The 70,559-nt window shown below is 49.5% G+C and overlaps 2 protein-coding genes across 3 annotated transcripts; both read right to left on the bottom strand.

Moving 5' to 3' along the window:
* Window positions 1-15,719: 15,719 nt before the first annotated feature.
* On the bottom strand, window positions 15,720-42,839 carry ANKEF1 (ankyrin repeat and EF-hand domain containing 1). Of its 2 annotated transcripts, XM_077315834.1 has the most exons (11): window positions 42,694-42,813; window positions 42,036-42,183; window positions 38,181-38,568; window positions 36,058-36,257; window positions 34,468-34,617; window positions 30,154-30,277; window positions 25,509-26,334; window positions 23,012-23,238; window positions 21,077-21,291; window positions 18,069-18,212; window positions 15,720-15,987 (listed from the first exon to the last, which is right to left on the bottom strand). In XM_077315834.1, the coding sequence occupies exons 3-11, from the start codon at window positions 38,524-38,526 to the stop codon at window positions 15,826-15,828; spliced, it is 2,394 nt and encodes a 797-aa protein (XP_077171949.1). In that variant the 5' UTR covers window positions 38,527-38,568; window positions 42,036-42,183; window positions 42,694-42,813; the 3' UTR covers window positions 15,720-15,825. The 2 variants fall into 2 exon arrangements, with proteins under 2 accessions (XP_077171949.1, XP_077171939.1); XM_077315824.1 differs by lacking the exon at window positions 42,036-42,183 and having other exon boundaries at window positions 42,694-42,839.
* A 3,778-nt stretch (window positions 42,840-46,617) lies between these two features.
* On the bottom strand, window positions 46,618-67,506 carry LOC143826789 (uncharacterized). The gene is made up of 3 exons (XM_077315812.1): window positions 66,765-67,506; window positions 55,560-55,676; window positions 46,618-50,735 (listed from the first exon to the last, which is right to left on the bottom strand). Exons 1-3 carry the CDS (start codon window positions 67,138-67,140, stop codon window positions 50,635-50,637), a joined length of 594 nt encoding a protein of 197 aa, XP_077171927.1. The 5' UTR covers window positions 67,141-67,506; the 3' UTR covers window positions 46,618-50,634.
* Between the last annotated feature and the right edge of the window lie 3,053 nt (window positions 67,507-70,559).

The following is a 70,559-nucleotide window of genomic DNA, read 5'->3' as shown; positions in this document are numbered from 1 at the left end:
TCTATGGATTCGTGTTGGACTTTTGTCTAAGGAGTGATTTCTTCCATGCAGCAGAACCCTAGGTTCATGACACATATCTAGACACATGCCATTCCACGTCTCTCAGCAGAGAATCACTGATGTCCAACACTTTCCTTTACCTTCGAATGCCATTTCCTCTTGTCCCGTGCATTCAATCTGTCTTTGTGTTGGTTCTTCCTCTCGCCTCAATGCTGCTTCCACCTCCTTTGCAAGGGCCTGGAATCTGTTCTTGAGCTCCAATGGCTCCAAGTGCCGTCTCGCTCGATGCCTTTGTGCTCGTGTTACAGCACTGAAGGGAGGCTCCATTGGGAAGTCAATACCCCCTTCTCCTTTGGACTCTGCTGCCCTCTGCAGCACTGTGGGGGCCAATTGGGGCATTTCTAGTTTTGTGCAGGAGGGTGGGATGGTTATTCTGACACAATCATACCTTCCTGCAAACCCCCCTCTGCCTCCTCCTCACAGCGGAACCTTTCTGCCACAGCTGCGTCTCCCGGGGGGACACATTTTGGCACTGGAGCAGGTCTGATGCTGAAATGTGTCCCCTGTGGGGACACAGAAATCTGCAAAGCATACAGCTACGCACTGGCAGCAGTCTGGTGCGGCTGCCGTCCTGCAGAATCGACCCCACGTATATCCCTTGATTCTAGAATCTTTATCTTCAGATTAAACAGTTAGGCTAATCCCCAGGCAAAGAGCCACAGGTGAGCCTTTAACTCACAGGGTCCCTGCCCGGCCCAGCCCAGGCAGGACTTTTCATCCCTCTTTTGCTCACCACCCCCAGCACACACCTGCTCAGTCAGGCACCAAACACAACAAAGCATACTCAAGCATGCGACAAAATCACCCACTCACCCACAAACACTGTCCTCCCTCCCTCCCTCCCTCCCTCCCTCCCTCTCACACTCATGCAGCTGCCTCAGACAGAGGAGACAGAAGAAGGGGGGAAGCCCCTTGCCCTCCTCCAACTCCCCACTGCTCCCTGCCTTCTCCCCAGCTGCTCCAAGACCTGACATCCTTAGCGGGTATTTGTGGGAAGTCATGCCACTGGTGCAACACCCTTTTTAAAACAAGTTTTCCCTATCCTTCCACAGAAAACAAGCCCAAATGTTCAGGAATTTCCCAGGCTGATTACCTTTTGAAATGAAACAACCAGACCTTCAGACACGAAAGGGGCAGACACATTGCTACGCGAAGAAGCCGTGACTGCCGTGGGCAGGCAAACCTGTTTACAAAGAAAGATGCCAGCTTGTGCTGCATTCCGTTTGTCTCTGACTAAACTGGGCCATGTGCGGTCTTTGTGCTGAGCAGAAAATGCAGAGTGGGTTTGGCCAGTCTGGCCCTGAGTGCAAAATTCAATGGATAAGAAGCCAGTCTTTTCAGCCAGCCGGGTCTGAGGTGAGTCTGCCTTTCAAAACCGCCCTGAGCCTCCGGGGAGGGCGGTATAGAAGTATGATAAATAAATGATAAATAAAATGAGCAGCCACTGCGAAGAGAAATTGCCTATGCAGCTGGCAAGGAGGGAATTAAGACGGGGCAATGATGGGCAAGAGGAGAGAACATTCCAGGACTGCAGCTGGCTCACCGGGCAAGTGAGGGGTGGTCGGAAGCCGTAGGCCAGCATAAGGAGTGCCGGATGCTTCAGGGCCCCTCAAATGCTGCGACCTCTCTCTCCCCAATACTGGAGGCCAGTGCATGACAGGCATGATGTGGCTGGCCCTGCAGTGAGTGCCCTGCCCTTTGGGGTTACCGCCTGGCTTCTTTAGCACAAGGCATCCCAAAGGCACAGGCTGCAAGGATGATTCTGTGACTGAGACACCTGCCAAGGAAAGAGGAAGGCTGTGCAGCAATGAATGCTCTTCCCCCTCCCCCCCCCTCCTCCAAGCATGGAAAACATTCCCACCTGGTGCACAGAGGGTTGTTTGCCTCTGGAGATCTATCATGCCCTTATTTTATTTGTTTCATTTACAGATAAGCAGAGTCTAGGCTAGAGGCCAAGGTATGCTTCTAATGCATCAGTTTACAGAGAGAGAGAGAGAGAGAGAGAGAGAGAGAGAGAGAGAGAGAGAGAGAGAGAGAGAGACCTTGCTCCTCCTGAATTTTCAGGTCTTCTACTTCAGCTGCAAGAATATATTACTTTTAAAAAGAATGAGAGTGTACGTATTTCTCCCTGCCTGTGTTTTATTCTCACCACAACTCCCAGACAAAGGGTGACAGACTGGCCCCAGGTGAGACTGGTGTCCACTAAGAGAATTTGAACTTGGATTTCGCCAGCCCTACCCTGACCCTCTGACCACTACACTACACTGGGGCATGGCGAGAACCAGAATGGACTGCAGGACTAGGGTCTGAGAGACACAGGTTCAAATCCTCACTTGGCCACGGAAGCTTGCTCATGTCTTGGGCCAGTCACATACTCTCTGCCACACCTACCTCACAGGGTTGTTGTGAGAAGAAGACTGAGGAGAAGCTACTTTGGGTCTCCACAGGAAAGAAAGGCAGAGTATAAATCAAGTCAGTAAATAACCTAGTGGTGATTTTGGCTAATGGGATGGATTTTAGTCACTGGACTTTCCCGCCTCCCCCTGGTGTTTCCACCCAAAGTGCTTCTCCCGGGGGGCTGCTAACCCAACCACACCCCAGCCTCCAGGACACTTGAGGCCATGAGTGGGAGGAGTAAGTGGGCAAAAGGGCCCCTCTCTTCCATTTGGCCCCCTCTCTGCTGGATCAGAACTCTTCCAAGTTCTGCCCTGGTGGGGACATGCCGATTCTCCCACCCACCATTACCATGAACACGAAACATTCTTGAACACCCCCTCTGGCCATCAGAGCAATAGGCCCATCTGCAGAAATCGGGCCTGGCCCAGCTGGTGGGGAAGAAAGCCAGAGAGGAGGGGCCTCATGAAAGGGCGAGGGCAAGGCAGTCAATCCGGGGGAGGCCAAAGGAGGCATCCAGTGGGGAGGCATCATTCCAGAGCGGGAGCACTTGCGTGAATCTGCAGCAGGAGTCCTGCAGGGCGCCGTAAAAAGGAGCCCGATTTAATTCTGGCACAACTGTGCTAATAGTCCGGAGGCATTCCTGTTCCTGTGCAGGCCTCCCACAGCCTCTAGCTCAGCGCTCAAATCCAGGGAAGGGACACCTCTTCCGGCCCTGCCCAAGGGAGAGTCTGAGGCCTTGTCAGAGAGCCAGTTTGGTGTCGTGGTTAGGAGTGCGGACTTCTAATCTGGCATGCCGGGTTCGATTCTGCACTCCCCCACATGCAGCCAGCTGGGTGACCTTGGGCTCGCCACAGCACTGATAAAACTGTTCTGACCAGCAGGAATCTCAGGGCTCTCTCAGCCTCACCCACCTCACAGGGTGTCTGTTGTGGGGAGAGGAATGGGAAGGCGACTGTAAGCCGCTTTGAGCCTCCTTCGGGTAGGGAAAAGCGGCATATAAGAACCAGCTCTTCTTCTTCTTGTCAGGAGCTCTCCTACCTTTTGCCATTTCCTTTGCGTGGCCAGCTGGAAAACAGTCTCCTTGGGTGGCACCCTGGGTCCTTCACTGCTCTCTTTGCCAGCCCCTGGGTGCGAGAGGCAGCCCGGATTCAGCATGAGCCTTGTGGCCTCTCTCTTTCCGAAATGGAAGCACCGCCACACCACTGGAGCCCGTGGAAGAGAGAGCCTTTGCCAAGCAGGGAGGGAAATCCCCTGCAGCGAAGGAGGGGGTGGGCTGGGAAATCAGCACGGGTTTCAGTCGAGAGGCCGTTTCTTAAAGATCAGCGGCGGCAGCAGCCTGCGTTTGACTCGCCTCAGTTCTCAGCCACAGCCCCTCAGGGCTCAGGGGCTCTGCCTGGCATCTGGCAATGGATTCCTAAGCTTGACTGGCACGCCAGCGGTGAGCGCTGAGATGCAATCCCGGCTGGCGCTTGGGAGCAGGATTGTCCTCTCCCGGTGTAAACAAAAGTCATGTGGAGCCCGTAGGGGTGTCCACACATCTCCCGCACTGGCCCTTGGCAAGGGAAGCACCACAGAGAGCCCGAGGGCTGAAGCCTTCTTACTCTGGACCCAGTTTAACTCATGCATAAGCCCTCCCTCCCTCTGTTCTAACCCATTAAGCAGCTGGGATGCTGCAGAGACACTTGCTGGAGAACAAGACCTGCAGGTGACTCCTGTGAATGAGCCCAGCCTCAAGTTGCAGGGAACCTCCAGGATCCCCCACACTGTGGCTCGCTGGGAGAGCCTCTGCTTGACATGCAGGAGCCCCTAGTTCAATCCCCGGCATCTCCAGCTGCAAGGACCAGCAGCAGGTCCTGGGAAAGGCCTCCGTGTCACGTCATCTCCTACTACATGCCATGGATTCGGGTAAAAAGCAAAGCCAATTCCTAGCAACCCACAGGCTCCATTCTTGTTTTCCTCCCCTCCCCACCCACACACCCATTTTCCTTCTATGGCTTTCAGCACATATGTGTACCCCATAGTCTGTTCCCGGGAGGCAGAGGGCGTCCTTCAAAATGCCATCTATTTGGCCACAAGGTATAAAATGACTTTGCCCATAGGCCAGGTGGACCCAGAGTGCTGCCCCCCACTCAATCAGACCGGTGGTCTGTCTAAGTCTGTTTTCTCTGCTCAGCGGCTCTCCCGGGTATCAGACTGAGCAGCCAAGGCTACTCTCTTGGAGCAGGCAAGGCAATTTGAAGAAAAGAGTTCAGAGCTGTTTATTATGTCCAAAAGGTACGTCATGAAGTATCATGATAGAAGCTAAGCACAACTGGCTTGTCTGGGCTTAGGATACATATCGATACCCCCCCTGCCCTCACCAATCCGCCACTTTCCCACCATTTTGCTATTCCCACAGCAGAAGGACTTCAAGCACAGTCAGAACTAAGCAAAATCTACATTCTCCCCTATATCAAATAAGGCCATTGGTCAGCCACTGGCTGATGCTTCTCTTGGGTCTTTCTGTCTTCCTAAGCCAGAGTCTCTCATCTTTATGAGCTTCTGAGCACCTCTGGCCTTGGGAGCTGCCACAAAATGGCTGCCTCACAAGGTGGAGCAGGCACAAAATGGCTGCCCCAGCTTCCCTTCAGTCACACGGTGATGATCTCTGTGTTGTGGTAGCAGCTGCTGCCGGAATAATATCATTAAAAATCTGCAGCACCAATTAAATCTTCACTGGCTAAACAGAAGCTTTATTTGTTTGTTTGTTTGTTTGTTTATTTGATTTCTATGCCGCCCTGCCAAATAGCTCAGGGCGGTTTACATACAACATCATAGGGGGATGCATGGAATGAGTCAACATACAACATAGTCGATATACAACAATAACAACCCAACAGTGGTTCTAAACAACACAACATCAGTGATCCCAACAATAACAACATACAAGCTAAACTCCCTAGAGAGGTCAGACTGCTTCAGGCCATGGAGGGGATGTCAGAAGTGGTCGGTCTCAGGCAAATGCCTGGTGGAGGAGCTCCCTTTTGCAGGCCCTGCGGAACTGTGGGAATTCGGGCAGGGCCTTGATCTCTTCAGGGAGCTCATTCTACCAGGTGGGGGCCAGGACGGAAAAAGCTCTGGCCATCATTGAGGACCGACGTGCTTGTTTGGGGCCAGGGATCACCAGCCAGTTGGCAGTGGCAAAGCGTAATGCTCTTTTGGGGATATTGGCAGAGAAACGGTCTCTCAGGCACACTGGGCCCAGACCACGTATGGCCTTGAAGGTAAGAACCAAAACCTAAAGCCTGATCCGGAATTCAATTGGGAGCCAGTTGAGTTGTTGAAGTGTAGGCTGGATGTGGGATCCCCATGATGTATTGGTGAGAATCCTGGCTGCGGCGTTCTGCACCAATTGCAGTTTCCGGGTCAAGGCTAAGGGCAGGCCTGCGTAGAGCGAGTTGCAGAAGTCCAGTCTGGAGGTGACCGTCGCATGGATCACTGGGGCTCAGTGTTCTGGTGCCAAGTAGGTCGCTAGTAGCTTGGCTTGGCTTAGGTAGTAGAAGGCCTGCCGCACTACTCTTGTGACCTGCACCTCCATGGAGAGGGAGGCATCGAGGATCACCCCCAGGTTTCTGGCAGAGTGGGCTACTGTTAGATGCACTCCGTCCAGGTTGGGTAGGCCTGCTTCCTCACTTGGTCCCTTCTTACCCAGTCATAGGTTATCTGCAGTAACATGACTTAAGGAAACTAGACAGAGCTGGGGGGGGGGGGGGATAGCTTCTGCTTTTATAATTTCTAGGTCTTTGAATATCTGCAGCACCCCCCTCCCCCCAGGCCTCCAGATTTTGCCTTGGACTTGTAACACATACAAAATCCACCACAGTATATTGGTTAGAATTTTGGACTAAAAGACCCAGATTCAAATCCTCCCTCTAGCATGGAAACTTGTTGGGTGGCCTTGGACCCACTCACTTTGTCTCTGTCGCCACCAAGCCTATCTCACAGGGTTGTTGTTGGGGGGAACATCATGTGCATGGTCACAAGCTCTTTGGAGAATGGGCAGGTTAAAAATGGGCTGGGTGGAGAAATTTGGAAGCCATATTGAAGGCAGCTGGCACAAAAATATGCCATGCTGCCATGTCCAAGGCTAGATGCCAACAAGAGGTGTCAAAGGGATGGCTGGCTTGCTGGCCTCCAGTTCATCTGCACTGAGCCAGATTCCAACTTCGACAGAGGCCAGATTCAGCCAAGAGCTTATATCACCTTCCTCCCACCAGTCCTCTGGACCCAGTTTGATCAGGAAACAGGCTATGCAGGATAAAATAGATAAAATTGAAAGGGTACAAAGGAGAGTGACAAAGATGATCTGGGGCCAAGGGACCAAGCCCTATGAAGATAGGCTGAGGGACTTGGGAATGTTCAGCCTGGAGAAAAGGAGGTTGAGAGGGGACATGATAGCCCTCTTTAAGTATTTGAAAGGTTGTCATTTGGAGGAGGGCAGGATGCTGTTTCTGTTGGCTGCAGAGGAGAGGACGCGCAGTAATGGGTTTAAACTTCAAGTACAACGATATAGGCTAGATATCAGGAAAAAGTTTTTCACAGTAAGAGTAGTTCAGCAGTGGAATAGGCTGCCTAAGGAGGTGGGAAGCTCCCCCTCACTGGCAGTCTTCAAGCAAAGGTTGGATACACACTTTTCTTGGATGCTTTAGGATGCTTAGGGCAGATCCTGCGTTGAGCAGGGGGTTGATGGCCTGTATAGCCCCTTCCAACTCTATCATTCTATGATTCTAAAGACATAACAAGTCACTGTGAAAAGGAAAATAAAGGTGGGGGGGGGGGGAGGGAATCAAGGACGTGTCACAGAGCCCTCGCTTCCCACCTAACTATCCTCTTGCAGCATTAACAAGAGAACTGGGGAATAGGACAGAGCATGATCAAAGGGTGAACAGCTTGCAGGATGCACCCAAAAGGGCAGGTTTAGGTAAAAACAAACCGCTCCCATAGAATGGATAAAAGGATATAAGACAGGTAGGAGAATACATGGCTGCCTCCTGACGCTGGGCTTGGCAACCTATTCTCATTTCATTTCGACTTTTCTCCTCGGTGGGGTTCCAAAGGAGCTCACATCATCCCCTCTTTGGTCACCTCTTTGGGCAGGAGAGAGAGAGAGAGAGAGAGAGAGAGAGAGCTCTATGGTTACCCATCCAATTTCTTCAGCGGAGCCAGAATTCAAGCCCACGTTATGCCCTGAAGCCTTTGGCTTGTAAACGGTCAGCACCTTTTAACAAAAACTCTGGGCGAGAAGCAAATGGAATTATAGATTGCCTGATTTAAAATTGAATCTGCTCTTTACTGAGACCGTCAACAACAACCACCCTTGCACGCAGCCAGGGAAGCCTTCAAGAGGCTGAAATAAATTAAATGTGCTTTTCATTGATCCTGGTCCACGATCAAATGCTTTGATAAGATTGCTGTTCAGTCTTCTGCAGCCACTTAAAGAAAAGGACTATCCTTTTTTAATGAACAGGAGTTCTTTAATTTATAGTCCCTGTTTGGTGTTCACAACATAAGCTGGGACACTGAAACCCATTAAGCGCCATCAAAATTTAGTTTCCTTTGGAACCCGACACTTCATTGCTAAACAGAGTTCTGACTTTCGATACCAAGGGAATTCAGTGGGTTTAATGGGGTGAGAAAGGCGGGATTAGAGGAGTCACAAATTGGGATCAAGATTGCAGAGAGAAATATCAACAACCTCAGATATGCAGATGATACCACTCTAATGGCAGAAAGTGAAGAGGAACTAAAGAGCCTGTTGATGCGGGTGAAGGAGGAGAGTGCAAAAATTGGCTTGAAACTCAACATCAAGAAAACAAAGATCATGGCATCCGGCCCTCTCAATTCCTGGCAAATAGATGGGGAAGAAATGGAGATAGTGACAGATTTTATTTTCCTGGGCTCCAAGATCACTGCAGATGGGAACTGCAGCAAAGAAATTAAAAGACGCTTGCTCCTGGGGAGGAAAGCTATGGCAAATCTAGACAGCATCCTAAAAAGCAGAGACATCACCCTGCCAACAAAAGTGCGTTTAGTCAAGGCTATGGTATTCCCAGTTACAATGTATGGCTGCGAAAGTAGGACCATAAGGAAGGTCGAGCGTCAAAGAACTGAGGCTTTTGAACTCTGGTGCTGGAGAAGACCCTTGCGAGTCCCTTGGACTGCAAGACGAACAAACCGGTCAGTCCTAGAGGAGATCAGCCCTGACTGCTCCTTAGAAGGCCAGATCCTGAAGATGAAACTCAAATACTTTGGCCACCTCATGAGAAGGAAGGACTCCCTGGAGAAAAGCCTAATGCTGGGAGCGATCGAGGGCAAAAGAAGAAGGGGACGACAGAGAATGAGGTGGCTGGATGGAGTCACTGAAGCAGTAGGTGCAAACTTAAATGGACTCCGGGGAATGGTAGAGGACACGAAGGCCTGGAAGATCATTGTCCATGGGGTCACGATGGGTCGGACACGACTTCACACCTAACAACAACAAGAATGGGGTATGATTTTGTGTAAGGTGCACTGCTGGTTCCAGCTGGGATAGTAAACCTGTGTCTGTGACCTGTGTAAGGCTGAACCTTCACTCTCATGCACTCTGAAATAATACATCCCAGAAACAAGTTTACTACCTCAGTAATCTAGCATCTCAGGGAGAAGGCTGGAGCCCTTCTGCATGGCTTGCTAGTTTTCTCCCTGCAGGGAAGTTTAGATGGCTCAATGTTGTTAGATTGCAAGGAATAGGAAAAGTCCAGAGACCTCTTGCTTTCCTCTCAATTTGCACAGCAGGATTTCCTCTTGCAATGTGCCTCCATGCCCCCTCTCCCCTCACTCACACACACGGAATCGATTTCTTCCAAACCGAGTCTCCAGAGGGCAGCAGAGGTCCAGGCAGGCCACATTTGTGTTTCTTACAGGCTGTGGCATGAAAAGGGCTCTCCACCCTGCTGGTACTAAGTGCTAAACCTGTCTGTCCTGTTCTACTCTGTGCAAAACACGGGAAGCTGAGCACTCCCTCAAGCCCCACTTCAGAGCATGCCGTGTGCACCCTCGTCTTCTCCACAGCCCGAGAGGCTATTGCAGCCTGCGCAATTTCTTCCGCACACTGCATCTCTGAAGTGGTGTTTTGTGTTGCCTTTGAAGGAGAAACAGAGACTAGAGCCCCTTGCTGACTCACCCTCCAGACTGGGACAGGCCTGAGTGCATCTCCCATTCCCATGTTTTAAAATAGGGCTTCCCAAAATGGGTAGTACCCCCCTCTCAGGGGGCAGTGAGGAACCGGGGGCAGTGGGGGGGGCAGCAGTCTGACTCTTCCTGCTGTGGCTGCATTTTGTTCCAGGGTGGCTTGCCTTTGCCTGCCTCTGGGTAGTAGTGATCCTGGGCTTCCTTGGTGGTCTCCCATCCCAGTGCTGACCAGGCCCAACCCTGCTTAGCTTCCTGAAGAAAACCACAGCTTCAGAAAGGAGGCTGGCTGGGATCCTCTCCCTGCTGTGCCCCTTCCCCTCCTCAGACTCTGTCCTTCCCAGGCTCCACCCCGGACCTCCAGGAATTTCTTAACCCAGGGTGGGTTGGCAACCCTTCCCCAAAAGTCTTCATCTTTGGGAGGCTGGAAAAGTCTTCTGCTTGCTCCTGGCCATGGGATTTTCCACTGCTTGCCTGCCTCTCTCTGTCTCTGTCTCTCTGGGTTCGTGGGGGCGGGGATGTGGTCTGGGAGCCAAGGTGGAGGTAGCCCCAAAAAGGTTGTGAACCACTGTTCTATGGCAGGGGTGGCCAAACTGTGCCTGGCTACATGTCCATGGACTACAATTCCCATGAGCCCCTGCCAGCAGAGTGAACAGAGTGACCCCCTTCTAAATCCATTGAGCTGAGTAGATTTAGGAGGAGGGATGCCCTTGTTTGCACTGCTAATCTGTGAAACGGAATTTTGTTCGTTTTCCCTAGATACAGCTGTCAGTTGGCTAGCTTTGCGAGAGACTAGATGGGAAACCGAAAAGCAGCTCTTAAAACAGCACCACATGGATTGGGGTTTTCTTCAGCAAAAATACGGCTTCTGAGATATAGGACAATGGGAGAGATGTGCTCCCCACACGCTTTTTAGAATGTATTCTAATGTCCACTTTGTGTGCATGATCAGGACGAATGAGATGTTGAAGATGGCTGCTCTTGAATGCGCCGGAAGGGATGATCTCCTTCCCCAGAAAGACATCAGCCGGCTATTAGGACATGAAGACAACCTCCCTCCCTCCCTCCCTTTCAGTGAGGACCTGACTAGGGTCTGCCAATCCCCAGGTGGAGGCTGGAAATCTCCCACTATTGCAACTAATCTCCAGGTCAGAGATCAGTCCATCTGGAGAAAATGACCCCTGAGGACGGTACCGCAGGTCCAGTAGAGGGTGAACCACAAGCTCCTTCACTGCCTCCAGGAACTCCCCGTGGATAGAGAGAGGTTGACGACCTCCCCCAGAGGGCCTCCGGTCTGCTGGTTGCCCCTCTTGAGCAAGCATGATGGACAGGGATCCCAGGGGCAAGTGGTCACCCTTGCTGGCCCTGGCACCTCGTCCACTTTGGCTACTGAGAGACGCCTGATGGCATCAAACATACCCCCCCCCCCATGACGGCTAATGGGCCTCTAGTTCATCCCCTTTTCTTTCTGCATTAAGTGCGGCAGGAAGTAAGAAGACCTTGTCCGTGAAAAAAACCTGGCTCACAGCCAAGAGCCAGCTGACTACTATTTTGGCGCCCCTCCTTGAGTGCAGTCAGAGATCCAGGGGCTTTTTGCACGCCTTCAAAATCGCACAATGGTTACTAATTGAAAACGCTATTGATTTGCCATAACGCACGACGTCGCCGACAATCTGCCACACACCTGGAACCAATCTGCAAAAAGCACTTCCTTGTAGCGCTTTCAGGGAAATCCCCAAAAGTGGATTCACCCTCCGGAAAGCGATACACTCCTGCAACCAATCTGCAACAGTAGCGAAAAAGACCTGTGCGTTAACATTGTTGCGGTTTCTACAAAGTCCCTCCCCCTGGCTGTCTTCTCTGATCTTCCTGCGAAGCGATCTCCATTTTTTTTTCTCCGAGTGAGCGGGGATAAACGCACCAGCGAGCCTCTTCTGTTTAGAGGCTTCCCTGGCTTCAGTCCTTCCCCTTTAGTCACTAAGCACAAACCACAGAAAAGCCCGTTTGCTAAAATAAAGTCCCTTTATTTTTTACACATTAATTCAGCCGAAAATCAGGCCCGTGAGAGGGGGGGAGTTTCACTCGAGGAAGCGTGGCAACGATCAAACGATCAAACGACAGCTCAAACACACCAGGCAGCTGGATGGGTCTCTCCGTTGCAACGAATCTACCCAGATTCGTTGCTATGGGTGTGTTTTTTATTTTAAAAAAACCTTTCTTAAAGGGAAAGGGGCTGTTTGGGAGCATGCTAACGGCTGCCCATTGGCTGCTTGACGGCCAGGGGCGTGACGAGCTTGGCAATAGCGCTTCCTTTCTAGCGATTTCTGCCGAGACCGGAAGCTTGTGGGAAACGCTACAAAACGCAACTGGATTCCACTACAAAGGCAGGTATGCATAACGACGAATTCCACTACTTTAAATGGCGATTTTTCATTCAGTGACCAATTTGCAACAAAGATCCCGGTGCGTAAAGCCCCCCAGTGATTACCCTGAATAATTGGGCTGAGCGAGAGCTTACAGGTGTGACAGAGGCAGCATAAAAGGGGGACTGACCATGGGATGGGGTCACCCGACATCAGATCCACCTCTGCCCCAGCGCCGAGGACCAAATCGAGTGTGTGGCAGGCCTGATGGGTGGATCCAGCAACAAATTGGGAGAACCCCTGTGCCTCCCTTATTGATACCAGGTCTGAACCACACCCGGAAGACTCCTGTCCCTGTATTGTTTTACTTGGAATCAGCATCCAGATCAGAGCGGTCAGTCAGGCATAAAATTTGAAAGCAATGAAGATAAACAAAGAAGAAGGAAAAAAGCCAAACGGAATCATCTCAGGAATGCTGGGGGTGAGCCAACTCTGCCGTTCCTCCCCCCTCTCCCCATGGGCAATCTCTTGGCTGCACAAATGCGGTGTCAGTTCTGTCTTTTAGAAAATGCATTTCAGCACTAAGCAGCTCTCCTTTCTTATGCCTGTGCTGCTGCTGCTGCTGCTGCAGAGGATGGAAATAACCCCATGCAGACTGGAAGGATTGGAGCAAACTATATTAAATATCTGCCAGGCAGGCTGCTTTTGGCTTGACTCCTTTGTCATTGCGATTTACTGTTTGATTTTTGACATCTGACTTGCATTTGCACCAAAATCTCTCCCTCTCATTCACTCACTCCCCCCATAGGCACACTGCATATACGTTTGGGACCCCAAAAGCTGCGTTACGTTCACATACTTCAAAAATGGTGAGCCAAGTTTTGGAATTTCAAGTTTCCATGGTCTTGCCAAATTCTCTAATACTTGAAAGGGTTCCTCTGACTTTCGTCTAGTTCCTGAATTGCATCCAAGATTACCAAAATAGTTTGCAGATGTCATCTCTGAACCTCTATCCTCTATTGCTGACAATTCTTGGAGAACAAGTGAGGTGCCAGAAGACTGGAGGCAGGCAAATGTTGTCCCCATCTTCAAGGAGGAAAAGGAGGATCCGGGTAACTACCGACCCGTCATCTTGATGTCTATAGTGGGCAAAAGTTTACAACTTATCAGGTTCTGCATCACTAGACTTATTCTATTTCATAAAAAGCAGGTGAAAGAAAGAAAGAAAGAAAGAAAGAAAGAAAGAAAGAAAGAAAGAAAGAAAGAAAGAAAGAAAGAAAGAAAGACAATCCACTTTTTCTCATTAGTATGCAGTATACTCCACAAACAGAACACAAAATCCAATGATAGAATCAGAATTTTCAAGTTGCAGATTGCCAAGGTTTGAATTAAAGGCATACCATTATAAATTCAGTAATAATCAAAAGTATACTGTGCTTGCAAAAAAGGCCTCTCACTCCTCTCTTTTTCCCTTCATAATAAAACTATTTTATTCTTCTAAGCAGCCTGGGGCTTTACTGCCATTGCGACGTAGGTCTTATTCTGTCTCCAACTTCTCTTTCTCTGTCTCCAACTTCTCTTCTCTATCTTGTTATCATTTACTTTTCTCACCCCCCCCCCCCCGGTTGTTGTGGTTGGCTCTGCCTCGCATGGTGCCTATTTTGTGGCTGTGCTCACCAGTGTCAGAATTCCACAGGTGCCCAGAGGCTCAAAGAGGGTGGGGACTCCTGGTCTAGGAACTAGACCCAAACAGAGGTGGAAAAGGCAGGTGCAATCATTGCATTGGTGCCTGACCAGAGTTTGACTGCCACTTGTCCTGACATTGTAGCACAGCCAAAGATATCCTTTTCAGGGCTTGGTTTCAACTCAAGTCACCTGCATTCTTGGATAAACAGTAATTCCACACAGACATTGTAAGTTTTGCCTTGATGCAGAGCCATAGACCAAGCCTCCAGAAATCACGGAGCACCTTGTTGCTGCATTATGTACCTACTAGAATTAAAGCCCGTTTTATTTGTGAATAAAATGGGCGCTAGGAGCCGGTCTTCTGTCAGCGCCAGGAGCGGGCTTACCGCAGCGAGGCCGCTCCCGGGGCCGAGAGAAGGCCGGGCCATGCCCCCCCACCCTCCCCGAAGCTAAAGAAGGCGTTCTCTCGGCCCCGGGAGCGGCCTCGCTGCAGGTTTAAAGATTACGTTGGATCCGATGCATGCTTCGTGGACTGCACCCATGTGGACTGAAGTAATGCTGCCTGTCATTAGCAGCAGCAAGGCATCCCATTTCAGTGGCCTTGCACAAATTCTGGAGCTGACCTAGATTCAGAGCCACCTGGCTCAGTAAGATATTTATAGCACCTGAAAATAATTGGCCTTCCAGTTCCTGCAGTAGGTATGGTCTATTTTCCAAGCAATGAGATAGATCCAGCTGACCAGGGCTGAATGTGCACTGAGCTTTTTATCCTCTGTCATCTCAAATACAAGAACCAATCTGCACCTTATTTGAGATCCATTTTGATATCGATCGCCTTAAATTTTCCATCTGCCAAGTCCGTGATTAACTCCTTAGTGATGCCACCTTTTCTCCGGGATGTCCAGAAGTGGATATTATCTGTTAAATCTGAGAAAAGCGCTCTCAAAGCCTCAATATTGCACGTGTCAATGCCAGCGTTTTTCCAGGTTAACTTCCATCCCCTTCTCCGTGCCTCCAACGCTGACGTAGTGTGGTAGCCTGTCACTAATTGGTCAGGGCATCAATTCAAAGACTGCAGGTTCCTGGTTGCCATTCCCTCACAAGTTAAATATTGCCCTCAGTTTTGGGATCTGTTTTTAAGTGACTGTGTTCTAAAAGCCCACTCTTCTACATGCAGACATTTGCCTTTTGGATTTTCTTTCCCCCCTCATTCTCCCTGAGGCTGTCACCTACACTTCTCCCCCACACTCTGTCTCCAGGAAATAGATCAACAAGCAGCCTGGTGCTCCACTTGCCCCTCCCCCAGTTTGCTCTGGCTGTAGAGTCAGGAGACAAAAGGCTGGAAATAAAGCCCTCTACAGCCTTGTGCTCCTTCAATGCCAGCTGGAGCTTCACACAACCCCTGCTTCTCCTCCACCCCCATATTCTAGCTTCCCCAATTGAGCAGGAAGGAGAGAAGAGACTGACAACTGGAACGATTCAAGTGCAGAAGGCAGTACCTGTTTTGAGTCGGGGGGGAAAGAAGATTGCAAATCTGTTGTAAGACCCAGGTTCAGATCAATCAGCACTCAGCAAGAAAAAAAGTGCAGACAGTAACCAGGACAGGGTAACAAAAAACAGTCCCCATCTAATGTGGATAAACTATATTGAGCACTTTATCCAATATATATCTGGTTGGATCCCAAGAAGGATTTCTGCTGGCAGAACGTGGGCATGGTTGGCCACTTCCCCCTTGGATGCAAATCTACAACTCCCCAACCATGCTGTTCCTTATCTCTCCACACACCATTTCACAGAGTATTTGGGACTGGAGCATGAAAGAGAAGCAAGGAAGTCACACTTTGCCGATGGAACTCATCAGAGGAAATTTTCAGTGGCATTCCAGTCTTTCAACCTACAAACTCATTGCTAAGGTGTTAAGCTGGATGCATTTCCAAAGTGTAAGCAAATCATAGCTCCACCCACATTTGAGACGTCAACCATGTTGAAATGACATAACCAAGGAAACACATGTAAATGTTTATCACAATCAGAAGCAACATGATTAGGCCTTCTCAAAGGCATCTCTTCTTAGGCTCGCATTGTTTCTTTCCATGCAGAAATCACACAGTGATCAGCGTAAGGCCAAAGCCTGGTTCAAGTGACGGGCCTTCTCCATGAAATTCCTCTTAAAGGGCATCACGAAGTCCTCAAAGTCCACCTCATACGTAAAACGCTGCCGACGCAACTCCCTCTTCCGAAGGAGGTCTTTAGTCGTTGATTCTGGACTCCATGTCTTGGAGAGGAAGAAATCAATCCAAAGATTACATTGTGTCAGGATTTATTTCATTGTCCACTCTTAAATAATAAATAAAATATATGCAACATCACTTTTCACCCTGACTTTCTTGGTGAATCAAGGTATTGACATAAGAACATGAGAAGCCATGTTGGATCAGGCCAATGGCCCATCCAGCCCAATGTTCTGTATTGCACAGTGGCCAAAACGCAATGGCCATCAGGAGGTCCACCAACAGGGCCAGAACTCCAGGAGTCCTCCCCCTCTTGGCCCCCCAACCCCAAGCACAATGTTGCTCCAGACAGAGTGTCCCATCTACACCTTGTGGCTCACAGCCACTGATGGACCTCAGCTCCATCTGTTTATCCAGTCCCCTCTTGAAGCTTTCTATGCTGGTAGGCTCCCTGGAGAAGAGCCTAATGCTGGGAGCGATCGAGGGCAAAAGAAGAAGGGGACGACAGAGAATGAGGTGGCTGGATGGAGTCACTGAAGCAGTAGGTGCAAACTTAAATGGACTCCGGGGAATGGTAGAGGACAGGAAGGCCTGGAGGATCATTGTCCATGGGGTCGCGATGGGTCAGACACGACTTCGCACATAACAACAACAATAACAATGCTGGTAGGCACCACCTAACTTCCTGTGGCAGGGGATTCCCTGTATACCATCCTGCTGAATTTAGCTCTCCGTTCATTGAAAGCTTATACCCTGGCAGATTTTACTGGCCTGAAAGGTTCCCCTGGACTTGAATTCTGAAGGGTTGTGGGATGCTGTCAAGGTTATATAGGAGAATTTATCTTGGAAATGTATTTGCTACCTCTCGAGAACAAAGCTCCCTTTCTTATAAGGATAAGGCAAAGTATTGCTAACCATAATTTATCATAATGAACATCCATGTAATATTATCACCCAATACTATATGGCTGGTGAACATTCATGTTCTCAAGAGCTGCTTATTTCTCTAAGCCAGGCTTTTTCAACCAGGCTCTCATGAATCTCTGGGGTTTTGTGATGGTGCTGGAAGGATTTCCCACGTAGGTGGGAGTTAAATAGTTTTTAAATTTGTTAAACATTTGTCGGGTGATATGACCATATGTGATCATGTCAACCTCCCCCCCCCCCACTCTCCAAATGGCCAAAAATGGGTCTGGAGGGGGTGGGGAGGGGAGGGGTCTCAACTGGGCATGTCCACAGCTCTGCTTCCCAACTATTCTGTGCATGGCCACACCATGTCTGAGGTTTTGTGAAACCTGAAGAATGTTTCAGGGGCTTCTCAACGGTAAAAAAAAGTTGGGAAAAGTGATCCTGGGACTCTTTTGCCCCAAAAAAGAGGGGTGGTTTACCAGATGTGTGGGACAGTAAAGAAAGGACATCCTGTATCACCTGGGCAATGCAGCCAGGGGACCAAGGTTTGCATTGGGCAAGCTTTCCAGATCATTCCTGATGAAAATATATGAGGATCACAGCCAAATTGACCTAGCCAATTTCAAAACATTTTGATTTTGATGCAACTTGGAAACAAGTGGAGCTGGCAACAGAAGGCCAAGAAAAGGACTCAAGGAATTACGACCAGTAGATCATTTAAAATGCTGTATTTAGGATGATAATTAAATCATTGCCTTATACAGAGTCAAACTGTTGAACTACCAAGGTGAGCATTGTCTACACGGAATGGCAGCAGCTCTTCCCCGTCCCCTGCCACCTGACCATTATTTTAACCAGAGATGCCCAGGATTGAACCTGGGACCTTCTTCATGAAAAACGAGTGATCTACCCCTGAGCCACAGCACTTCTATTGACCAAACGCACATGAAGCTTCCTTACACTGAATTTTCACTTTGGCCTAGCAAGGGTAGGCTTGTCCATTCAGACTGGAGGCGACTCTCCAGGGTCTTTCCCTTGTCCTTTTAACTGGAGATTCTGGGGACCGAACCTGATACCTTCTGCATGCCAAGCAGATGCTCTACCACTGAGCCACGCCCCCTCCTACAAGGGGTTGAAAGGCTGAGAGCCCACAGAAGCAAGGGACATGGCATTTCAGAGGCAAATGAAGGCGGCTTTTCCCCCCAAGAGCACTTACTCTCTTTGGTGTAAAAGTGATATTGACTTTCCTGGTAGCTCCTCGAGTTATCAACGAGTTCAGATGGACGACGTTATCCCTGAGGGATTCTTTCTTCTCTTCAAAGAGAGATTTCTCAACGACTGGTTCTGGCTGTGGCAAAGCCTTAAAAAGATATACCACCATGTGATCACATGACGCATAGGATGAACATTATTATTATTATTATTATTATTATTATTATTATTATTATTATTATTATTATTATTATTATTATTATTATTATTATTATTATTTATGAGTATTAATGAAGACTGTTCCATGTATTGTTTATATGCTTAATGTAAACCGCCCTGAGCCTCCGGGGAGGGCGGTATAGAAATATAATAAATAAATAATAAATAACATGCTTGCAAGGACAGGATGCGTTTGTTGATCTGGAATAGGTCCGCAGACAGCTCTGTTTCTGATTATGCACCAAAGGCTAAAGGCCAAGCGCAGAATGCCTTTCAATGCAAGGACTGCAGCACCAGGAGCTCTCTGATGAGGCTATTTATGACAAAGGAAAGCAAGATCTGCGGAAGGCTGCAGTTAACCAAGGATGCAATTTCAGTCCCTTGCGAGGGTGTCTGCTTTCCTGTTTTGTGGCCTCTGACAGCAGGGCTGGTTCCAGCATCGGTCTTATGCAGAAAGAAGGACTTCTGCCCACCCTGATCTGGGGACTCCTTTGCCCCACAAAAGAGGGGCAGGTTACCAGATGTGTGGGACAGTAAAGAAAGGACATCCTGTAGCCGCTGGACAATGCTGCCAGGGGACCAAGGTTTGCTCAAAGGCCACCAACTGACCATTGGGCAAGTCTGCTGGACCATTCCTGATGAGGTGGTCTTCGCAGCCCAATTGGCCTAGTCTTGGTGCCCTCTAATGGGGTGGCCTGAAATGTCACCCAAAATCTGTGCTCTTGGGACTCCCGGGAATATGTTTCCAGGGCACATTTCGGGCTCCCATGGAAAGAGAGAACGGAGAAATAGGAAAGTCCCTGTGCCTGCAGAGATGCTCTTCTGGGCCCCACCGAGAGTCTCTTACTACATAGTGCTGTCAAGCTGCCAAAAAAGAACTATTCCCCCCCCCCAATACAAACCTAAACACTCATTTCAACCTAACCAAAGTAGAAGCTGCCCACATAAGAGAAGCCCTGTTGACTCAGGCCAATCATAGAATCATAGAATCATAGAATCATAGAGTTGGAAGGGGCCATACAGGCCATCTAGTCCAACCCCCTGCTCAACGCAGGATTAGCCCTAAGCATCCTAAAGCATCCAAGAAAAGTGTGTATCCAACCTTTGCTTGAAGACTGCCAGTGAGGGGGAGCTCACCACCTCCTTAGGCAGCCTATTCCACTGCTGAACGACTCTGACTGAGAAAAACTTTTTCCTGATATCTAGCCTATATCGTTGTACTTGAAGTTTAAACCCATTACTGCGTGTCCTTTCCTCTGCAGCCAGCAGAAACAGCATCCTGCCCTCCTCCAAGTGACAACCTTTCAAATACTTAAAGAGGGCTATCATGTCCCCTCTCAACCTCCTTTTCTCCTGGCTGAACATTCCCAAGTCCCTCAACCTATCTTCATAGGGCTTGGTCCCTTGGCCCCAGATCATCTTCGTCGCTCTCCTCTGTACCCTTTCAGTTTTATCGATGTCCTTCTTGAAGTGAGGCCTCCAGAACTGCACACAGTACTCCAGGTGTGGTCTGACCAGTGCCGTATACAATGGGACTATGACATCTTGTGATTTTGATGTGATGGCTCTGTTGATACAGCCCAAAATGGCATTTGCCTTTTTTACCGCTGCATCACACTGCCTGCTCATGTTTAGTTTACAATCCACAAGTACCCCAAGGTCTCGTTCACACACAGTGCTACCTAGAAGCGTATCCCCCATCCAGTAGGCATGCTTTTCATTTTTCTGACCCAGATGCAGAAATTTACACTTATCTTTATTAAATTGCATCTTGTTCTCATTTGCCCATTTTTCCATTGTGTTCAGATCTCGTTGAACTCTGTCTCTATCTTCCGGAGTATTTGCCAGTCCTCCCAATTTGGTGTCATCTGCAAACTTGATGAGTAGTCCCTCCACCCCCTCATCTAGATCATTAATAAATATGTTAAAAAGTACCGGGCCGAGCACCGAACCCTGAGGTACCCCGCTACTCACCTCTCTCCAGTCTGATGAAACACCATTGACAACAACTCTTTGAGTGCGGTTCTCTAACCAATTCCCTATCCACCTAACGATCTGAAAATCCAGATTGCAGTCCTTCAACTTATCCATCAGAACATCATGGGGAACCTTGTCAAAAGCTTTACTAAAATCCAATGGCGCATTCCGTCCAATGCTCTGTATCTCACAGAGGCCCAAACCCAGGGAGGTCCACCAGTGGGGCCAGAACTCCAGAAGCCCTCAAACTCCCCGCCCCAAGGGCCAGGAATACTGAGCATCACTGCCCAGGTAGAGCGCCCCAGCTTAGTTCCTGGCTGAGCAAGATAAAAGTCAGGCCAAGGGAACGTGGACCTGACTCTTGAAAAGACTGTGCTCTCTAGTCTGGCCTCAAGTCCCTTCTGCTGAGGACTGCAACATTCGTGCCTGTCCCCCATCTACTGGGGGCCTCCCCAGGCATGCCAGACCTCCCCTCAAAATGGCAATCAATCCCAAATGCACACATAATTGATGCCCTTTTGTGCTGACTTGGGAATACGAAACATAGAAGCACTGCCTTCCCCCGAGCCCTGCTTTAAACCTGGAGATGGCCAGGCTTGAACTTGGGACTTTCCTTTCCACTGAGCTCTGGCCCCTCTCCGAATAGGCCCGCATGCATGGAGTCAGGGAGGAAGGGGTGGGTTCCTATCGACCTCCCTACATGGGCCCATTGGCACTGGAAGTTTTCTGTACAGACTTCTGCCAGCCTTGGGTCAGGGGGGCATTTGGTGGATGGGTGACTGGAGGTTCTAACTTGGCCAGCTCCTGGCTTCCTACCTCCTCTTTCCCTGGTTCTTTCACAGCACCCTCTGGAGGCTTCGGTTTGGGAGACGTCGGGGGTGGGGCGGGTGCTTTAGGCTTGGCTCCTTTCTTCCCCTTCTGTTTATCCACTTTGTTTTCGGGCGGGCGGGGCAGCCGATCCAACGTGTCTTGCACCAAGTGGATTAAACGGTTGTCAGCATAGGCCCTGGCAATCTCCAGAGCATTCTGACCTATTTGCAAAAAGACGACAGGTTAAGTGCTAAGAGGTTCCCCCCTGGACCCTCTTGAAAAAAGGGCCTTTTGCTCCCCTTCAGGGGGTGATAAATGTCCCCCCTCCTCTCCTTCTCTGGCTCATGTTTTTGCGTGAAGATGTGTGCAAGCTGCCTGTTCACAGTTTTTAAGTTGTGCACCGACACAAAGAACGTAAGAAGAGCCCTGCTGAATCAGGCCAGTGGTCCATCTCACCCAGCATCCTGTCCAGCTGTCTCCAGCTCCTTGGGCTCACCCCCATGGCTGCTTTTCCTCCTCACGCCAAGTGCTGGGAAGTGGCATGGAGGAAGAGAAGGAGTAGCAGAGGGGTGGGGAAGAGCCTTTGATTGGCCCTCTGTCAGGGACTGCCATCATCCTAATGGAGGGGGCTATCCCCCAGTGAGGGCCAGTCAGAGGCTCGGCATGTCATCGGAAGGATGTTCATCTTTTTATGTGGTATGATTCCCACATACATTTCTACTTGGCAACAAGTCTGGTGCAACCAGTGTCTAGGCACTGTCATGGACAGGGAGGGAAGCGGCCAACGCACCACAAGAGCTTGCCCAACGTGAACTGCGCTGCATCTTGTGCATTCCTGGATCCAAGCCATTATGTTTTAAAAGGAAAGGACGGCTGATACATAAGGGTTTCTGTGTGTCTGTGCATGGTTTGGAAGGCAAACTTAAAAAGAATGGCACATTAAAATTAACTGTATCCAGCCATACACTTCCTTCCAATGGAACAGCATTTCCATCTTGGGAAGAGGGGGTTGGGGCCAATCCTGTCTCTCCCCTCTTTCACTGTGTTGCTCCCTGTGCTGTTCTGGAGGGTCTGCTGACCTCCCCCCATGAACAAATTTCCAGGGCTCAGTGGGCAGCAGCAGCAGGGAGAAGTCCCATTCTACAAATTCCACAAATACTTTATTTAAAATATATGTATATATTTCCTTTCCTGCTGAGCATTTTGGAAGCCATGGCAGGTCAGAACAGTGTGGTGCCAATTTTTATAAAACCAATGTTAAAAAGAGCTGCCAGGCTACAATCGCCTGTCTGTGTTACTCCCCCTCTGCCAGCCTGAGCCTGGTATGACTTGGGGGGACATGATGGAGGCGTATTAAATGGTGCATGGGATGGACAAAGTTCACAAAGAGAACTTTTTCTCTTTCTCCCCAAATACTAGAACGTGAGTGGATCACTGAAGCTGATGGGCAGTAAGTTCAGGATGGACAAAAGGAAATGCTACTTTACTCAGGATGTGATTAAACTTTGGAATTTGCTGCCAGAGGATGAGGTGATGGCCACAGGAATAAACAGCTTGAAAGGGGGATTCGACAGATTCATGGAGGGTGAGTCTATTGACACTAAACCTCTGAATTCCAGAGCCAGCAAGTAACATCGAGAAGGCCTCAGCCTCTCTGCCCAGTTGTTGGCCCTCAAGAAGACATGGCTGCCCACAAGATGCTGGACTAGATGGATGACTGGCCTGATCCTAGTTAGCTGTACTGTGATGCCAGTACTCAGAAGGGACCTGGGAATCCCCCAGAATTGGAGCTCATCTCCAGGCAACAGAGACAATGGAGACAATGGCTGCTTTGGAGGGTGCACTCCCTAGCATTGTACTCCATGGAGGGCCCCCCCCCCTAAATTCGGTCCATTCCTGGGTCCACCCCCAGGTACCCAGAGTTGGCAACTCTAAGCTTACCTCTCCTGTTTGCCAGCTGAACTTTAGCCCCACTGTTAATTAAATATTGCACCGTGTCCAGTCGGGAGCTCTCGATGCCTCTCATGAGGGGGGTCCCATCGTTGATTGTGAAGGCATCAAGATTTGCTCCGGAATTCACAAGGAGTTCAGCGATATCCTGCTGACCGGCATGGCATGCGTGGTGGAGAGGGGTCCACATGAAATTGTCGGTTGCGTTCACGCTAGCCCTGCGGAGGAGGAATTCGATTATGAATGAGAAATGCTGAATTCCTTCTGATACAGGCGTCGCTTTGGTCGGTGCTGCTTGGCAGGACTATCCAGAAGAAGCCGTGCCTGCAGCCCACAATTCTTTTAGGGGCCATCAACAATCATTTAATTACTCCCAAAACCAGAAAGAAACTTTTAGGGTTGAAAATCTTTTTTAAATTTTTTTCTCCCATCAGAAAAGAATGAAATTTTAGAGCCCACGAAAATCTATTCTATTTTTTTCTGACACACAGAAAAGTTGAAGTATGAAACTCAAAACACCCCAAAACACCAGGAAAAAAGAGCTTTTTATGTATTTAAAACCGACAGTCCTGCATTTCAGTCTACTGGAGCAGCAGGAAAGAGCCAAGGTCCAGGAGCCCCGTCAGGAGCATCGGTCGGATCACAGGCGGCATCAGGTGAGGCGGGAAACCATGGAGGAAGCCAACAAAACCTTTGGTGTAGTGGTTAGGAGTGCGGACTTCTAATCTGGCGAGCCTGGTTTGATTCCCTGCTCCTCCACATGCAACCAGCTGGGTGACCTTGGGCTCAGCACAGCACTGATAAAACTGTTCTGACCGAGCAGGAATCTCAGGGCTCTCTCAGCCTCACCCACCCCACAGGGTGTCTGTTGTGGGGAGAGGAAAGGGAAGGCGACTGTAAGCCGCTTTGAGCCTCCTTCGGGTAGGGAAAAGCGGCATATAAGAACCAACTCTTCTTCTCTTCTTCTCTTTGGGAACCACGAATTTGCCCCCAGGGGACAGGGGCAGCATTCCCAAAACATGCAACCAACAGGGGGCACAATTGGGACCGTGCCTGAACTGCAAGATTCTTGGGGGGAATGCTGGCAATTCTGTGGATCGTTAAGATGGCCTCTGTGTTGTTTTTCCCGCATGTGGAACGGGTCCTGGAATGTGAGTCCATCTGTCCTTAAATCTTGGATCTGAAATGGCTTTCCGAGACAGAAGGACAGACGGACTCACCTTCTAGCTGTATCTGAAGAAGAGAGAAGTGACTAAGGCAGTGGTTCTCTGCCTTCCTAATGCCGCGACCCTTGAATGCCGTGCCTCCTGTTGTGGTGACCCCCAGCCATAAAATTAGGCAAGTGTGCTTGCACAGAAATTAAACCAAAACTGCTTGCCCCGCTGCAACCCCTGCGAAAGGGTCGTTCGACCCCCAGGTTGAGAACCACTGGACTAGCAGAAGTGCCTTTCTGGCTGCAAATTCTGTTCGTCTTTCCATTGTTGCTGGGCTCTTATTCTTTCCTGCGACTCCAAACAGACCAACGCAGCTACCCGTCTTGATCTCACTCCAGCAGCAACACCATGAAAAATGTTCATGCACAAAGGCAATGAAACCATCAACAGCCATTAAGAAGCCTTCCTATGTTCTCCTGAAATGGACAGCCAGCACAGATAGGAGGAGGAGGAGGAGGAGGGCGGAGGCTCAGGGCCAAAGTCCTCCCCCGCCTCCCCCCTGGGGATGCACTTTAAAATCTCCATCAAAATCAGAAGGAATGACCAGCAGGCACCTCCCCACACATGCATGCGCCACTGACGAATCTGCTGCTGTCGCAGACCAGTATGGTGTGGCTGGACTACTTAACCCGGGAAACTGGAGATCGAATCCTAGAGGGTGAGGCTAGAGGCTGTGACCTGCACAAAGCCGCCTGGTCTCTGAGCCAGTGGGGTAACAGGAGCTGAGATGCTGGATTAGGACCTCTAAAGCCCTTGCTCAGCCATATGCCGTGGGCACTTTCACGCACGCTGAATCATGGACTCCAGGGGTAGTCCAACTGCAGCCCTCCAGATGTCCATGGACTACAATTCCCAGGAGCCCCTGCCAGCATTCCAGACATCTGGAGGGCCCTAGTTTGACTACCCCTGATGTACTCTCTTTCAGTGCACTTTGCAACTAGATTTTACTGTGCGAAAGGAAGAGCAAAATTCACTTGCAGATGATCACAAAGGTGCATTACAAGTGGACAGAAAGTGCATTATTCAGTGTATTTGAACTCTCCCTTTGACAAGGGGCCAGTCTCTCTCACAGGGGTAGGATACAATGGAAGATGGGAGACCCATATAAGCTGAAGGAAAACCAGGTGAGAGACAGACACTGTGGCCCACAACTAAATTTGACAGGCCTCGTACCAAATAGGAAGGCACTTCTCCTAAATGCAAGACAGGGAAAGGCCTCACACGAGGTAGACCCCCCCCCCCACCCTCCAAGCCCCTTGACAACTCCAACTTACCCTTTTTCTAGAAGGAACGTCACGGCTTCCATGTTGCCGCTAGCACAAGCTGCCATCAACGGCGTTTTGTAGAAATGGTCCCTCACATCCACCGGGACCCCCGCTTCAAAAGCTTTCTTCAGGGAAGAAAGATCTCCGGCCTTAGTGAGGTAGTTGATATTAGAAAATATTTTCGGCGGGTCATCAATGTACCACCAGGAATCATCCTGTATGGGGTGCTCAGGGGGGTGGTCCCGGTTGAACCGGCTGCCGTCCGTGACGTTCTGATAAGTCTGGACCATGTGACCGGGTGGCCCGCCATCGGGGCGTCGTGGCCGTGACTCCTCCGGGATGACACAGATGGGCAAGGGGATGGCAAACTTGGCTTTCTTGCCTTTGGCCTTCTTGCCTTTCTTCTTCTTGGGGCCGTACGAGGACAGGAGGAAAGCTTTCTGCAAGTACCGGTTGCCCCTCAAAAACTCTTCAATGTTCACTCCCCCCGTACGGGTCTTCTCGTGAGCCTGAGCAACTGTGGGCAGCTGTTCCACATCCACAAAGGGACACTTCTCTTCAATGATGGCCAGGAAATCTTCCTTGGAGACCGTCCCATCACCTCGATCTACCACCTCAAAGGCCTCCCGGAGGCTCGCTTGGTGCTCCACAGACCAGTCGTGGAGCCGAACAGCCCAGGGAGGGTTGGGGTTCTTGACCCCAGGTTTCGGCTTGAAATATTTGGCAAAACGCCGCTCAATTTTACGGATTTCCTTGGCTGCTGCTTTACATCCAGCATCTTTAGCGACAGCTCTGGGTGTCTTTTTCTCCAGATTCCTCCATGTTGGATCACTGCCTAAATTGTTCAGGTAAACATGTTTCACCAAAAACAAGAAAGATTGGAAGGAAAGAAAAAGGGAGCAGGTTTGCATATGGGATTGGACAATAGAACTGGAGGGATTGTAAGGCTGAGATTTTGGTCGGGCCATTATCAATTACGTGTATTTGGGGGGGCTTAATACTGGATCCAACATTGTCCCTTCTAAATTGTTTGATTTTCATACTCTGCATTTTATACTGTTCTAAGTATAGCCTCTTGTGGCGCAGAGTGGTAAGGCAGCAGACATGCAGTATGAAAGCTCTGCCCATGAGGCTGGGAGTTCAATCCCAGCAGCCGACTCAAGGTTGACTCAGCCTTCCATCCTTCCGAGGTCGGTAAAATGAGTACCCAGCTTGCTGGTGGGGGGTAAACGGTAATGACTGGGGAAGGCACTGGCAAACCACCCTGTATTGAGTCTGCCATGAAAACACTAGAGGGCGTCACCCCACGGGTCAGACATGACTCGGTGCTTGCACAGGGGATACCTTTACCTTTACGAAACTATCTTTAACCGCTCCTGTGGAGTGCATTAAATAAAAGAGTAAGGGCCCTTGAGGGCGGGCCCTGTCTGGGATGAGGAAGGGTGCCAATTGGCCCTTTCCCCTGGACTGACAAGCCCTCCGCTTGTCAGTCCAGCCCCAAACCACCAATCAGGAGCCGCGCGCAGCACGGCTGCTGATTGGCTGTTTGGCCCGGCAAGCACCAATTGGGAGGCGCAAAGCGCCTCCCAAGCCACCCCACCCCCCTACGAGGGCAAACCTTCACCCCATGGCAGCCATTCTTCTGCTGGCCGCCGAGAGGGAAGGTAGGCCCGCAGCCCCCCATCGCCTGGCCCGGGGAGCGGGGGGAGCCTTCCCAGCCGCCACAGAGCTCCATCGCTGGCTCTCTGAGCCGGCGATCGCCCTCCCTGGAGCCTGGGGAGGCTTTTTATCTGTCCAAGGGGAGGAAAAAGCCTCCCCAAGCCCCGGGGAGCCCAATCGCCGGCTCACGCATCCGGGATCGCCCTCCCAGGGGCCTGGGGAGCCTTTTTCCCTGGGGGGGGAGGTTCGGGGGGCCCAGCCCTTCTAACCTGCCTGGACTGTGCTGCCAGGAAGGTTGGGAATTGCTAGCGCCCGCTGGCTATATTTTTTTACAGCGGGCTTAATTACTAGTAAACAATATAGTAAAACCTCCTCTTGGCCCCTGTGTTTAGCCACCATGGGTTGGACTGGATAGGCCATTGGCTTGACCCACTATGGCTTCTTTTATGTTCGTATGCCTGCAGCAGCAATGATCTTTATGCTTGATGGTTGAGGGGCAAGAGTGAGAGGACTTCTGGAGTTCTGGCACCTCAGGACGCCCACCTGGACTTTGCCCACCATGTGACACAGAACATTGGCCTGGGTGGGCCACTGGCCTGATCCAACATGGTTTGTCCTGTGTTCTTAACCATATTGATTAATTCTGGTTTTCTGCTGCTATGAACTGCTCGGAGCCCCACTTTGTGGAGGAGGGGCAGTATATACCTGGAAATAACAAATAAAAAATAAAACCCAATAAGCCAAAGAGTCCCCAAGATTCCTGCCAAAACTCTTTGTACTCCTCAGCTTCAGGGCAGGACAACTGCTGTAAGTGTCTTTCTCTCAGTCTCAGCCCAAGACAGCTGATCTTCAAAGAAGGAGCCATGAGGAAGCCAGGACTCAATGGGAAATAATTGTCTTGGCATGCAGGAAGTCCCCAGTTCAACCCTCCAGGCTCAAGGAGCAAGTGGTGTGAAAGACCCAACACCTGGATGAGATGCCTTCAAACAGAATGGACAATACCAAAGGTAAGGTCTGTCCGGAAGGGAACACAGCCAGGCTATTGGATATCTGCTTTATAAACAGAAGGCCCAAGGTACATCCCCAAATCTCCAGTCAAAAGGACACAGGTGGGAATAAAAGCCTTTATTTGAGACCCTGGAGAGCAGCTGCCAACCAAGCGGACAATGCTGACCTTGAAAGAGCGAGGGCCTGACTCAGTCAAAGGCAGCGTCATGTGTCCCAGAAACACGAAGCCAGGAGAGAGGAGGCAAAATAGAGCGTGGACTATTGCACTACAGCCACTGTTCACAGCTGATCTGCCTTGTCCATGCAGAAATAAGCAACAGCTATTGGTATCAGAGCACAGGGCTATGCAGTAGCCAGCACAGTACGGATGCAGCCAATGAATTCCTTGCTAACTATAGCAAAAAAAAAAAAAAAAAACCAACAAAACTGGTATGACCCAACTTTTGCTTGAGGAATCTATCTCCAGCCTCAGGAACACACAAATTTAGTGCCAGGCTGGAGAAAGGCTTTGAACTTTGCTCAGCAGACAGACACCAGCAGTACGAAGCTTCTATGGGGAACCAAGCAGTGGTTCCCTCACCCAAATTTAGGCTGGTGCAAGGGCAGAAGGGTCAAGTGTGGCTGTTTGGAAATACCGGTTGAAACTAGACCAAATCCATCCAGGCACCAATAGGGAGGCAGTGGCGGCATTTTGAATGGGTCCTGTATGCTCCTGACTGCCCCCTCAATCAAAGGAGCTCATGGGCTGGGCCCACAAGGCCTTTCCGGTGGCGGCCCTGGGACTGAGGAATATCCTCCAGCACCTGCAGAAGACATTTTTATTTTGCAGGGTATTTGGTTAGGTTTAGTAGCAGTCCCAACTAGTGGTTTTAAATTTTTGCTTTATGTTTTTAATGTTCTTTATTCTATGCAGCTTATCTAGGTTCCTAAGCATCCATGAGCTCCATAAGGTCGCCTTCCCTTTCCTCCCCCCACAACAGACACCCTGTGAGGTGGGTAAGGCTGAGAGAGCCCTGAGGTTATTGAAGAAGAAGAAGGGTTGGTTCTTAGATGCCGCTTTTCTCTACCCGAAGGAGTCTCAAAGAGGCTTACAGTCGCCTTCCCTTTCCTCTCCCCACAACAGACACCTTGTGAGGTGGGTGAGGCTGAGAGAGCCCTGAGATCACTGAAGAAGAAGAAGGGTTGATTCTTAGATGCCGCTTTTCCCTACCCAAAGGAGTCTCAAGGTGGCTTCCAATCACCTTCCCTTCCTCTCCCCACAACAGACACCCTGGGAGGGAGGGGAAGCTGAGAGAGCCCTGAGATTTCTGAAGAAGAAGAAGAGTTGCTTCTTATATGCCGCTTTTCTCTACCCAAAGGAGTCTCAAAGCAGCTTCCATTCACCTTCCCTTTCTTCTCCCCATAACAGACACCTTGTGAGGTGGGTGAGGCTGAGAGAGCCCTGATATTCCTGCTCGGTCAGAACAGCTTTATTAGTGCTGTGGCAGGCCAGGGTCACGCAGCTGGCTGCATGTGGAAGAGGAGTGGAGAATCCAGGGCCACACACATAGGATAATGTGCTTTCAATGTGCTTTGGCAGCTGGATTTTCCTGTGCAGAACAGTGCATTGAAAGGACATTATCTATTGTGTGCAGAATAGGCCCTGTTTAGAAGTCCGTGCTCCTATCCACTACCCCAAGCTGGCTCTCTGACACCAAACCAGCCTGCTAGTTAAAGTTTTACATCAATGCATTCATCAATCCCCTTCTGTAATCGACCTTAAATCTCAGTGGCAAAGGCAGATTATGAATAATCAATAAACAGGTAGAAATAACTCCCAGTTCTGAAAGTGAAAACATGAACACAACGTCAGCATTGTCCACTCAAACTGGCAGCTGCTCTCCAGCATGTCAGGCAGACGTCTTTCACATCAGCTCCTGCAATGGTTTCTTTTCACCCAGGTCAGGAAACCCAAGACAGACACACAAGTGCTGCACTTCATCTTCACCTCTTTGCCCAATAAATTTACAGCACTCCGCGAAGCCTCCTGCAGCTGCATAGTGAAGGGGGGTGTTTCCGTTCATGGCGATGAGACCCACGTCTCCGTCGTAAGCAGAAATGATCTTCAGGATCTAAGGAAAGCCAAGTCAGTTCCATCACCTTTCAAAAACATTTTCCACCCCTGCAGTCAAATGGATCTTATCTTTCTCGGGAGCAAAACTGTAGCTACTGGCTGGACACGAGAGCCAACTCTGCAGAGAGGGAAGACCTGATGGGCAGGAAGCTCTGAACCAGAGAGGGCAACACTTTTACTACTACACATTGCATTTTTCCACCCATGCCTAGTGGGGCTGCTAATGCTCTGTCTGTCCCAGGAACAGCTGGCCATGAGGATCCCTGCAACAGTCACCTCCAGACTGGATTTCTGCACAGGCCTTCCCTTGTCCTTGACCCGGAAAGTGCAGCGGGTGCAAAAGGCAGCTGCCAGGATTCTCACCAGAACATCTTGGAGAGCCCACATCCAACCAGTGCTGAGCCAGCTGCATTGGTTACCAGTTGTTTACAGGATCAAGTTCAAGGTTTTGGCATTGATCTTCAAGGCCATTCGTGGTCTGGGTCAAATGTATTTGAAGGACCGTCTAAAACGCTCTGCCCCGTGCAGGGTATTACGGTCTTCAAGTGCAAATAGGTTGGAGATGCTTGGCCCACATGAAGCTTACCTAGCCTCAACGAGGGCCAGGGCCTTATCAGACCTGGCCCCTACCTGGTGAAATCAGCTCCCAGAAGAGCTAAGGACCCTGATGGAACTGCCTCAGATCCACATGGTCTCCAGGATGGAGCTCTTCCATCAGGCATTTGATTGAGGCCAGGCTGAGAAAAGATCCACGGCCCCTCTTCCACCATTGGACATCTTCCCTGAACGTATGGCAGAGAGGAGGTAACTTGAGGGTGGGCTGGCTGGGGATGGTTTTTAATGTTTAATATTTTGTATTATCTAGTTATGAGTGATTACTGTTGTGAGACACCACGGGTTGGCTGGCCAGGAGCAGCGGCATATAAATTTAACAAACAGAAGCTGCCCTTAGTGAGAGTTGCCTGTTGTATCTAAGGCAGAAGGCTGGGCAATGAACAAGAAGAAAAGTTAGCATTTAGGGCCCCTTAGCTTGAAGGGTGACATGCTAGAGGTTTACAACATTCCGTGGGATAGATAAGGCAGACAAAGAAGTCCTTCTCTCGCTTTCTTACCATGCAAGAACTTGTGGGCACTCAAAGAAATGAATGAGCTGTAGGCTTAGAACAAGTAAAGGAAGGAATGTGCTTCCGCAGGGAGTGGTGGCAGCAACAGTTTCTAATCACATGGAGCAGAGGCTGCACGCACTCTGGGGCAGGGAGGCGGTGTCTCCTGGGTGCTGGGGGGGGCACAGTGGGAGGGCTTCTGGAGTTCTGGCCCTGCGGGTGGACCTCCTGTTGGCCCCTGGGTTTGAGCCACTGTGTGACACGGAGTGTTGCACTGGAGGGGCCATTGGCCTGATCCAACATGGCTTCTCATAGGTTCTAAAGACAGTTTTCTAGGTGGCATCTGGGGGGCCAAAGAGGTTTGGCTCCAGTATAGCATCCCAAGCGGGGCTGGTGTTTTGAAACATCCTCTAATTGTCCCCTTCCTTCTTCTTGTCCCATCCTCCAGCAGAACCACCATCCTCTTTCCATACAACTGAGGGGAACGGGGGGTGGGGGAGGAGTTTTTTAAAAAAACTGGCAATTTCTGTATTGCGGTATTTGTTTAAAGTCTGGGGAAAGCCCCCTAACAGAGCAGGAGAGAAGGGCAGCTGCAGGACACCCAGCAAAGAAACATGGGTGGGTGGGGGGTGCGGCATGGATGCTCCATGGGCCCTCCACACACTTCTGCATTGATGATGGCCATGAGAGCTCCACAGGGCCCATGGGGGAACCACCTCAGTTGCACATCACCCTCCCATATTATAAAATTCTCTTAGATTTCCTTGATCACGCCATAATTTGCTTCGTGCTGCAAGCCTTAAGAACATGAGAAGCCATGCTGGAGTGGTCCACCTAGTCCACCCTCCTGATTCACACCATGGCTAACCAGATCCTTTGGAGGGCAGAGGGCAGAGAGGCCAGGGCTGTCCTCTGATGTTGCCTGCTGGCTCTGGGATTCAGAGGATGAGTGCCCCTGAATGTGGAGTTTCCTCTCAGTCACCAGGGCTAGCAGCCCTTGACAGACTGATCCTCCACGAGACTAAGAACATAGGAAGAGCCCTGATGGATCAGACCCCTGGCCACAATGGCTAGTAGCTACATCCTTTAGCAGTTAATGCCACATTTTAATTACTCTGTGTAAACTAATACTTCTTTTTATCTGTCCTGAACCCACTACCCTACTGTTTCACTGGATGCCCTCAAATAAGTTGTTTAGGAGAGGGAGAAAAGGTTCCCTTGGTCAGTTCTCTTGACCCCATGCACAATTTTGTAAACCGCTGTCATGCCGTCCTGTCCTTCCACCCCACCCCCTGTCCCTTCATGTATGTTTCCAGCAGCAGCCCTGCACTCCCTGGGCTGGGTCGCGTGTGACTTTTCTGCTGGTGCCAGAGCTCTTGCAGAAGCTCAGCAAACAGGCCATAATAGCTGCCTGCCCTAAGTCAACGTTGTTGCTGCATCTTATGCAAACAGTTTCCAGGCACCATCACAGATCTTGGGGATGTTGCTGGATGTTTTGGGAAATCATTTGTGCATTGCAGGGTCCTACCTGCTGGAAGCACTTCCTCCTAATTTGGTTCCCTGTCTTTAATCGGCATTATAAGTGGTTTTTAAAATCCCTTTCCAATGGCTTGATGCACCAACACAAGAGATCGTGGCACTTTGTGGCACTTCAACTGCTCTTCTCTGAGTTTTAAGAAGCTGCAGGCAGTACAGCCAGTGGGTTTCTGGGGCCTTGTGCCCAGGCTGGTCCCTCTTGTCTGGATTCCTAACCAGAAGAGGGTGGAGGCAAAGCTTGACCCAGGCCTGAGCTGCCTGCTCAAATGGTCCTTGGAAGTTGTGCGGCTGCTGCTCTTGGTGCTCTTGGACACACACAAAGCTCAAGGGGCGAGAGGAGAGGGTGGCAGAGCACAGAGCAGGGGCCTCAGGCATCACACAAGAGGAGCTGCGGCTCAGGGGCAGAGCCTCCGCTGAGCATGCGGAAGGTCCTCGGTCCAGTCCCCAGCATCTCTGGCTAAGTGTAGCAGGCAGCACGGGAAAGCCCTCAGCCTGAGGTCCCTGAATAGACACGGCAGAATGCTGCTGGACCAAGGGTCAGACTCAGCGTAAGGCAAAGCGAAAAAGGAGAAAATATCCTAGCCCAAACAAAAGTCAGGAACCCAAATAGGTCAACATACGGGAAATGAACTTAAGCCTCTGCAGGGCAGAACACAATTTTAAAATTTAGTACTAATATTTATTAAAAACCCAAGGCATCCCGCATAGCCTCAATAGCATCACAATGCCTCCACTGGCCAGACGCACTTTGGCGTTACCGCCTTTATCGGTGGTCAGGCATCAAATGAAACCAGCATACATAAAACACAAAATATACAAGAACTCTTATATACAGTTAGCTCCCTTGCATGAAATGACACTATATACTCGGGACACTATACACCTCAGCCAGTTCCATGGACCAGAAGGGCTGGACTAAGCTAACAGAGGCCTCTGATCAAAATTTCTATTGGAGAAACTGGGTTGGTCATCAGGCTTTTATGCCATGTATTTTGAGTGAAGTTAAATCCTGTTTTAAAAGGCACTTCATTCATTAATCATTAATGTTCGGCATGGCCAGAGGCAAAAGGAAACATGGTCACCAAAGGATCCGCTGGCTCAACACAATCAAAGCCAACACAGGGATGACCATGAACCAACCGAAAGAAGCAGCCAGAGTCAGGGGCGCATAGCAAAGACTTTCCTATAGAATCATCGAGGGTCGGACACGACTGAATGGATGGCATCATCATCATCATCATCATCATCATCATCATCATCATCATATGTCAAACAGAAAAATATGTTATAGGATTTTTTTAGCGTTCCCAAAATTTCCATTAGAAAAACTGGAAAAAAGACCTCGTGCTAGGGGAGCCCTCACAATTGTTCCCCCCCCCCCGACATTTCTCTGGGGTCCGTTTCACAGTGGAACAGAACTCACTCCTGAGAGGTGCTTATAAATGAGAAACAAACTGACTCCCCCCCACCCCCCGTGCGCCCCGCCCCCTTCAATGAAGCGTGGGGTACCTGGTCTTCTGGGTACCTTTCCACCATCAATCAAGAATACCTCAAAAAACCCTCCTTTGGCCGCAAAATGCGCAGCATGGTGCCTTTCGTTGTCAAAAATATTAACATCGCCACCTCTCTCCAGGATGCCGCGGACGATTTCCACCACGCCTTCTCTCGCCGCTTCCATGAGGGCCGTGCGACCCGTTGCCTGTCGGGGAAAGAAGGCCCGTGAGGAACCTCCTGGGAGGGTCTCGCCAAGAGGGGTCTCCTTCCGTGGAGTACTTATGACCACGAGGGGGGTGGGGGTGGCATCCCGGCCTTTCCATCCATCGTTCTTTCAGCGAGGAGCTCTGCGTGGACTCCGCAATCCACCCTCCACCGCTTAACCTTTCCAAGTGCCAGCCATGGGGCAGGGGGGGGGGGAGCTTTTGCGAGTCACTGTTCACTTTGTCAGACATTCAGTTCTTCTGTTCTCAAGACTTGAACCGTGACTTACAATAGTTCCTCTCCCGCCACAAATTGTGTTAGTCTTGAAGGTGCTGCCGGACTCCGGCTCCTTTCTGCTGCTGCTGCTGCTGTGAGGCTTCTACCGACTGCCACAAGAAGAGACCTTGACTGGTGTGGCGGAGGGAAGAGGCTGAGGGCCGGGCACCCACTCCCCCCCCAGCTGACCCTTCCCTCTCCCGAGCAGAGGCGGTGGGTGGCTGGAGTCAGGCTGGCTCCCCAGCTGGGCTCTTTCCGCGGTGCCCCCCTCCCTCGACCAGGACCGGCCTCTTTTCCCTGATGAGCCTGCGTCCCTGCCGCCAGAGCCCCGCTCCAGCCAAGGTCCTAGGGCCGGAGTCTTCTAAGGATTTGGGAGGTCAGCAGGATCCAGCAGCTCTCCAGCTCACTTCCTTGCAGCTCAGATGGCATGGCAGTGAGCGGGGAAGGGAAGGCCTGAGGGGCAGGCGGCCAAGAGAGGTGAGCAAGCAGCGGCTTTGGGACGCACAATAAGGTCAAAGGTAAAGGTCTCCCCTGTGGAAGCACCAGGTCATGTCTGACCCCTGGGGTGACGCCCTCTAGCGTTTTCATGGCAGACTCAATACGGGGTGGTTTGCCAGTGCCTTCCCCAGTCATTACCGTTTACCCCCCAGCAAGCTGGGTACTCATTTTACCGACCTCGGAAGGATGGAAGGCTGAGTCAACCTTGAGCCGGCTGCTGGGATCGGACTCCCAGCCTCATGGGCAGAGCTTTCAGACAACATTTCTGCTGCCTTATCACCCTGCACCACAAGAGGCTGGGGACGTACAATAGAGAATGCTAAATCCACTTTCCTGGATTTACCACCTTGCGCTTTAAAAATGGCCGTACCGCGAAACAGCCTCAGGAGGTTGGCAACGTCATTTGGAAGGGCCCCAATAAGCTGCCACAATTCGGAGGCTGTGTCACCAAATATTCCTTGTGCAGCAGCTGCTTGAAATTCTGTGACGTGACCTTGTGAGAGAAGGACTGCGGGACTCTCCTTCCACCTGTAGCTCAAGGAGTGAGCTGCAATGAGTGGGGACGGCCCCTCCCCTGCTACAAATGCTGTGAGTCTTCCAGGTGCTCCTGGACTCTTGCTCTGTACTGCTGTGTGAGACTAACCCAGCTACCCATCTGGGTCCTTACTAGGTTCACTGCATTGGGGTCTGCTCCTCTTTCCAAGAAGGTCAGGCACGTCTCTTTGATCTCATGCGCTTGCTCACAGGCTTGTAGGAAAACCGGCTTCCCATCGAAGGTCACATTGTTCACATCAGCCCCGTACTCCAGGACCATCTGAACGCAGCGGAAGTGCCGCCGGGTGGGCAAAATGCAATAGAACAGAATACCTGCATGGAAGAGCAGAAGCACAGTTTGCCAAGCAAGGAGCAGCACCAGGGAATAGGTCGGTCATTAAAGGTCAGAGGCCATGGATCACTCTGGGGCATCAGTTCTGCATGCAGAAACTCACAGGTTCAATCCCTGACCTCCATCAGAAGAGTCCTGCTGGGTCAGACCAGTGGTCAAACTAAGTCCAGCATCCCACCTTATAGAGGTCAACTAGTTCCTCTGGACAGCCAACCAACTCTGAGGAAGAGTGCTTGCACTCGAAAGCTCACGCCTTCAATAAATCTTTGTTGGTCTTAAAGGTGACCTAACAACAACTGGGAAAGTGCCTGCAATTAATTATTAACGCGGACAGTTTTATTTCTCCAATGTTTTAGTGAACTACAACTGAACTCAAAAGGACTGATGAGCTGTTTTAGCAAAGAATTATCATATGGCATCACATGGCTTAATTCAGATATTATGACACATTTTACTAATTTGCCACCATTTATTTTGCCTTATATTTCTACACTTACGATGGTTGTTCATTTAGTCCAAGGAAGAGTGCATGCACTCGGAAGCTCACGCCTTTGTTGGTCTTAAAGGAATCAATTTTTGTTGTGCCCCTTCAGACCAACACGGCTACGCACTTGAATCTATCGTGGCTAGTAGTCACTGACAGACGTCCTCCTTGAGTCTATCTATAAGAACATCAGAAAGACCCTGCTGGATCAAACCAGTGAGGGTCCATCTAGCCCAGCATCCTGTCTCACATGGTGGCCAGCCACTTCCTCTTGACAGCCAACAACTAGGCAGAGAGGCCGAGGCCTTCCCCTGATGTAGCCTCCTGGCTTTGGGATTCTGAGCGACTAGCCATTAATGGATTAATCCACCATGAATCTATCTGGTCCCCCATTTGAAGCCGGTTATTCCTGTGGCCGTCACTGCTTCCGCTGGCAGCAAATTTCCACATTTTAAGCACTCTGTGTAATGCAAATTACTCTGTCCTGAATATACAGGCCATCAGCTTCACTGGATGCAACCAAGATCCAGTCTCTTGGGATTGGTAGAATCCCACGCACAATTTTATATACCTCTCTCATATCCCACTCCAGATTCAGGTGGGCAGGCATGTTGGCCTGAAGCAGAGAACAAAAATTAAAGGCACCTTTAAGACTAACCATGTTTTATTCAAGGTGTGAGCTTTCCTGTGCACACACCCTGCATGCTCACGCCTTGAATAAAACTTGGTTGGTCTTGCAGGTTCCTGATTGGACTCAAGTTCTGTTATGTATTCTACTGTAGTCATCTCTTTTCTAAACTGAGAAATCCCAGGATCTTTATCTTTTCCTCACAGGCTTGGATAATCCGTGATCTGAATGCCTCAGAGAGCTGATACTAGTCAGAACAGACAATGCTGGCTTGGACAGACCCAGGGTCTAATTCGGCAACCACAGAGCAGGTCTGTCTGCTCCCAGTGGAGCCTGGTTCAACCCCCACCACCTGCAGTGAAAAAAATCTGGTATGAAGTCATGTGAACGACATCCGCCTGAGGCCCTGGAGAGCCACAGGCACTCAGAGGAGGCATCTAAAGAAGGGAGCAGTGACTCTTGGACGCTCCGGCCCCTGCCACAAATTTTGTCCGCCTTGAAGGTGCTCCTGGATTCTTGTTCTTTTCTCCTGCTACAGACAGACTAACACGGCCACCCACCGTGCTCTATCTGCGGAAGTGAGCAGGGACTCACAAAAACTCCTCCCCTGCCACAAATTGTGTCAGTCTTGAAGGGGCTCCTGTACTCTGGCTCTTTTCTACTCCTACAGACCAACATGGTGAACCATCTCGACAGATCTGCATTCGGACTCAGTCCCAGGCAGCTTCATCATCATCATCCAGGGATGGCCCTCCTCCCGTTTCCCCCCCAACCAGTCTGGATCCTTCTTACCTTTTCCCTCCTCATCAACTATCATCATATCGGCCTCCGCCTGCACCAGCACATCCAAGGCCAAGTCGTGGCCCAGTTCAGCCGCTTTCATCGCCGGAGTGCGCCCCATTCGGTCCTGGACGTCCGGATGAGCTCCGAGATCCAGGAGGAAGTGGCACATGTCAATGTCATTGGCGACGCAAGCCAAGTGGAGGGCGCTGTCTCCATTGACTGGCTCGGTGAAATTTATGAGATCGGGGTAGCCAAGTTTGGTGAGCTTTTCGATCTGTTTCTTGTCTTTCTGACGGACGCACTGGAGGACTTTATAGATTTGGAGGTTTTCGAGCCGTTTATCCGCCAAAGACATTCTCAATCAACTGAAGAAAAGCTCCTCCCATCAAGATGGTTCCTGCCCAAAAGACCAGAGCAGTGGAGAGTCAGGGATTTCCCTTCATGGTAGCCTCAATCCAACACTTCTTTTCAAAAAAAATTTCTCTGCTTTCAATGCAACAGGGAATCCTGATCTTGTTGGGCCTGTAGGTACAACTGGGAAGGGGAAGGGGAAGGGGGGAAGGGGGGAAGGGGGGAAGGGGGGAAGGGGGGAAGGGGGGAAGGGGAAGCGGAAGGGTCACCTTTACAACGTAACTATCATGGAAGGCAGGAGGCAACACAAAACATTTGCCCTGGAGAGTGGGACCCTCACAAAAGGCTGGCAAGTTCCAGGCCAAGCATCCTTTCACGATGGGGGTGGGCAGATGTTTTTTAAATGGGGGTTCCCTGATGATGCCTCCTGGGGCCTTTTTCCTCCAGGGAGGTGCAGGAAAGCCCTGACTGACCCTTTCCTTTGGGGGAAAGAAGGAAGTGGACAGCAGGAATGGGTCACAGCAGTCCTTGTGATCTCGCCCAAAGCCAGCTTCACATTTCAGTACTATTTAAACAATAAAAATGACCAAAATTGAACTCCAATGAAAGCAATCCACTGAGGAGTGTTCACAGTAGAAAAGGGCCAAGATGTGTGGTCCTCAGCTGATCCAGAGACAATGGCCTTAAGGAGCAAGGAGGGAGATGAGAGTGGAATAGTGGGAGAGATTTTGTAGAGGCATGACAGATTTATTTACGGCAAGAGCAGCTGGACACTGGAACCCAGTCAGCAGATAAGATCCTTTTAAAGCTTATATTTATTTATTAAAATATTTAAGTCCCACTTTTGGTAGTTCAAGGTGGCGGGCAATAATAGCTAAAAACCCCAGATCGACTCCCGTTTCAAGAAGCCTCCCAATTCAGATGCCACGTAAAAGGTAAACTTTCCTGAGAGACCGCGAAGCCAAATCTGGATGGACTTTTGCATGCAGACCCACTCCCTGTTCTCAAAGGTCACTGGCCACTCCACTGGACGTAGGCCAAGTCCGAGACTCTCTGTGGGGCACCAACTAAGAAACGGATTGTGACCCGAGGGAAGATTTTTCTGTCATGGGACAGTTTCCCACTTCTATTGTTTTTCCAGGTAAAGTGTACACTTTTTTCCAGAGAATTAATCAGCAACATTGTCAACAAATATAACAGCAACCAATTTAGATGGTTTCCAGGTAATTGACATTTTCAAGAGTGTGAGAATACGGCAGCATGAGACAGGCCAACTTTTTTACTGATGAGAAACCCCAGAAACATTCTTCAGGCTTCGAGAAACCCCAGAAGAGGTGAGATCCTGCAGAACTCAGTTGGGAACCAAAGCTGTGAACACGCCCACCAGGGGCCCCTCCCCACCCCATCCAGAACCATCTTTGGCCATTTGGGGAGGGGTGGGGCAGGGCAACATGACCATATATGATCAGATCACCTGATAAATGTATGACAGATTTTTTAAAATATATATAAAAAATTAATGAACTCCCACCCATTTGGAAAACCCTTCCAGGGCTGTCAAGAACCCTTGGGGTTTCATGAAATACTAGTTGGAAATGTCCGAGATAGACCCAGTTTGGGGTAGTGGTTAGGAGTGCAGACTTCTAATCTGGCGAGCTGGGTTTGATTCTGCGGTCCCCCACATGCAGCCAGCTGGATGACCTTGGGCCCGTCATAGCACTGATAAAGCTGTTCTGACCGGGCAGTGATATCAGGGCTCTCTCGGCCCCACCTACTTCACAGGGTGTCTGTTGTGGGGAGAGGAAAGGGAAGGCGAATGTAAGCCGCTTTGAGACTCCTTTGGGTAGAGAAAAGCGGCATATCCTGCGTTGAGCAGAGGGTTGGACTAGATGGCCTGTATGGCCCCTTCCAACTCTATGATTCTATGATTCTATGATTCTATAACACCATTTAAAACACGTCTAATGTTAGTAATGGCATGTTCTCCTCCATACATATTTCAGTATTTCCTAGTGGGAACAATAAACTCAGATTCCAGTAGCACCTTTAAGACCAACAAAGATTTATTCAAGCTGTGAGCTTTTGAGTGCGAGCACGCTTCCTCGGTCTGACGAAGGGTGCTTGCACTCAAAAGCTCACACCCTGAATAAATCTTTGTTGGTCTTAAAGGTGCTACTGGACTCTGAGTTTATTGTGCTACTTCAGACCAACATGGCTACCCACTTGAATCTATCTTAGTGGGGACAGTGAAAGGAGGTGTAGAGGCACCATGCAGTTGGCCAGGGAATATTGAGGGCAATTCCGCACAAAGGGCAATGTCGCTAAGTCTGAGCGCTATTGAAAAGTGCTGCAGGCAAAAGTGGCAGGTCACGGTAACGCACACAGCCGTTTCTATTGGGAAAAAGGCTTTCCCACTAGCGCTGCTCTCGGAACGCACATGTTTCTGGTCTCACCGAAATCGCAACAAAGGAGGCGATATTTTTCCACGCTTCCTCCTGCCCCTGGCCGTCAATCAACCAGATCAGCCTGTTGTGTTCGTGTTTACCTTTAAGAACTCTTTTTTAAAAATTCGAAAAGACCTGTAGCAATGCATATTCGTTACTTCCATGTATCAGAGAGACCTTTTCTGCTGGTGTAGGAGCTGGCACTTAATCGTTTGCACACTCTTAAAGAAAAAAGAAATCCCCTCCCCTCCTGCTATTTCTGGCTGAAATTATGGGCAGTGTCGAAAGGGGCTGTATTGTGCTTGGAAACTTTACAGACAATTGCTTGTGGAGTGATTTCAGCCAAAGAAGCAACGTTTATTCGTTGCTTTTGCTGGTTTAAGGGGGGGGGGGAAATGGCGATCGCGACACCAGAAGCACAGGTGCAAATGCTTAGGGAGGGACATTCTTGCTACCACTATATTGAGAACGCACATGTTTTTCCAGATGTGTTGCAGGTTGTTCTCAAGAGTCTAGCGTTTTTTTTGTGGATTCTCCGAAAAGCGCTACAACGAAGCGATTTTTGCAGGAGTGTTGCAGGAGTGTTGCTGATTGTGTACGACGTCGTGAATGACGAGAAATATATAGCGTTACACAATGGCAACACTTTGGCTACATTAACGCTGTGCGGAATGGACCTGAACTGCACCTATTCCCAGCCTCCTTTACAGGGCTGTTGTGAGAACATAGTCAAGAAGCAGAGATTAACAGATGCCTCTGTGACTAGTTGGGAGAAAGGCAGGACAAAAAGACATGAAATAAATCAGGCCTTCTTGACAGCACTGGAAGGGTTTCCTGAATGGGTGGGAGATAATTAATTTTAATATATTTTTTTAATTTGTTAAACATTGAATGGGTGGTATGCCCATTGGCCAGTGATGGGCCTGGTGGTTGTGGGAAGGGGAGGGACTCCGGATGGGCATGTCCACAGCTATGACTGCCAACCCTATTCTGCAGATCCCGCCACTTCCAGGGTTTCAGGGGTTTCTCAAGGGTTAAAAAGTTGAGAAAGGCTGAAAGAAATACATACTGCAGCGCTGCCACTACTCAGAAGCTGGAGCCAAGATCAGACGCCTTGTAGTCCGGTCCCTCTGAGCTCCCTGCTTGGTCGTTGGAGACCCAAAGACATTCAGTGAATGGCAGGCTGGCCTGATCCGGAGAGGATGTGGATGGGAGACCTCCAAGGAAGAATAGGGCCAGATGATGCTCCCACCTCCCCAGTCTGGTCTGGAGGAAATGCCACTGGGCCACCGGAGCCAAGCTGGGACGCCGCCCCCGGTGCCCCCCACTCGCCCCCCAGCCAGCCTGTTCGGCGGCTTCCCTCGCATCCCCGCCGGGGACCCAGCAGGAGCCCTGCCCGGAGAAGGCGCCCGGTGAGAGGGGCAGCGCCGGCTAACGCCGGGCGCCCCCCCCCCCCTCTGCCGCCTGCCCGGCCCTCCTCCTCGCGGGGGCCCAGACCCGCCCGCAGCCCGGCCAGGGCGCGGCGCTCCTCCCTCGGCAGCCTCGGCTCCAGCTGCGCGCTGCGGTCTGCGGACGCGTCTGGGACGGGCCTGGGGGGGCCGCTGGCGCAGGTGGAGGGCAGCGGGAGGCCGGGCCAAAAAGCCCCCGGAGCCCTCCGCCCTGCGCTCTCCCGCCGGGAGTCCCGCCCTCCCGCCCGCTCCCGCCCGCCCTGCGCAGGTGTGGCCCACCTGGAGCTGCCGCCCAAGCGGCTAGTCCTCGCGGCGCGCGCCCGCCCTGGCTCCTCGGCGAGCGTTGCCGGCGCCCAGCGGGCGGCGTGTGGCTGCGGGGCGGCCGGGCGAGCGGGCGGGCGGCGAGCGGCCGAGCGGGCGGCGGCATTGTGAGCGCGGAGGCTCCTATAGCAACCGGGCGGGCGGGCGGAGGCGGGCCGGCAGGAGGCTTCCCGCGGGGCCAAGGCGCGCTCGGGCCCTCCCGCCGGGCCCTGGAGATCTCCCGCAGGGGGCACGGAGCCGCTCCCCTAGGGGAAAGGGCGGGCCCACTGAAGCCCCGCCCCTCCTCCGGCCCCGCCCTCGCCGCGTGGCCCCTCTCCCGGCCAGAGCTGGAGAATGCTTGGGAGTGCCACTGACCTCCAGGCGCTGCAAGCCTCCGGCAGGCTCCTTTGGAGAGGGGCGGCTTCGAAGCCAACACATACATACATACATACATACATACATACATACATACATACATACATACATACATACATACACACACAGCCGTCGTCCCACGTCCCCCCCCCCCCAGAAAAGATATCAGCTTGGAAGGGTGAGACCCCCCTCCCAGCATCCTGCCTTCCCCAGGGTGGTGACCCCAACAGGACTGGGGTGGGGGGCTTCCACAGTACCAACACCCAATGGATGGATGGATGGATGGATGGATTGACTTACATTTATCCACCACACTCTTCAATGGACTGCGGGGAATGGCAGAGGACAGGAAGGCCTGGAGGATCATTGTCCATGGAGTCGCAATGGGTCGGACACGACTTCGCAACTAACAACAACAACGGCACTCTTGGCCAAAGTGGACCGAGGGTGGTAGAGAACCTGTACACGTAAAAATACAGCTTGGCCCCTTTCCAAAATTCTCCAGCCTCCCCTCGGGTGGGGAACCAGAAGGGGGGGGGGGGCTGTGTGACACAAGAGGGAGGCCAGTGACGTTGTTGCCTCTCTCGGCCCTGATGGAGCCCTGATGGAGCCCTGGCTGGGAGCCCCTGCTCTGAGTCTAGACAGTCCAAAACCCCAGAGATCACCCTCTGTTTATAGTGCTGAAGCACTCTTAGCAAGAGAAACTGCAGACTACAGAGTTAGAGACGTGCTCTAAAAGCACACAAAGAGTCATGAATGTATTATGCAGGGATGTAAATTCAGATAACATATAAAAAGCGAGCGAGATTCCACAAGGGATTGAGGCCCTTCTGGAAACAGGGGCCCAAATCTGTGAATTTAAAATGCCTCTTATTGTGGGAGAGCACTTTTAACATCTTTGTTATAAAAATGAGGTTTGAAAACATTAACATAGAATTTTAAATCATTGTCTTATTTATTCATTAATTCATACAACTTCTAGGCTGCCACTCCTGCCAGCCAGTTTGCAGCAGCTTAAATATAAAACAATAATACAGCAGTAAAAATATATTTTAAAAACCGAACCCTGTCAACCCCCCTCACTCCGCCTGCAGAATGCCCTGCATCCATGACATGGTTCACTGGGGGGGGGGGGGATCTCTCCGCATGTTTAGAATGTGAGCTCTATGTTGACAAATTCAGGGACGAATAGATCTTTCATTTAAAGGTGCCACTGGACTCTGATTTTACCCCCACATATTTGAGCCTATTCTATAAGACATGTCAGTTGCTAAAGAAAGTCAACCGAAATTCAAAGTGGCATGCTGGAATAGCCAAAACTTTAATATCAGAGCTAAATCTGCAGATGGAACATCTAAGGCAGGGGTAGTCAAACTGCGGCCCTCCAGATGTCCATGGACTACAATTCCCTGGGAATTGTAGTCCATGGACATCTGGAGGGCCGCAGTTTGACTACCCCTGATCTAAGGCATGCTTAATTCTTCATGGAGGCCTTAGAGAACTCTGCCCCTGCAGAGGGGCTAAACTTATGGCCCATGGACCAGAACTGACCCATTTAGCGCTCTTATCAAGGGGGAAATGACACAGGAGACAAAAAGCGCTCCTCCCTGGAGGTTTTGGAAGGCAGCTTCCGCACTGGGAACTTTGCTGCCCAGGTTCCCACAGAGGAGCGCAAATCTGGGGCAGGCGAGATGCACTGGGCCAAATGCTCCCCCCCCCCATGTAGGAGAGGTGGGGCAACCTGCCCCAGCCCAAACTCCAGCCGGCAGCCCAGCAGGAAGCCTCCAGGGTGGAAACGGCCAGGCCGTCCCTCCAGCCCACTGCTTGTGCGGGAGAGGCAGGAGAGAGGGGAACTGAGCCAGTCTTTTGTGGGTTCCCCAGTAAATCAACTGCTTTCACTGCTAGCAATCAATGGCTTTTCATTGTATTTTGAGTAAAAAATTGTAAGCCGTGACATCTTCCGGAGTAAAAAATAAAAACATTGTTAACCAGAGTCCTGTTGAAGGTGCTCCTGGGCAGCTGCTCAACTCATTTTTGAGAAATATCCCACCCTTTCCCCACACGATGGTGCCTTGTAGAGAGGAAATGACAAAACACTTTGAAGCCCCTTGTGCCTGTGGCTGATGCGTCCCAGAGCAAATGTATCTCCTCAGTCTCAAAGCAGGTTGACAAAACTGAAAAGGGTTAATGGGTATGCACTAGTCGCAGGGGTAGTCAACCTGTGGTCCTCCAGATGTCCGTGGACTACAATTCCCATGACCCCCTGCCAGCGTTTGCATTCGCTGGCAGGGGCTCATGGGAATTGTAGTCCATGGACATCTGGAGGGCCGCAGTTGGACTACCCCTGCATTAAGCCATGGGTGTACAGAGAGGTACTTTTTCGCATTGTCATCCTGTGTAGGAGCTTTCTTTGCCAGGTTCCCTCTAGTGGCTTGTTCCTGCGTTGTCTTGGGGATTTGCCTTCCAGTTAAGTGAATGGCTGGTGTAACAGAGCGGGCTAGTTGTTCAGCTGAGCAGCCACCAGCGCCCACTCCAGACCCTGCCTCCCTCTAGGCCTGGCCATAATACAGAACAGAGTTCATACGTGGAACAGAGTTCCTTCGTGGCTTCTGGTGCCACGTTGCAGCTGTTCCTGTGAGGGGTCAGCCCAGGCTTTCTCAATCAGGGTTTCCAGGGCTTCTTTCAAATGGGTAGCCAGGTTGGTCTGAAGGAGCACAATAAAATCAGAGTCCAGACAGGCACCTTTATGACCAGCAAAGATTTATTCAAGGTGTGAGCTTTCAAGTGCAAGCACTCTTCCTCGGACTAATTTAACAGGATTAATTTTTGCTTTATATTCCCACTGTCATGATGGTCAGTTCATAGTCTGAGGAAGAGGGCTTGCACTCGAAAGCTCACGCCTTGAATAAATCTTTGTTGGTCATAAAGGTGCTCCTGGACTCTGATTTTATTCTGGGGTTTCTTGTTAGCCTTGAAGGATTTCCAAAATGGGTGGGTGGTAACTATTTGAAAATGTTATCTCGTGATATGTCCATGTATGACAAAAAGTGAGTCCAATAGCACCTTTAAGGCCAACAAAGAGTAAAGGTACTATTGAACCTAGTTTTGAAAGTCCATATATGGTCATGTCAACCCAGCAACCCCTCCCAAAATGGCCTGGCGGGGGTGGGAAGGGGAGGGGCCCCAGGTGGGCATGTCCACAGCTGTGCTTCCCCACCATAGTCTGCATGATTGAACACCACTTCTGGGGTGTCTCAAAGCCTGAAGAATGTTTCGGGGGGTTCTCATGGTAAGAAAATAGAGACCGGCGGGGTCCAGCCAGAGGTCCAGCTTCCTTCACACCCATCGCAAGAGAGCAAAGTCTGAGTCCAGCAGGCCCTTCCTGTCCAACCGAGTCTTGCTTGGTTTGCAGGCCCACGGCTCCATAAGAAGATTTGTCCTGTTGTTTCAGCACAGCTGCCCACCTGACTCTCCATGCCCAGCAAGACACGTTAAGGAAAAACACTACAAAGTCATCAAGGGTGCAGGAATAATATTTATTATATCCGTAACAAAACTCCTGGTCCTGTTGATCTTTTTTAAAGGCACACAAAAGCAAATCTATCAGTGGTGTCAACCCCTTCTCTGAATGCAAGGCCTTCTCAGACAATAACATTTAACATTTGTGTGACTTATTCAGAGAGCATCACCAACCTTGCTGCAGACTCAACAGCTCCCCCTCAAGGTAGTTCATCTTGTTCCCATCTTGCTTCCATACAGAGAAAGAGGCTTCAGGGGAGCCTGCCGGGTGAGTGTGAGGCAGGGAGGGAGGGGGTTCACCTCAAGACTCCTCTGACCTGTGGCTCCGCATCTCATTGCAGTTCTCACCATGCCCTTGTGAGGTCATGCATGCAGACCCCATTTGAGAAATTGCTGGCTTAAAACTTTACCTGCAGGGATGTCCTGAGCTGTGGCCCTCACAGAGCTCCGCTTGCAGTCTTTCTCCTTGCAAGGGATACAGTGTGGGTGTGAGTTCCCTTCTCAGAAGCCTTCAGTTCAGCCAGCCATTGTTAAAATGATGCTCCAAGAGGAGTCTTCTCTGTCAGAGGCAAACTGCTCATGTGTAGTAGGCTGGGGGGGGGGGGGGGGGGCAGAAAGGAAACTATTCTTCCAAAAATATTCACTGAAGGTTGAAATAAATATATAATTTCCAAGTGAAAGTGCCAAAGAATTTTATTCCCTAACTGGCAAAGCTATTCCCCCCTGAAAGTTAAACTTAGGTCTCTCCAAAGTTCTGTTGTATGTTGGAAGCTTGAGTCTCAAGATTCCTTCATCAAAACTGGCTTCATTGCTTCCTTTCACCAGGGAGCGTTTATCTCTGAAGGCAGAATTTCAACATATCTCTGCGCAACCAGATTTGAAAATGCATCACAGGCTCAACAACTAATCTGAAGATTATCTTCCCCAGCATCTGACTCACTTTTATTACTCACATGTAGTATTTTTGCTTCTGTCACTCCCAAAGGGCACCACAGTCAGTTGGCCAAACCCCGCTCAGTTCTCCACGAGGCCTGTGGTTGACGCTGGGAATGCAGCACCAAACTATAATTGGCTGGCCTCCCTGGTGAAAAGCTTGTTGAAACACCAAAAGAAGATCTCCAAGCGAGGAATAAAACACACACACACACACACACACAATATCTAAATGACTGGTGGATATCCTGGAGTACTTGTACATTGATTGGATTGCTATAATATGGCTGTGAGCGTCCTGCATTGTGCAGGGGGTTGGACTAGATGACCCTGGAGGACCCTTCAAACTCTATGATTCTGTGATTCCATAGGATGGTTTTAATGCTATTTATAACTGTAATTATTGATGTTACCTGGCCTGAGCCTCATGGGAAGGGCAGGATATATTATTATTATTGTAAAACTGGAAAGATGCCCTTTCCCCACTTATTTTATTTCATCACTTAATTATGATGGTGGCTGTTTTAAAATTGCCAAATAGCTAATACCTTTATTTTGATCAGGTTGGGGAAAGTTCTAATTCAAAGGAAAACTATTTCAAATTGAAGTAAATTGTTTCACATTTAGACTACAGATGAACTGATGTAAAGTCAGAAAATACATTAGTATTCACTTACAGTCTCTTTTGAATTTGAAGCCAAATTGTTAGTGCTTCACAGGCAATTTTAACAGAAGAAGAAGAAGAGTTGGTTCTTATATGCCACTTTTCTCTACCAGAAAGAGTCTCCAAGGGGCTTACAATTGCCTTCCCTTTCCTCTCCTCTCCCCATAAGGCTGAGAACCCTGATATCACTGCTCTATCAGAAAAGCTTTCTCAGTGCTGTGGCGAGCCCAAGGTCACCTAGCTGGTTGCATGGGGAAGAAGAGCAGGGAATCAAACCTGGCCTGCCAGATTAGAAGCTGCTGCTTTTAACCACTACACCGTGCTGGTGAAGCACCATGGCCTCTGTAAATGTGACACTCAAGTTTTTATTGTTTAAAAGAAAGCACGGGGGAGATTTTTCTCAAGTCTCATAGCACTGGCTCATGCACACTGGTGGTGCATTATCTCATTGCCCCTAACTGATACATAGAGATAGAATATCTCAGAGGTCCTAGAGACTTGACATATAGGCTATGTTTTAAACGGTCACGTCATTCCTCATGGGGTTGCTTCTGCCAGGGACCAAGGCCCAGATTGCTTTGCAGATGAGGTAGGCCTGGATGACAGACATGGCACTGCCTTGCATTGAATCAGATCTTTGGTCCATCGAGGTCTACTCAGAGAGGCAATCAGCTCTGCAGGCTGATCACTGTCCGGTCCTTTAAACTGGAGATGCTGCCAGGGATTGAACCTGGGACCTTCGGCAGACCAAGCTGAGACTCTGCCAGTGAGCCACAGTGAAGGCCTGGGATCAACCTGGATTGTGGAATTCCCTGTTGCAGGAAGAGGTGGTTGATTACATGCATAGACAGCTTCAAAAGAGGATTAGAGAAACATGGAGCAGAGGCCCATGAGTGGCTGTTGGCCACAAGGTATAATTCAGGCTTTCTCACCCAAAGTTTCATGAAACTCTGGGGTTTCTTGATGGCACATGAAGGGTTTCCCAAATAGGTGGGAGTTAATTATTTCTTACATTTATTAAATATTTATCGTGTGATATGACCATATATGATAATGTTAACCTGCCACCCACTCCCAAAATGGCCAATGATGGGCCTGGAAGGGGTGGGAGGGGGAGGGGCCCCAGGTAGGCATCCACCAGTGCATTAGGTAATTGGTACATTAGACAGATGGCCAAAGTCTTCACCATGTCCCCCACCAGACCAACACATACAATTCCTGGGAATACCCTGAAGGACAAAGATTATCAGACTAGTATCACACTCCCACACAGAACTTTTTGTCCAGACTTGGTGGAGGATTGAGAACCCAGGTGGGGCCATCTCTTTCAGGGTGGCAGTCTCACCCTCCCACACCCAGGACTTAATCGCATATGCCGTGTCTGTATTCTGCTCCAGTGGTGGCCTACAAGTTTAACTAATACTTTTTGAAATATATATATTTATGGACTTGGTGTTACACAACACCAATGTTGGGAAAAGGCTATTGTTCCTACCCCTGCCATCTTTGTATCTTGGGGTGGGTCAAAGGCAAGAAATGGTACATACATTCCCATATATCCCATTTAAGCCACCTTCTTCCACCACCTTCCTTCCTCATCCCCTAATTACCGGGATCCCATTGCAGAAACTGAATCCTTTTGCAAGAATACACAGAATATACAATTTTATAGTCTGCTCCTCAAGAGGAACAGCATATGGCCATGTTGCACAATTAACCCAGCAAAGGTATGTAACCAGATTATAGTGTAGATAAAACTTTATTCAAGCTGTGCACCTTTGCTGTGTTAATTACTCTGCCAACAAAGGTTATGGGCCCAGTATGCTTCTGGAGACAGACAAGGAATGACATTTAGCAAGAGATAAGGTAGTCATCTCACTATCCTAATTAACTGTATTCTTCCTGCCCCCACCTGGGTCTTCTCTTCATTTTTGTGTGTTAGATATTGCCTATTCCAACATATTTAGGGGATAGACCGTGGGTCAGTGGTAGAGCATCCACTTTACATGAGATCTCCACTTCAATCCCCAGCATCTCATCAAGACAATCAGTCCATGGACTTAGGCTGGATTGATTCTGCATCAGACTGCATTTTTAATGTGCTAAAAGAGGCCTCCCTAATCCATAGTAAGGCATTTTTGTCAATACCAGTAGTAAGAATATCAGTTTAGCCTATATATTCCTGAAGGAATTCTTCAGGAAAGAGGAATCTGGTTCTTTCAGAAGGGATCATGTCTTCATAAAAGATCCCAGTCCAAGCCAGACATTTGCAGCCAATTGTCTATCTTCATCCAAGTCTACATCTCCAATCATCCAGCTGCTCAAAATCTTGATCCAAATGCCCTGGACTTGGTCTGAACATACACCCACATCAAATATTCCTTTTGGTCTCTGTGAGTGGGATGCAAATGCAGGGGAACGGTCACCTGTCAGTCCCTGGATCTCTTCAGGCTGGTCAGCAGAGCAGAAAGCAACTGGAAGTGTTTCTTCAGGTACCAGTATGATGGAGCAAAGAGGATGGAAAGGAGGACTGCAACCAGGAAAAGATAAAAATAGGGTTACCAAACTCAATGGACAGCCTGGAATTCTCCTAGAATCACAACTGATGCCTGTTTCTTATCTCATATTAAAATGTAACATGTCTTTTCAAGTTGGAGTGGGAACAGATGACGCCAAATTGGGGGGAGCAGCAAACACCCCAGAAGATATAGAGTTGCAAATGAGAACAAGATGCAATTCAATAAGGATAAGTGCATTTGGGTCATAGTAATTAGAAGCATGCATACTGAATGGGAGATACACTTCTGGGTAGCAGTGTGTGCAAATGGGATCCTGGGGTACTTGTGGACTGTAAGCTAAATATGAGGAGACAGTGTGATGCGGTGGAAAAGAAGGCAAATGAGTCTTGGGCTGCATCAACAGAGGCATCACATCAAAATCACAAGATGTCATCATCCCTATGCTGTATACCACATTGGCGAGACCCCACCTGGAGTCCTGTGTGCAGTTCTGAAGGTCTACTTCAAAAAGGATGTGGCCAAAATGGAGAGGGTTCAGAGGAGAACAATAAGGATGATGCGGGGCCTGGGGACAAAACACTCTGAGGAAAAGCTGAGGGACCTGGGAATGTTCAGCCTGGAGAAGAGGAGGTTGAGAGGAGACATGATTGCTTTCTTTAAGTATTTGAAAGGTTGAAATGAGTACCCAGCTTGCTGGGGGGTAAACGGTCATGACTGGGGAAGGAACTGGCAAACCACCCCGTATTGAGTCTGCCATGAAAACGCTAGAGGGCGTCACCCCAAGGGTCAGACATGACTCGGTGCTTGCACAGGGGATACCTTTTACACTTGGAGGAGGGCAGGGAGCAGTTCCTGTTGGCAGCAGAGGAGAGGACCCGCAATAATGGCTTTAAACTACATGTAGAATAGTACCAGCAAGATAAGGGGGAGGGGAATTTGACAGAGTAGTTCAGCAGGGGAATGGGCTGCCTAAGGAGGTGGGGAATTTCCCCTCACTGGCGGTCTTCAAGCAGCAGCTGGACAGATCCTTCTCCTGGATGCTTGAGGCTGGTCCTGCATTGACCAGGGGGTGGGACTGGATGGCCTGGATGGCCCTTTCCCCCTCTAAGATTCTTTGAGTCTAGTTCAGCAGTGGAAGGGGCTGCCTCACGAAATCTGACCAAGAGAACACAGACATTTGCAGCCCCTCTTATCCAATGAGAGCAGAAGTAGAACTCTGAACAAACCAACTGAAACTGTACAGTGCGAAAGAGTGGAAGCTCTAGGGTCAAACTAAATGATATCATAATGTCAGGGGTCCATCATGGGGTCATAGTGACATTTTAGAACCTTTTGAACTTTTTAAAGTCCCTACAGGGTTTTCAATCTGGTTTTAAAAGTAAAACACCAAGGTCTTAAAATGGTGTTCAGTCCCTGTTACAGATTTACGGACTCAGGATTGTCTACTTTGGCCCTTAGTCAATTATGTTTCTGTGGGCTGGGAGGGAGAGGAAAGGGCTAGTTTAACGAGAATAGGAACTGAAGAGAGGTGGAGATGCCAGATCTGTGGGCTGATTGGGTAACCCCTAGGTGTTTGCTGCCTGTATTCTTATTATTTATGGTATTATTACCCGCCCTTTCTCTTCAGATCAGCCACGAAACTTGGGTGTCTTCCAGTCCACAATGTTCCAGTTTCATTTCCCTTTGTTGCCTCCCCACCCCGCTCATTTCAACACAGATTCATTAGCAATCCCTTGATAACCCCGTTTTTCAAACCCTCAAATAGGAAAAAAACACAGCAACAGTGGGAGGTGAAACTGGAACATTAAGGCTATCTTAGAGTATATGTTTGAGCCTCTTGTGGCGCAGAGTGGTACGGCAGCAGAAATGCAGTCTGAAGCTCTGCCCATGAGGCTGGGAGTTCAATCCCAGCAGCCGGCTCAAGGTTGACTCAGCCTTCCATCCTTCAGAGGTCGGTAAAATGAGTACCCAGCTTGCTGGGGGGTAAACGGTCATGACTGGGGAAGGCACTGGCAAAGCACCCCGTATTGAGTCTGCCAAGAAAACGCTAGAGGGCGTCACCCCAAGGGTCAGACATGACCAAGTGCTTGCACAGGGGATACCTTTACCTTTTTTTAGAGTATATGTTACAAACCTAGGCGTGGACTTTTTGAAACCTACTATCAATCCAGGCTTGAGTGGGTTTATAACCAGGCACAGATTCTATTCCCTTAGACCTTTGAAAAATCTTGTTGGGAATCCTGTTGCATGTGTGGGGGGCAGGTGAAATTGTGGCAGGAGAAAATTCTGCAGGGTGGTGTCTAGCCCCCAGAAAATCCTTTAAATCAGGGGTAGTCAACCTGTGGTCCTCCAGATGTTCGTGGACTGCAATTCTCATGAGCCCCTTATCATGAGCGAACGCTGGCAGGGGCTCATGGGAATTGTAGTCCATGAACATCTGGAGGACCACAGGTTGACTACCCCTGATTTAAATAGCTTATATCTTCCCCTTATTTTGGGGGTTTGGTCACTGACTGTAGCTCCCAGTACACCTGGAGACAAGCTGTTCTGGCACACCAAAGATACCATTTCCTCATCATCTATGTGAAGAAACATGGAGGTTTCAGGTGAGTATTTTAACAGTTCCCCTCTCCGAGTAGAGTCATACACAGAGGGAGAAGTAAGTCCAGTTGCTCTCCGTCATTTTATTTTATTAAGTAATTATAATTATTAGAATATTTATTATTATTTTATTCTATTTTGGCTGCTGGTAGTGGTTCTCTGTACCACATAGACCTCCATCATCTTGGACACACTATTGAAAAAGGGGAGCTCCACGAAGGGGAGAAGTCTTGTAGATTGGGGAACAGCTATTCCTCCAGGAGCGCGCTCGGCAGTAGATGGTTCCCTTAGTGGCCAGGGGCTGAGCAGTAGGAGACACAAAGGCAAGGCCTCAGGGTTATGAAGGGAAGCTGGGACTCCTGACCCTTTCAGTGGGCAATTCCATGCCACAATCAGGTGGTGGCCGTTGTCACCCGAGAGAGAGAGAGAGAAAGAGGGACAGAGAGAGAGAGACAAAGAGGAAATTGGGTGTGAGTTGGACCTATTGGGGCCTGCAGGTCAGAGCAGGCTCATTCTACCACAATCTCACAATTTTCCTTGTTTTGAAGTGCCAGCACAACTAGAGTTGCCAACCTCCAGGTAGGATCTGGAGTTCTCCCATAATGACAATTTCCAGGCAGGGTTGCCAATTCAGGATTTGGAAATTCCTGCCAATTGGCGTGGTGGAACCTGGGGCTGGCTGGGCTTGGGAAGGGCAGGAATCTCAGCACGGTATAATATGTAGAGTCTGCCCTTCAAAGCATCCATTGGCTCCAGAAGAACTGACCTCTGTAGTCTACAGTCCAGTTATAATTTCAGGAGCTCCCCAGGCCTGCCCTGGAGGTTGGTAACATCTCCAGACTACAGAGCTCAGTTCCCTTGGAGCATAAGGCAGCCTGGCAGGGTGGATTCTGTAGTTGGCCATTCAGCCTAGGAGGAATGAAGATCCTCCCAAGTATCCCCTCTCAGATCTCCAGATACTTCACAGCTGGCAGCCCTGAAAAAATGGGAGTTTCTTTCTTTGGTTTCAGGATAAACATTTTCAAAGCCATTTCCAATGAACCACCAAAACAATCTAATGCCTCCCAACAACAGCCAGACAGATATCCGTCGTGAGCTGCAAAAGCAACCTGCAACCAAGAGTCCGCTAAAACCCTGAGCCCCTTAAAAGAGCAGCTGATAGAAACTCTGGCCTGTGCCCAAGGCTGTGATGGAGTTTCTGGCATGCAGCTGATGTGGTGCTTCCCCAGCGGTGATTGCAGAAGAGGCCATGGCAAGCCCTGCGTGACATCCTCTGGTTCTTGGTCCACAGAAATATTTCTTAACACGGTTCTGTATCCCTAGCAACTTGATCGCATGAAGAAGGAGAGGAAACTCCACGTGTGTCAATTGGTACTTCCAGCCTCTTCTGATCATGGCGACTCAAAGTCCTATTTCAGTACTTGCAATCCCCACAGTCTGGACATGTGAGCTGACTCAGCCAGTGCTGCCAATCTCTGCCAGTTGGTATCTACTAGGAAGGTAAAGGTTACTGGGGGAGGATTTCAGCCATTTCCCAGAGATGGGAACGTTACTTACACTGAAGTCAGCAGGCACTCCCTAAACACTGCATCTCCAGCCCCCACCCCACCCCATTGTTTTGGGTCAAGAAAATGGCATGGGAGAAATGGCATGTCATCACACAGAGGAAAACAAAGGGGGGAAATACCCACCCTGAAAATCAAGCTGGGAACCCAAAGGTTGACCAACTAAAAAATCCCACGCTATTCTTTATTACGCAGGGCACCGAATCATATGATTAAAAAGGACACCTGAAAGGACCACTAAGAATTTGCATCCTAGTATACAGCAACAAGATGAAGCAGCCTGTCCAAATCCAGAGAATCACAATCCTGGTTATGCATGTAGAGTCACCCGTGCATTCTGACCCTCAGGGCTTTCTTCAGTGGTCACAGCTATAGAAACACACACGTCAACCATCGCTATATTGGCATAAAATATATTTTTAAGGCCAGGCAGGTTGTATATGAGTCAAAAAAGGGAAGCTCCAAAGAATGATTATAAATAAATTCTGCATACACTATGGAGCCCACATTGTTCAGGCATGGCGACTAAGAACCACCGTTCTGTTCTGGGCCGCCATGAAATGTCCACAGTGTGTTCATGTGCAAACCAGGAGGATACCACATCCATGACCCCTGGGTTAGACAATCTAACCTTGCATGGGTTGTCAAACACACGGGTGCAGTTCCTACCAGATATCATGGAAGCTTTCCTCTGGTTCACAGGTGCTTTGGGTCCATCTCTTGGTGATGTTTTTCTCCCTTCTTCCCAGATTGTGCCTGGGGGCATCTTCGCCCAACAGGGCCCTCCTGCCAAATTGAAAATATGGATTTTAGCCTTCCCATAGCATGATATCCTTCATTGTTCTTTGGCACTTTGAAATCGAAGGTGTTGGCTAAACAAAGGGAAGCTTTTAGTTCACTGGTCTGTTTGTCATTGGGCAGAACTCTGTAATCTGCTGAAATCGGAGCTCTTGGAAGGAAGCTTACACTACACTTGATCTTAGCCAAAAGGCAGAGAAGCTTGAGATCTATAATCATGACATGTTTGCTAAGCTTCCCTTCTGAACCCCACGTTCTCAGGATGGGGAAGAAAATGCAGGAGGCTGTGCTACTGGAATAGACCCCACCCCCCACGCTCTCGGGATCGCTCGTCTGTCCCAGACGCCCGTTTCCTGATGAGTCTTGGGTGGCATCTTTATCATTAGCAGATTTTGATCCAGGAATAACCCCATCTATTGCAAAGTACCTGACAATAGGGGTCACCTTAAAAAGTGGCTGATTTCAGTTTTATCCCACTGACCAGAAGAAGAAGAAGAAGAAGAAGAAGAAGAGTTGGTTCTTATATGCCGCTTTTCCCTACCTGAAGGAGGCTCAAAGCAGCCTACCATTCCTCCCCCCACAACAGACACCCTGTGGGGTGGGTGAGGCTGAGAGAGCTCTGATATCACTGCTTGGTCAGAACAGTTTTATCAGTGCCATGGCGAGCCCAAGGTCACCCAGCTGGTTGCATGTGGGAGAGCGCAGAATCGAACCTGGCATGCCAGATTAGAAGTCCGCACTCCTAACCACTACACCAAACTGGCTCTCCAGAGGAGAACCATAGATAGGCGTCCACCCATCATTTTATCCAATGTGTTTTGAGGCTTTTTTGAGATACTAGCAATAAAGCCCATTGTGCGAAATAATTTCGTTGTGCAAAAAGCTACACGGGCTCCAGAGAACTGTTATTGGTCACTTCCTTAATATTTCATAAATGCAGAAGTGTTCACTAGATTTTTTAAATTATTATTTCCTTATTTCTCAGATTTATATCCTGATGTCAGGGAGGTTGAGAGTCTTACATCTGTGTATCTGCTTTTCAGCTTTCTTGGGTGATAACAAAGAAGCACCTGGAGTCTGGGAACAGACAACCAGACTGGGAGCGAGATGGGCCTGGTTCTAAAGGAGGAAACCTTGACCTGGTCTGGCAGTTCTGTCAAAGGCCTGTAGCATGCCCGGAATCAATTTATATACCAATTAATAAAGACTCTTTTGCTGCTACAAGAGTCTGTTTATTGGAGGACGTTTGGTAGAAAAGTCATATGATCTCCCCTGCAGTATTCCAGATTAGTAGCAATTGCAGAGATCCCTGTATATTATACACAACTCCATGAAGCTGCTTCATCAGGCTGCAAATCCCCCATACTCAAGGACATTGAATTTTGGTAGACTTGTTGTAAAGTCTTAACATCCTGACAGTTAGCAGTGTACCAAGGTTGGCTGATAAGCACAGTGTGCTGCTGACTCAGAAAACAACGAACAAAGAAAAGCACATTCTCCAAGGTTGTACTTAACTAATATAGAAACTATCTATTAGTGAACTTAATTCTGCACAAAGAAGATTCCTATTCGAATCCAAAAAGCTGGACGGGGAAAGATGCTGGAGGCATCTCTGCATCTATCATGCTGCAGGCGTATGGAATGGAGGAAGAGGGATAGAAGACTCAGGAAACAGGAATTTACTCTCCACGGACCGATCAGTGAGATCAAAAGTTACAGTAGATGAGCGATTGAGATGTGAGTGTCCTGCATAGTGCAGGGGGTTGGACTAGATGACCCATGAGGACCCTTCCAACTCTCGGATTCTCTGATTCTAAAAGGTGAGTGGTCATTGTTCTTATCTATCTCACTAACTCTATAGTGAAGAGAATTCCTGTTAGAGTCAGGAGACATCGCACAGAGTTATATCCAACACATACTGCTCCTTGGCCAGCCTTCTGCCCTGCCTTTATAACTCCCCCTCCGGGCACTTATTCTTAGCTGTACCCCCGTGAGGCACGAAAGGAGATAGAGCCCCACTGGGAAGGCAGCCCAGTGGCGGAGGGAGGGTGGGCACGTGCTGTGATGATGCTCAGGAGGGTAACAGTGGGAAGGGGCAGGGAAGGTGGTTTTCTGGCACTCACGAATAAAACTTTGTTGGTCTTAAAGGTGACACTAGACTCTAAACTTGTTCACCCATGCCCCGTTGCTCCCTCTAGCTGGGCACCCGGCCCTCCGCACTTTTGCTGCGTGTTGCTGGGGAACATCGCTTTCAGCTGCCAATTCCCGTGTGCAGGAGCTTCCGTGGGCCTCCCCACCACCTCTGTCACAAGCGCTGGATCCTGGTGTTGCTGACTTGCCCTTGCGCCAGCTCAGCCCTGGGAGGTGCATGTTTTGGATGTTCAGGATGCTGTTCTGCCAATTTCACCAGTTGAAGGCAGCTTTCTGTTTCTTTTGAATGTAATCCTGCCCCCCAGGATGCTTGGGTCTCCTCTCCTAAGTGCCCATTTCTATATCATGGGGGTCAGAACACCTCTAAAAAGCTGCCTCTTGGTTTCATTCATTCATTCATTCATTCATTCCAGTCGCTTCATAATGAAATTCACCTTGTTTGCCAGCTTCTCGAACTTGCTGGTGTATTCCACAACGTTAAAAGAACTCTGAAAGAGTCCATGTTGTTGCCACTTGTCTTTCTCCCCCTGGGAGGAGGGTCTTCCAGGGCAGCTGTGATTGAGCCCTAACTCTCTGCCAGGCTGCATGTGCAATTGGCTCCTCACCCACTTCACCGCTTGCCCAAACAACTACGAGAGAATGCAGGATACTCTACTCTGGTCTTTCAAGAAAGTCCACCCACAATTCTACCCAGCTACCCTGGATTCTTACAATGAGCTGGGCCAAGGAGTCAATTACGTGAAGCAACATAGCAGAGTAAGATAAGATGGGCGGGGACTGGGTTGAGCTTTCAACATCTCCTCCACAGTTAAATTTAGACTCACGCCCTTATGCAGCTGTGGAAAAGATGCAAAGAAAGAGACATAGAATCATAGAGTTGGAAGGGATCTCCAGGGTCATCTAGTCCAACTCCCTGCACTATGCAGGACAAATAGCTGCCTACCCTCAGTAACCCCCGATTTCATGCCCAGATGATGCCCCCACCCAAAAAAAAAAAAAAAACCAGAATCCTTGGCCAGTATGGCTTGGAGGACATTTGCCTTCTGACCCCAAAGAGGCATTCAGCATTCTTCTGGGCATTCAAGAAAAGGACACAAGAGCCAAGCACTGACGCAATCCCTTCTGCCCACCTATTCACAATCTGCCTAAATTCACAACAGCTGTTGTGGTAGCTATCTGTTGTTATTGTTGTCAGCCAATCAGTCATGTCTGACTCCTGGCGATTCCATGGCACAGCTGCCGTCATGATCCCAGTCCCGCACTGTCTCCCTCAACCATGCAATGTTCTGGCCAGTGTCCATCCAATTGCGTTCAACAACCGTGCTCTTTGTCGGCCTGGTTTCCTTTTTCCACTGACCAGTCCCAGCATAATAGCTTTCTCCATTGAGTTGGATCGCATGATATGGCCAAAGTAAGTGAGCCAGAGTTTCATGATTTTGCCCACCAATGATATATCAGACCTTACGCACTGTAGTATTTCCTTGTTTGTGTCTTTTACTGTCCCTGAAACCCGCAGAAACCTTCACCATCACCAGAGTTCAAATGAATCAGTTCTTCTCTTACCCGATGTTTTCATTGTCCAACTTTCACAGCCATAATTGGGGGCCATTCCGCACTCCTTCAAAATTGCACAATGGATGCAAATTGAAATCGCTATTGCTTTGCTGTTATGCACAACATCGTTGACAATCTGCAACACTCCTGAAACCAATCCGCAAAAAGTGCTTCATTGTAGCGCTTTCAGGGAAATCCCAAAAAGTGGATTCACCCTCCGGAAAGTGCTACACTCCTGCAACCAATCTGCAACACTAGCGGGAAAGTTCTGTGCGTTCCCATTGTTGCTTTTTCTGCAAAGTCCCTCCCCCCCCAGCTCTCTCCTCTGATCTTCCGGCGAAGCGATCGCCATTTTTTTTTCTCCGAGCGAGCGGAGATCAATGCACCGGCGAGCCTTCGTTTACCCAGCGAGGCTTCCCCAGCTGCAGTCCCTCCCCAGAGCTGTTTTAAGTCACCAAGCACCACACAACCCCATTTGCTGGTTTATTTTCCCATTATTTTTCCCTTTATTTTCGGCCGAAATCACACCCGTGCGGGGGGAGATTTTTTTTCACTCGAGGGGAGCGATGAAACGGCAGCTCAAACACCACCTGCTAGCTAGATGGGTCTCTCCGTTGCAATGAATCAATGCAGATTCGTTGCAACGTGTGTGTTTTTTTTAAAAAAACCTTCCTTAAAGGGAAAGGGGCTGTTTGGGAGCATGATAACGGCCGCCCATTGGCTGCTTGACGGCCAGGGGCGGGACACAGCTCGGCAATATCGTTTCCTGGCTAGCGATTTTTGCCGAGACTGGAAACCTGTGGGAAACGATAGAAACGCAACTGGATTCCACAACAAAGGCAGGTATGCATAACGACGAATTCCACTATTTAAAATGGCGTTTTTTCGTTCCGCAACCAATTTACTATATAGATCCTGGTGCGGAATGGCCCTGGTTCTTGTAAATGTGATTGTTGTTGTTGTTGTTATGTGCGAAGTCGTGTCCGACCCATCGCGACCCCATGGACAATGATCCTCCAGGCCTTCCTGTCCTCTACCATTCCCTGGAGTCCTTTTAAGTTTGCACCTACTGCTTCAGTGACTCCATCCATCCACCTCATTCTCTGTCGTCCCCTTCTTCTTTTGCCCTCGATCGCTCCCAGCATTAGGCTCTTCTCCAGGGAGTCCTTCCTTCTCATGAGGTGGCCAAAGTATTTGAGTTTCATCTTCAGGATCTGGCCTTCTAAAGAGCAGTCAGGGCTGATCTCCTCTAGGACTGACCGGTTTGTTCGCCTTGCAGTCCAAGGGACTCGCAAGAGTCTTCTCCAGCACCAGAGTTCAAAAGCCTCAATTCTTTGACGCTCGGCCTTCCTTATGGTCCAACTTTCGCAGCCATACATTGCAACTGGGAATACCATAGCCTTGACTAAACGCACTTTTGTTGGTAGGGTGATGTCTCTGCTTTTTAGGATGCTGTCTAGATTTGCCATAGCTTTCCTCCCTAGGAGCAAGCGTCTTTTAATTTCTTTGCTGCAGTCCCCATCTGCAGTGATCTTGGAGCCGAGGAAAATAAAATCTGTCACTATCTCCATTTCTTCCCCATCTATTTGCCAGGAATTGAGAGGGCCGGCTGCCATGATCTTTGTTTTCTTGATGTTGAGTTTCAAGCCAACTTTTGCACTCTCCTCCTTCACCCGCATCAACAGGCTCTTTAGTTCCTCTTCACTTTCTGCCATTAGAGTGGTATCATCTGCATATCTGAGGTTGTTGATATTTCTCCCTGCAATCTTGATCCCAATTTGTGACTCCTCTAATCCCGCCTTTCTCATGATGTGCTCCGCATACAAGTTAAATAGGCAAGGCGACAGTATACAGCCTTGCCGAACTCCTTTCTCAATTTTGAACCAATCCGTGATTCCATGTTCAGTTCTCACTGTTGCTTCTTGACCTGCATATAAATTTCTCAAGACACAAATAAGATGCTCTGGTATTCCCATCTCTTTAAGAACTTGCCACAATTTGTTGTGCTCCACACAATCAAAGGCTTTAGCATAGTCAATGAAGCAGAAGTAGATGTTCTTCTGGAACTCCCTAGCTTTTTCCATCATCCAGCGTATGTTGGCAATTTGATCTCTAGTTCCTCTACCTCTTCGAAATCCTGCTTGTACTTCTGGAAGTTCTCGGTCCACATATTGCTGGAGCCTAGCTTGTAGGATTTTGAGCATAACTTTGCTAGCATGAGAAATGAGTGCAATGGTGCGGTAGTTTGAACATTCTTTGGCATTGCCCTTCTTTGGGATTGGAATGTAAACTGACCTTTTCCAATCCTGTGGCCATTGCTGAGTTTTCCAAATTTGCTGGCATATTGAGTGTAGCACTTTTACTGCATCGTCCTTTAAGATTTTGAATAGTTCAACTGGAATGCTGTCACCACCACTAGCTTTATTGTTCCTCAGACTTCCTAAGGCCCATTTGACTTCACATTCCATGATGTCTGGCTCCAGGTCAGTAACTACCCCACTGTGGTCATCAGGGATGTTAAGCTCGCTCTTGTATAGTTCTTCTGTATAATTTTGCCACCTTTGCTTAATCTCTTCTACTTCTGTGAGGTCCCTACCATTTTGGTCCCTTATCATACCCATCTTTGCATGAAACGTTCTCTTCATATCTCCAATTTTCTTGAAAAGATCTCTGGTCCTCCCCATTCTATTGTTTTCTTCTATTTGTTTGCACTGTTCATTTAAGAAGGCATTCTTATCTCTTCTAGCTTTTCTCTGGAATTCTGCATTCAATTGGGTGTATCTTTCTCTTTCTCCCTTGCCTTTCACTTCCCTTCTCTCCTTAGCTATTTGTAAAGCTTCCTCAGACAGCCATTTTGATTTCTTGCATTTCTTTTTCTTTGGGATGGTTTTAGTTGCTACCTCTTGTACAATGTCACGAACCTCCGTCCATAGTTCTTCAGGCACTCTGTCTATCAGATCTAATTCCTTAAATCTATTTGTCACCTCTACTGTATATTCGTCGGGGATATGATTTAGTTCGTACCTGAGTGGCCTAGTGCTTTTCCCTACTTTCTTCAATTTAAGCCTAAATTTTGCAACAAGAAGCTCATGATCTGAACCACAATCAGCTCCTGGTCTTGTTTTTATTGCCTGTATAGAACTTTTCCATCTTTGGCTGCAGAGTACATAGTCAATCTGATTTCTGTGTTGACCGTCTGGTGATGTCCATGTGTAGAGTCGTCTCTTGGGTTGTTGGAAAAGAGTGTTTGCTATGACCATTGTATTCTCTTGACAAAATTCTACCAGCCTGTGCCCTGCTTCATTTTGTACTCCAAGGCCAAACTTGCCTGTTATCCCAGTTATCTTTTGGCTTCCTACTTTAGCATTCCAATCCCCCATGATGATAAGCACATCATTTTTTGGCGTTGCTTCTATAAGGTGTTGTAGGGCTTCATAGAACTGATCAACTTCATCCTCTTCAGCAGCAGTGGTTGGGGCATAGACCTGGATCACTGTGATGTTGAATGGTTTGCCTTGGATTCGAACTGAGATCATTCTGTCATTTTGGGGATTGTATCCCAAGACTGCTTTTCCTACTCTCTTATTGATTATGAAGGCTACTCCATTTCTTCTGCGAGATTCTTGTCCACAGTAGTATACCTGATGGTCATCTGAATTAAATTCACCCATTCCTGTCCATTTTAGTTCACTGATTCCTAAAATGTCGATGCTCAGTCTTCTCATTTCTTGTTTAACCACGTCCAGCTTGCCTTGATTCATGGATCTGACGTTCCAGGTTCCTATGGAATAAAAATCTTTACAGCATCGGACTGTCTTTTCGCCACCAGTTACTTCCACAACTGAGCGTCCTTTCGGCTTTGGCCCAGCCGCTTCATTCATTCTGGCGCTACTCGTACTAGCCGTCTGCTCATCCCCAGTAGCATATTGGACACCTTCCGACCTGAGGGGCTCATCTTCCAGCGTCATATTGTTATGCCTATTGGAACTGTCCATAGAGTTTTCATGGCAAAGATACTGGAGTGGTTTGCCATTTCCTTCTCCAGTGGATCACCTTTTGTCAGAGCTCTCAGCTATGACCTGTCCGTCTTGGGTGGCCCTGCACGGCATAGCTCATAGCTTCACTGAGCTACGCAAGCCCCCTTGCCACAACAAGGCAGCGATCCTTGAAGGGGGTGTAAATGTGATAGATCTAACTAATCTACATTTGGTAGTCGGGCTAATGTCCTCATTTTTCCATGTGGCTATCTAGCCTCTGCTTAAAAACATCTGAGGAAGGAGAACCCACCACCTGCCAAGGAAGCCTGTTCTACTGAGGACCTGCTCTGTCAGGAACTTCTTCCAAATGTTAACCTGAAAATTCTTTTGAATTAATTTCAGCCCACTGGTTCTGGTCCTACCTTCTGGGACAACAGTAAACAACTCTGCTCTATCCTCTATGTGACAGATCTTCAAGTGCTTGAAGATGGTTAGCATATCACCTTTTACTCGTCTTCTCTCCAGGCTATTCCTCATACCCCTCATCATCTTCGTCGCCCTCTCCTGGACATGATCCAGTTTTTCTACATCCCTCTTCAATTATGGTGCCCAAAACTGAACACAGTATTCCAAGTGAAGCCGAACCAGAGTTGAGTAAAGTGGTAATATCACCTCACCAGGACATTATACTTTGTTTGATACAGCTCTAAATCCCATTTTGATTTGTGTACCAATCAAAACCATTGCAGCTTTGTGCCAGAAAATCTGGGAAACTAATAACTGGCCAGAGGAGTGAAAACAATCTGCGTTCATCCCACTATCAAATAAAAGGTTGACTCAAAAAATGGTTCCAATTATTAGCATATCTCGTGCTAGTAAGAGCATAAGAGAAGCCATGTTGGATCAGGCCAATGACCAATCCAGTGCAACTCTCTGTGCCCTGCAGTGGCCAAAACCCAGGGGATGCCTTTTATCATTCACTGATACCATCACAGAAGAAGCTGCATTTGCCCAAAATTCTCCCTTCCCTTCTCAACTCAGAATTACTAGCGCAGAAATCTTGACCCTCATTGACTCAGAGTTCCTATACCACAGACACCAAACCCCCTAACACCCCAGCCTGTCTGATTCTGTATTCTATTATTCCTCCTCATCTCTGACTGCAAATTTTTATCTCGTGTTTTCTTTCAAGAGAACACCAAATACCAGTTTTTAAATGGAGGCTGTGAAGTGTCCTCCACACACACACACACACACACACTCACAAGTTGCTGACAGGAATGAAGATGAGGGATCAGTTCAGCCCTTTGGGTTCCCCAACCAAAACGTCAATCAAATGATCAGAGAAGGGCTACCCGAACACTTTCCTGTCCCCTGAATAAAGACTTTGATTTGCTATGTAACTGGGTCATCGTATACAAAATACATTTTAATGCCTGTGGGGTGAACATCACACTAAAGGGGAGAAAAGCTCTGACAAAAAAGCAGCAAGGGAGGAGATGATCGAGGACAGTTCCTCTCACAGCCATGCTAAGCGGGAACGGAAATGGGGCCATGGAACTCCATGGGAAAGGCCTGGTTTTCATCCGGAGACTGACCTTAAATTGCAGACCGTTCAGCGGTGTAAAATCATTCCCATAGAGCCAAGAGGAGTGTCCCCCCACTTCCCTCCTGAGGCATGACCCTGGACCCCAAAAGGGATGGGGAAGAGCAACAGGGGGTGGGGGGGTCTTCTTTCAGAAGGAAGTCTGACACATTTTATCGAAAGGGATAGATCTGTGCTGCTGAGCACTTTTCCCCATTATGGCATGTGCAGCAAGCAGCACTTAGCAGACATGTGGGATTTCGCTTCAACAAATAGTCATGGTTCAAAAAGTTAGACGAAGGCTCCTGGCCCTGGAGCGGGCGGGCCCCTTCCCTTACAGGAGGGCTGCAGATGTCCAAAAGGCACCCATCCTCCCAGTCGGAGTCGGAATTCTTCTTCAGATACATTATCAGTGGCAAAATCTACCTGCATACGGCCGCTGTGAATGGCAGAACTTGGACTGAGGTAACCCAGAGTAACTAGCATGAGCCTTCAGACCTCTGGGCCTTTGGCGGGTGAGCAAAGCAGCCAGTGGTCAATCAGGCTCCCTGGAAAAGGTGGAGGAGCCAGAGGTGGCGTGGGGAGAGAGAGACTGTCAGCTGAAAGTGGAGAGGGTCTGATCCTTCAGCGAAAGACAGACTGGCAGGATCCGGCCTCAGGGTTTGCTTCCTTGGCTGTAAGCAAACTGAACTCATAAATGTGTGGAGATAGAGCTTGCCTCTCCGGAGTGTTAGATGGGAGAGAACTGCTCTCAGGAGACTCTGGAAGTCCCAGCCCCTTTCTGTGGAGATAAAGGTAAAAGGTAAAGGTATCCCCTGTGCAAGCACCAAGTCATGTCTGACCCTTGGGGAGACACCCTCCAGCGTTTTCATGGCAGACTCAATACGGGGTGGTTTGCCAGTGCCTTCCCCAGTCATGACCGTTTACCCCCCAGCAAGCTGGGTACTCATTTTACCGACCTCGGAAGGATGGAAGGCTGAGTCAACCTTGAGCCGGCTGCTGGGATCGAACTCCCAGCCTCATGGGCAGACAGCTTCAGACAGCATGTCTGCCGCTTACCACTCTGTGCCACAAGAGGCTCTTTCTGTGGAGATAAAGCAGGCTAAGTGGGGAAAGAGCGGCTGAGGCTGACTCTAAACTCTGGTTTTGGAGGGAAACCAGTGAAACAGCTGTGGCTTCTGAGAGGAGCTCAGGCCTGCACTGCGAGGAGCCTGAGGCTGAGAGAAGGCCAGGATTCCCCTCACAAATAGCCATGAATAGCCAGCTAAGTGCTTTCTGCTCCCCAGTGGCCCTTTAGAAACTAACAACATTAATTCCACCATAAATTCCTGTGAGTCTGAACAAAAGTCCATGCTGGAATTAATGGCTGCTTGGAGCCACGACATTTAATGGGAATTTCACTTCACCGTAAAGACCAACATGGCTGGACCCATCACTCCTCACAGGAAAATCAGAGTCCAGTCAGGCACCTTTAAGACCAACAAAGATTTATTCAAGGCATGTGCTTCCGAGTGCAAGCCCTCTTAAAGGTGCTCCTGGACTCTGATTTTATTGTGCTGCTTCAGACCAACACAGCTACTCATTGGAATCTATCCTCTTTTAACACCTAGCAGCCTTCTGGGGCTTTTTTCCAGAAAGTCTAAGGAGCAGAGCACAGTCCTTTGTTTATCAGAAATCCATGAAGTAAAAGAAAATCATAAAACCTCCCTAAGGATGAAGACTGAAAACACCCAGATCTGCCACCTGCCAACCCACCCCAGTCGACAACAGACCGTAAGATCAGAAAAGCCACCTGGCTCAGGAAACTACCTGCCCAAGATGAACGGCTGCCCATCGGAGCCTCCTTGGCCTCCTGGTGTTTCTTCTCGCAAGCTGGGAGTTGTTCCACCTGGAGGCTTGAAGGGCATTCCTCCTTCAGGATGGTGCCCAGAGCTCTCCCTCTTAAGCCAACCAAGCCCAAGATTGTCCCAACCGCCTCTCTGATGCGGCTCTGGGCAGCTTGCTTCATCCGGCGGATGTTCTTCTTTGCCGTCTGCACGGCCCCAGCGCCACAGGAGAGGACCACCACGTAGCTGACGAGGCCAACCACCACGAGGCTGCCCGTTACAGAAAAGAGGCAGGAGAGAACCGAAGCAAACATCAAGTCTGCAGCAAGGAGCAAGAGCTGGTGCAGGAGAAGTGCCATGGCTCCTCGAGGGGGAGGCCCGCCTGGGTCTTTGCTTGCAGGACTGCGGAGGAACTTTCCGGGAGGTGCTTGGCACTCTGCTGTGTCCTTTTGAAGCCAGCCAGCCAGCCAGCCTTGTGATTGTGAAACAGGCTGTGTCACAGCACAGCCCTTGTGGGCGGAGGACTGGTTGCCTCCGCAGCTGGCAGCCTTGCTCTGGGTATTGCAGCAGAGTGTCCACAGAGCTGTGCTTCCGTTGCCTTTATGGCTCACGTAGTTGCAGTCCGAGGAACTTTTCACCTCCGTGGGGCGCACCCAGCACTCTTCCCCACGTTTCTCTTTCAGCTTTCTCAAGGGAGAAACTGGGCGATTGTGGAGATAGTTCTCACCAAGGTCTCGTGAGAGTTCGGCATTTTACAGACAGGAATACTGAGGGAGCATAGAGATGTTAAATAATGTCAGGAAGAGTATTGCACCTTGCAGAGCTCTGCACTGATGCTGGTATCAGTGCAATTGGTTCCCCCCAATGGGACCCCCTGCCCCCGAGCGCAAAGGAAGAACATCACCCACTGCAAAGCAGTCTCCTGTATCCCCACATGGGGGAGGTGGGGAGCAATACGTTTGTGATCCACCCCTTCAAATGCGGACATGAGACTGGGCAACACAAGCAGCACTGACCCACCTTGGAACTCCCAGAACAGTCTGGGTGCCCTCCCATGCCCCACATCCACCCCCATTCAGCCTCGGGGAACTCTTTTTAAACAGAGGCTGGAGAGCCATCTGACGCAGAGGCTGATTCTGTGAAGGCTCAAGGGGGTGGCAGGTGACAGTGGGTGAGCGAGATTGGTAATGACTCCTTAGCTATGGATTCATAGTAACTCCCAAAAGCTCCTCCTTTGTCACAAATTGTGTTAGTTTTTCAAGTGCTCCTGATCTCTTGCCCTTTTCACCTGTTACAGACATACTAAGATGGCCACATATCTTGATCTAACTCCTAGGCTGCATTTTGACTTAGAAAAGGAAATTGTGTTCACCTGAATGCCCCTGAAATTGATACCTTTGGATACAAATCTGTCCTGTGAATTCTGCTAAATTAAAAATTCCACTGATCTTAGACAGGGTTCAGATCAAGAGTGAGAGATTAAAATGGAAAAGAATGAATGACCTGGAGTCTATGATCAGTAGGCCAAACCTTCTTTTCAGCGTTCGAAGGAAAAGAACAGCGAAATCCTCCTCTGTGTAAATGTTCCTCTTTCTGCCCTGGAGTAGCAGATCATGATTGCACTGAGGCTGTGCACAGCTGAATATTTTAGAAATGTCAGTTTGGGAGTGCAAACACAGATGCGTGCATGTGCAATACTGTTGTCCTTGCGCATTTGCGCCCCACCGGGGGTGAGAACGGGCATACGCGACAGCTCCGTGCCTGTCCGGCCCTGGGCCGACCTCTCCCCCCACCCCTCCTAGCGGTCTGCAACCGGGAAAAGGTTGTGGGCCGCTGAGGGAAATATATGGCACCCCAAAGCTCCTTGTATGAACAACAAAACAAACATTCAATATTTTGAAAGATATTTCAAGTATTTAAGTATCTTCAAGTATTTAAAAGGGTGCCATATAGAGGATGGAGCAGAGTTGTTCTCTCTTGCCCTGGAGGGACAGACCAGAACAAATGGGATGAAATTAATTCAAAAGAAATTCCATCTAAACACCCGGAAGAAATTCCTGACAGTCAGAGTAGTTCCTCAGTGGAACAGGCTTCCTCGGGAAGTGGTGGGTTCTCCATCTTTGGAGATTTTTAAACAGAGGCTGAAGAAGAAGGAATTATGAGAGACTAGTTTCAAAGCCCATTTATAAAAATGCGGGCTGCAGAGGCGGGCGGGTGGGTGGGTGGAGTGTGGCCCCCGCGGGGGCAGGCAGAGTCATGGAGTCCAGCGGGTTGGTAAGCGGCTCAGCTTGGGGGGGGGGTCCGGGGCGGGGAGTGGGAAGACGGCACGGAAAAGACGCGAGGAGGAAAAAAGAGGGCTGGGAGGGGAAAGAGGCATGGAGGGGGGCGGGGCCACGTCGGGATGCCGGGAAGGGGAACCAGGCATGCGCATGCCTGGTTCATTGTAGCTCCGTGGCGGCGGGCACACAGGCCACGTGGCCTAGCCACGGCAGTAGAGGAGCCTCAGGGAAGGGCCTGCAATGCTGTGGAGGGGAGAAAGGTAAGGAGGGGGGAGCGGCGTTCGGGCGGGGAAAGGGACGGTCATTGTAGGGGTGGGGGTGGGAAGGTCGAGGGTGGCGGCGAGTCGGGAGTGGGCCGGTGGGCGTCTCAGCGGCATGGGAATGGGTCCGGGAAGCGAGGGTGGGTAGTTAGTAGTGTGTGGGTGTGTGCAGGTTGTGTGTGAAGCGTCGTCGTCGTGGGAAGGGGCCTGGGGGCCGAGGGGGGGTATGTAGCAGTAGGTGGGAGCGTGTGTGGGTGGCTGGGTGTTGTGTTTGAAGCGGCGGCGGTGTGGGAAGGGGGCCGGGAGGCAAGGGCGGGTAGTAAGTGGTGTGTGGGTGCGTGCTGGTAGTGTTTTAAGCGACGGCGGTGTGGGAAGGGGTCTGGGGGCGTGGGGTTTAGTTGGCGGGGCGTAGGTGCATGCGTGTGTGTAGGTGGTCTCTGTGGCGGTGTAGGAAGGGGTTTGGTGGGGAGGAGGGGGAATGTGTGGTGGGTGTAAGCATTGTTGGGTGGGCGGGAAAGGAGCAGGGACACCGCGTCTTCGACACAGAGTTCCTGCTCCTTTCCCGAGGGCGAGGGGAAGGTGCCAGGAGGACTCACTGCAGGAAGGGCAAGTGTCCTTCTGAGCGGCGTCCTTGCCCGCTTGGCCCTCGAGTGGCTTCACGGCTCCTGATTCACCCCTCCGAGTTTTTGTCCCGGAGAGGTCCCGCCCTATCTCCTCCTCCTTAGGGCTTACTGCTTTGTTTAGACCTCTCCGCAGGAGCGGTTTAAATATCATGGTCGCCATTGTGATTGTTATTTTAATGGGGGTTTTATTGGTTTAGAATTTTATGTGTAAACCGCCACGAGGCTACAGCAAGCAGCGATATAGAAATTGAATAAATAAATAAATAAATAAATAAATAAATACATAAATAAATAAATAAATAAATAAATAAATAAATAAATAGCCATCTGACGGAGTGGCTGATTCTGTGAAGGCTCAAGGGGGTGAGCGAGAGGGTTGTGAGTGTCCTGCGTAGTGCAGGGGGTTGGACTAGATGGCCCAGGATGTCCCTTCCAACTCTATGATTCTATAATATCCTCTTGACCATTCCCTAAACTGACACTGAATTTTGATTATGCCTAACAGGCCGATATGACTGCTCTGGAAGTCCAGTCTTCTCGAGCAATCTGAGAAGCAGACAGGCACACACTAATTAACTTCGTGTTATTTCCCCAAGTGGGCATCTTATTTTAAATT

The sequence above is a fragment of the Paroedura picta genome, chromosome 1 (genome assembly GCF_049243985.1).
Source record: "Paroedura picta isolate Pp20150507F chromosome 1, Ppicta_v3.0, whole genome shotgun sequence".
Taxonomy (NCBI): domain Eukaryota; kingdom Metazoa; phylum Chordata; class Lepidosauria; order Squamata; family Gekkonidae; genus Paroedura; species Paroedura picta.
This window is presented reverse-complemented; position numbering and strand designations above follow the sequence as displayed.

Coding starts and splice junctions, on each gene's coding strand:
- LOC143826789 (XM_077315812.1), bottom strand. CDS start 67,140: ATGGCACTTCTCCTGCACCAGCTCTTGCTCCTTGCTGCAGACTTGATG. Junction 55,677..66,764: donor CAGCCGTTCATCTTGGGCAG/GTAGTTTCCTGA, acceptor TCAATTTGGCAG/GAGGGCCCTGTTGGGCGAAG. Junction 50,736..55,559: donor GAAAGCTTCCATGATATCTG/GTAGGAACTGCA, acceptor TCCTGGTTGCAG/TCCTCCTTTCCATCCTCTTT.
- ANKEF1 (XM_077315824.1), bottom strand. CDS start 38,526: ATGTCTTTGGCGGATAAACGGCTCGAAAACCTCCAAATCTATAAAGTC. Junction 21,292..23,011: donor TCAGCTGGCAAACAGGAGAG/GTAAGCTTAGAG, acceptor TTTTGCAAATAG/GTCAGAATGCTCTGGAGATT. Junction 15,988..18,068: donor TCACTTTTACACCAAAGAGA/GTAAGTGCTCTT, acceptor TTCCTCTCCAAG/ACATGGAGTCCAGAATCAAC.